This window comes from Diorhabda sublineata, chromosome 2, assembly GCF_026230105.1.
Source record: "Diorhabda sublineata isolate icDioSubl1.1 chromosome 2, icDioSubl1.1, whole genome shotgun sequence".
Classification (NCBI taxonomy): Eukaryota; Metazoa; Arthropoda; class Insecta; order Coleoptera; family Chrysomelidae; genus Diorhabda; species Diorhabda sublineata.
Window position 1 is genome coordinate 31,790,640 of NC_079475.1, and position 72,089 is coordinate 31,862,728.

General features: G+C 31.6%; 1 long non-coding RNA gene across 1 annotated transcript; it reads left to right on the forward strand.

Moving 5' to 3' along the window:
- The first annotated feature begins 15,049 nt into the window (after window positions 1-15,049).
- On the forward strand, window positions 15,050-46,854 carry LOC130453452 (uncharacterized). Its single transcript, XR_008911051.1, has 3 exons — window positions 15,050-15,128; window positions 43,434-43,478; window positions 46,600-46,854. It is a non-coding gene; the product is annotated as an uncharacterized LOC130453452 (long non-coding RNA).
- Window positions 46,855-72,089: the final 25,235 nt, after the last annotated feature.

Consider the following 72,089-nt stretch of genomic DNA (forward strand, 5'->3'; position numbering starts at 1 on the left):
TGTTTCGTGGAAAAACAAGTTCAATTGGCTTGTCTTCCTCCAAACTCAGTTGCTGCTAATCAAAATATTTTTCGGGTGCAAATGTAGCATAGTTATCAGCTACACCCTACAAACTGGGTTAGGTCAACAATACATTAAAACCCATTCAAACCTCACTCCTACCTGCGGCGGAAAAACTGCTGCACACAATTTTTTGCAACTGCAAAAAGAGACGCAGTGCGAAATGTGGTTAAAAAAAAGTAGACATGTACACCTTGTGAATGCCGGTCGTATCCTAATATTGAATCACCAACAGTGGAGTATCCTTTGATTCCAACGAGGCGACATGAGACACATCGCTATTGACACAATTTACATGCGCTCACAATGAAGATGAAGAAAACAAGAAGAAGAGCAAAAAGAAGAATTTGAAAGTTACGACTGGGACGATTGAATTTCACAACTTTTTTCCAATTTAAATCGCTTTCATCTTTTCAATCTCTACTAATTTCCGTTATTTTGCAATAGTTTCAAATTAAACATAATCGCAACAGACCCGTGGAATAGGCCTTCTGGGAAAACCACGTTAAGAAAACGCGATATATACACAACTTCATAGGTGGCGTGGAAACGTGTGCATATTAGGACGATTACAACTTTTACAACTATTTAAATGACTATAACTCAGAAATAGGGGCTCGTAGGAAAATAGTACGATAAAGCTTACCGTTTTGCTGAAAATCGCGAAAAATTTATTTATTGAACCTTTGACTTTGAATAAAACTTTTTTCTTTGTAACAGAATGATGGGGACCTGTCAAATTTTATTTTCAATTATATTTCAAATAATTTCACTGATTTTCAGCTCAGTGAAAATTTATGTAACTTGACCGGACTAATATGGTAATGAACTTGTTATAAATATCCGGAACGAAACAGTAGACAGTGCGCTGTAGAGATTTGGAATAATTGTGACGTACCGAAAAATAATATGAAACTGATTCATTTGAGATCAATATGTGGTAAATATGGATATTGAATCAACAATAAATATAAAAAACCAGAGCTGAGTTTCGGAAAGTACTTAAGTATATCTACTATTAGAAACACAAAATCAAACAGCCTTCTCAAAATACATTCTTGAGCATTTATATACTTCTGATTATAGAGGTATAGGGCATATCTGGAACCACAATTTACTGTTACGGGCTGAGAATAACTACGATTATTTTTGGAATCCTCCCAAGACGATAAATACATGAATAACCATTACGATCAATGGAATAAATTTATTAGAATATACATGAATGCTAGTAACATCTTTCCCTTCTTCTTCCAGTCATCAATAATAACTATGATTGATCTTAATGTAGGATAATAACTTTTAATTTATTTATTTATTTATATGCCATGAGATTAAGTATTCGAGGAAGATTTCACAATATAACAATAAATTTCAAATGCCACAATATGAATGCATTTGCATTACATCTTGAACTGTTCGATATTGATAAAAAGCAATGTAGAAATGAAAACAGAAGGGTTACTGACTATAATAAGAATGTAATTTGGATACTTTTGTTATGTTAATCTCAAGGAAATAGTGTTTCTGTCCCCCAAATTTCAAATTCAATAGGGAATCTCTCTTGGATATGTAAATCCTTACAAACCCTCATTTACTGCAAAATCAACATTTTTTCGATCTTTATTAAATTTTGTAGAGTTGACAATAGAAATCTAATTTACGACGGTCTTTTGTATTTGAGAAGGTTCGTTCGTTTTAACTTCTTTGAGATTGATTTGAAATAGCTTGAGTAATACGTTTTTTTATCAGTGCCCACCCTACTGTTGAAATCTCCTATTATAATTTTGATTATATTCACCTCCTCCATTGCTATTGTCACTTATTTTCAAGATTTATGTTTATTATCTGATTTATCATACTCAATAGGTCCGTATATGCATCCATCGCAACTCTTCGCGTATTTTTTAATCCACTATTATTATTATATGTCCGTTATCCGTTCTTATGTTTTTTATAGGTTTTTCCCTTATCCTTAATGTCTCAAATTTATCATAATTTATCTGATAATTTATTTTTAAATTTGGTGCAATCATAACTGAGAAAATTAATCTGCAAACTGTAAAAAATTTTTAATGTCTATTACAAAACTTCACGTAGAATGAAGATAATAATCTTGCATAATATTTAGAATCCATTTTTCAATGCTCTTCACAATTAAACAATGATTGACAATAATAGAGGCGATTTTGGAATTCTTGTACACCATTTTGTATGTATAAGGAATATTGTCTGGTCTACTAAAATATAATTTATATTTTAAATGACCCCATAAGAAGTAACCGGGGTGAGTCAATGTCTATTCTTTGAGTCTCGGTCAAATGAGCCATAGATAAATTCAATACGCTCACAAATTAACATTATACTGACCTCTTTTAGTAACTTTAAAGACCTAAATGACTGCAGCCTCCTAAATCATACCAATTGTTTATTTGGCTTTTTGACTAATATTTCAGTAGTATTTTATACATTATTATCTTCATTCTACGTAGATTTGTGATAGAGAATTATCAAAATTTAAAATTTTCCATCTCATAAATAAATTTTTTCAGTTATGATTGCACCAAAGGTCATTCATAAAAATAATGCATGAATTTTTATGTCACAACAATAATTAGCATAATTTAACTCATTTAATTAGATGAGAAATTGTGTTTATCCTTTTAAAAATATCCAATTTTATTATAGGAAGCTGATATAGAATTACGCATATATTCAGAAAACAAAATAATAAAAAGTCCAGACGCAATGGTCCAGGAGGAGCACAAAAGATCGAACAAGTTCTGTTGTGCCCGTTTTTGAAATTCATCTGTCTGAAAAACATTTGAGTCATTGAATTCCATTTTCATTGAATAAACTATTGAATTCCTCATGAAATCCAAATATTTCATCTACGATTACTACCACTTCACTATGGACACCGATTATTAACAAGATAAGAAAATTCACAAATTAGGCTCACAAAAGCGTGGCGACACAACCTTGCATTCGCAGTTATCAATGTTTATACGAGGATGTGCACTTACCGGGGTGGTTTAAAAACTTTGTGGGCATTAATAGAGCAAAGGAGGAGATTTAAGTTCTTTATTTGGTGGATATTAACATGAAGTTTGATATTAAAAGTAATAATGTTGCTAATACCAAAGAATACCGATTCAATAAACACATTATACATACCGTTATAAAATTTATACACGTTGTTTCAAATTAGCAAAGAGTTATTACAACAGTCATATACGGGTAAGCAAATGATTCAATAATGTCTTACTTCAAATTAACAGATTTTTAGATGTTGTGAAATATTTAATTTGATTTTAGTTTTTATTGGTTATGTTTTATACGAGGTGATCCGGAGCATGATGCAAAAAATTCGGGAATGAGTAGATGATATGAACATTATGTTTTGATATGAGAGAAAATTTTCTCATACGATTCCTAGCTTCTGAGCTATGGAATCAAACATATATTTAAGTATATTTTTTAAATTGTACATTCGAACATTGTGAATTTACAATGGATAATTACGTATGTCAATGAAGTGTATTTCACACTACTATCTGAGGGCCAGGAGAGGCTCATTCCCAATGGTTAACAATCCGTAACTTTTACAGGGATAACCTATACAATTTAAATATAGCGAAATTAAATTTTTTATTCGATTTTTTGATAAAAAGGTACTGTTTGTTTAACTCGACAAAATTTATGTTTCAAGAGATATGCAGATTTATTGATTGTATATGCCAAGCAAACCGTTCGCCATAAAGAGACATTCTGAAGAGAATTATCATAATTTACTTACAGTAGAAATGTTTGATTTTTTTAATACCTCCTGTATTTTCAATAAATAATTGCAATGCATGATAATTTTCTTCAAACTACACTAAATAGTAATCGTCTATTGAAAATTCATAATGTTCGAATGTATAATTTAGAGTTCTGATTTCGCAACTTTATAAGGCGTATAACTCCTATGAGAATATTGTTTTATGTCGCACAATTATTTTCACGTCACCTACTCACTTTTTTGCCGGGAACACTCTATATATAAATAATTTGTATATAATTAAATCGACTGCGCTTGTTCATATTTTTCTTCAAATAACAATGCAGATTTTAAAGATATTCTCCCATATTTCAAGATTTTAGTAAATATTCTACATAATTATTGCATACTTATGGGCATATTTCAAGTAATATCTTTGTGCTGATCCTGTTTAATTTTTTTGTTGTTCCGTTTAGACGACCACTCGAATTCAAAGCTATAGTTAACAAGTAAAAATAAAATAGTGTTCGTAGAATATCAAATTTTATTTCTATATTAAATATTAATTCCTAACCACCCAAGCTAGAGAGGGATTAGTAAGTTTTTCATTCTTTGTAAATGAATCCGAGCTTTACCAAGATAGATAATTGAATTTACCGTGGTCAAGGTAATATTCCTCTGTGTTCATTATAACCTAGAAACAAAATTATCATTAATTGGAATAACTTCAATTATTTTGGAATGGGTTTCTTTATTGTGATATATTTGAATTTGTTTTGTTCGAATATCCCAATATGCAAAAAAGAGTGGAAATAATATTGAATAACAAACAAACTAATAACATTTTATGTGGTCATAATACAGTTTGACCCGAAAAAGGGATAAAACCAAATCGATAGTTCTTTCGTAACAAAATAAATCGTCATTATTATTTTACTGGAATGCGAATCAAACGATGCAATAAACCTGAATGCCTTTTAAGTAGCGTTGAAAAACAGGAAAGTAGTAAGCACTGCTTCGGTACGAAATAAAATTGGAATGGAAAAAAGGATAATTTTCTTTTATTCCCTGATTGTTAATTGCTTCTACACTCGAAGAAATGTGATTATAAACTTTATACGTGAGGAAGTGGAAATTATTGAAAACCCCATTACGATATCATGGAAAAAAGCAAAGTTTTAAAGGCTATTCTACATTCTAACTGCAGAAAAGAAATCTATTTCAGTTAACCTAACTTACCTTCATCTGAAATCGTCTTCATAAGTAGGTTCAAACGTTGAAATTGTTCGAAATATTAATAAAGAAATAATCAATTTTCATAATTTTTGCATTTGACATTTAACACGATTTTGATCATTCTCAACAGTTTGTATGTAACGAAAATCTCTTAGTACAAATTTGGTGAGAACATTTCTGAGCTTAGAACTTTTTTCAGAAAGACATACTCTTAAGAAATTTTGTGTATCGTTATAATTTTTGATAGAGTTGATGTCATACATTTAAAAAAAGTAATCTATTCCGCTGAAATATCATCTCCAGTCGCAAGACATTTCAAGATTTGAGAAACGACTTCATGGAATTGGAAGATTTTAACTACTCAATGTAAGTTGTGGACTCCATTACGCAAGTTTCAATCCTATCACGAAAGAGTACATCTAAGATATCTTAGTTCAATTTGTAAAAATATTCGTGGTATGTCTTGTGAAATGGAATTTATTGAGAAGCAGTTTCTATCAATTTCAAAGCTATTGGTGGCTCTTATCTTTAAGAGAATGTGGTTCCAAAAAATTTTATATGATTTGAAATGAGTCAATTCTTGTGTCATTTCTGAAATACGTCTGGTTCGGGTCTTTTACCAAATAGATAGCAAACTTTATTCAACTCAAACTGTTCGTATGTTTGTAATGTAGAAATTTTTTAATCAATATTAAAGTAACTTCATGTTTCTTCTTTTATCGTTGGGTTTTTTATTCGATCGTGAAACGTCTGCTTTGCGTAAGTACATCATTTCAACTGCTTGAAGTTTGCTTCGAGTGAGTTTGTAGTACCCAGCTTTCGCTATCATGTATGAAGACTGGTCGGAATTTTGATTTATAGACGTTTATTTTGGTTTTATTTTTCATTTCTTTTCTTGTGAGAAAATTTCTCTTCAACGCATAATGGTTTGATTACCATACTGATTCATTTTCCACCCATGCTTCTTGATTTTCATCGCTCTGTATGTCCACACCTACATATTTGAAACTTTTCACTTGTTCCAGCTGTATTTCATCTAGTTCAATTTTGAGGTTTTCTTCTTGTTTCCCTTCTAATATTCTTATTGTCTTTCATTTCTTCATATCATGTCTCTCCATTCAATGTATTCAATTTTTCTTCATTTCATTGTTATTCAATATTGATATTGTTTCTCAATTTGACTCCACCTCCTCTTAATTGTAAATTATTCCATATTTCGTTCCTTCGAACGCTATTAAATGTTTTTTGGATGTCTAAAAAACCGATGTATACTTTTTGATCCATTTTCTGTTTTTTTTTCTGTTATATGTTTCCAATGTAAATACTATGTAAACAAAATATGACTTGATAAACTCGTCTGTTCGGATATTTTTTCAATTTCTTCAGTCTTCAGGGAACCAACCAATTCACCGCTTTACCCTCGAGTAATCCAATTCAATCATTTGCAATTATTTTGGTCTAGTTACTAATAAAAATTTCTTGAATATTGAAGATGCAACTTCAAATTGAATTGATGTTTCCAAGTGCGGTTTGAGGTTTGAGTTACATTTTCAAATTTGTTTAGAGAATGTAACTACTTTTATGTCGGATGACTTCCAAAACGAAGCGAAATAGAGCATTTAATAGGTATTCAACATGCTACGAATTTATTAAGTTATTGTGATAAATAAAGAAACCAAACCAATAAATAAATAGACCTTCCTACTAATTATTCAAAAGAAACAATGTAAATAGACCGCTTGCTATAAAAACACAAATCAAACGAATTCCGGGTATTTAATCAAAGACGGCGCCTTCGCTAAATTTCATAATTCCACTATCCCCATGCAGAACCGGCTCCAGAGCTCGTAACATTATAGTGTTTTCCAGATTCTCCTAAGAATGAGAAAAGCAATTCTAAAGTGGAAATAGAGATTTTGATTAAATTATTTATCACTTCATACTCTAAGAAGAAAAACTGATCATGTCATTTTGATGGAGAATGTGCACCACAAGCGTAAATACAGAGAATCAATCTTTTGTCTGCTTGAAGACAACATTTTGTAGAATCATTTCATTTGAATTATTTATCTATTTTGAAGTTGTCGGAAAAATTTTATGTTTGTTTCGTGTTCCACAACTGAAATTTCATGAAGCAAATCCTTAATTTAATTTCAATGATTTTCATCATGTCTGCTGTGAATGTATGAACTATTTCTCGTTACCGTTTATACCATAGCTGTAATAACGAAGCGTGCCTATTTTGTGTCCATCTCGTCATTCTATTGTTGGTTAGTATTAATATATCATGAATAATCAAAGCACATTTTTCATCACATATATGTGAAATGGAAGAAATTGATAAACTCCGACGAAAAATGAAATGCATTTCTGCAGATACGATTCAATGGATATTATCCGATTCCTTCAAAACACAATTTATCCAATTGGATACGGGAGCACAAAATTCCGTAAACTGAAGTCACTCATATGGAATTGAAAATAGCAGTCCTTTAGTTATTTCAGAAGCATTTCTTGATAATTCATTCAAAATTGGAGTAGTCAGTAGGATCCCGATCTCGATGTGATATGTTTTTAGTACATGAGTTTTTCTATATATTGAGTGGCAAGGAATTTCAGCACAGAATCCATTCATTCCTCCGTCATTACATGCCCTCAACTACATGTATTCTATTTAAGAAAGCTCTACATATATTATAACCACGCACCTTCAATATTAAAGCAATTCTATCGCTAAATCCACAATACTCAATTTATTTCAATTTAATGTAATATTGTTTCCTCAATTATTCACTATTTTGAAAAAGCATTCCTGGAAATTTAGTCTATAAGAACGATCTCATCATACTGTAAATAAGTTAAAAACAATACAAAAAGAACGCTGCCATATATAGAAGATTGGGAGTTTCCCTCCGCATCCGCCAAACTTCAGATTTTGTTAACATAATAGAACAAGGCCGGCTTCACGATCTACGTTAGTAGACGAGTTCGTAACATAAATATAGATGTGAATATAATGTTACATTGAGATAATGAGGGTATTAATATGGACGGTAAAATTACCCAGATAAAAAGCAGGCTTTGAAGCACGAAGACAACAAATGAAAAACACTGAATTAAAAACCATTATCAATCCACAAGAGCAACTAAAAATTAGTGTCACTGACAGCTCTAGGAGATGTGGGGGGTATATACATTTAGAGAAAATCATGAAGCAAAATGAAGAAATTCGAACTGAAAAAATAAAAATATGGTTAAGATCAATATAGGTCTAATTTGACAAACTATCATATACATAAAGAAATAAAGAAGACCCCTAATAACTAGAAACAAAAGTGTCCAACAAATATATAATGGTTATCATCACTCATGACTGTCAAATAGGACATTTACAAAGAGTAACATCGATAAAATAAAGAGAATAATCAGATCCATGAAAAGACAATTGTTAAACATATAGAATAGAATTATAATACACTGAAAACCGTGCAACTGTATAGGGAAAAGGGAAAAATCTCAAATATGTTGGTCCGATAATCAGAAATAGCTCGCAACACCAAAATGGAAGCAACTCTCCCAAGAAAGAAGAACATGGAAAAAACCTATGTTCTTATATTGATTTGATAGCTGAATATAATATAATAATAATCAAAAATCCCGTACCATGTCCAATGAATTATGATTATTAAAAATATATTGTAATACGTCAAAAATCATTCCAAAGTATATACATTTATAAATACCATGAAATCATTTCCTTAATTCAATTTAAATGAATAAAAATTATCTTATATATCACTAATGCAATCATGAATATTTCAGCTCAATGAGTGAGATTTCCATTTGTGAAGACAATTTTTTAGGATGTCAAAATAAAAGTAGAATATTTTAGATTTATTGCTATGTAAATCCTTCATAACATCCGCAATGTAATAAAAATTTTTTGTTTCTGGTCTTTTATGACTATAAACTTTGAAAATCGTAGACATGAGCTGAAATGTACATTTCCATGACATATCACGATACTTTTCCACTTATATACAGATTGGTTTCATTCATCAATCTTGTAGCAGCTCATATTAGATCCTTAGGTGTATATATTCCAGTTTGCCACTTGGTACGTGGGAAACATCTAAACGAAAGACAAAACATTTTATCGGTGAATTTGAACAAGTAGTGATAAATTATTTTCTTGACACTCTATAAAGCGAGAGGAAAGAAAGTGTCTCTATCTAAGATAAAATAACATTATCGTAGAAAATACTACGGAATATCAACAGTGAGTAATATATTTCCTATACATTTTATTCTTCATTGAATATGAGTTTAAAACATGCTGTTAATAGTTCCTATTACGACCGTTGTCTCTTACGACTATTCACAATATTTGCATGCGTAACCAATGGTTAACTAACCTATCTTCAAATAAAATTAACCTATCTCATCATTACCATTGAGCTAAATCCAGCTGTATCCTCAATAAAAGTCCTGTTCATAATGTACGTTTCAATATTAAGTGGAGAATCATTTAAACGATGAAACAGGAAATGGAGAATGGCCATTTTATGTTAGATGTAATGAAAGATGGACGGTCCCCATTTCTTGGTTTGAGAAACATCTATGAGAAGCCACATTTTTCCAAAATCGAAACAAAAAACAAAGAACATTTAATCCGATACCTTGTAATTTTATTTATACAAAAAAATAGGAAAGATAGGTATAAAATTATTTTATAAATATATTGTTGAGAAGTCCTAAGGATAAAATACCATATTTTGAAAATAGTACAATCTATGAAATTAGCTCTAATGATTATGACCAAAAGTATTGAGTAGACTAAGAGATCTATTAATGTCCGGTTGAAGAGGACATAGCTCAGTCATAATCATGAAATAATTCAAAATTGTTAAGAAATGTATCCAATAATAAATTGTTGGATGCATTTGAGACCATTAAGACTGTTAAATGTTGAAAAGAACAGTTTAAACAGGGACAAAGTGCATTTTCCCTTCAGCTCACTCTATAGTTTAGTGGTTAAGAATTGAATGTGACATGTTTTTCTTGGAAGTTGGTAGGAAAAGTTAGTATAAATCATATGGGTCAAGTTAATAGGTTTTACATTCAGACACAGAAGACGATAACTTGATTATAGGAGCACGCATCAGACAGTGTAATTGTTAGTGTTGTGTACTGGTAGTGTAAACAGTGTCTTCAGTATGAATATTACAAACGTTTCCAGAAATTCCAAATTAGCTACTTGGAGGAATTGTTTTCATAAGCCATCCAGTGAGCTTTTGTCACAGTTTTCTACAATCTTGCTGATCATTTCAGTTGTTAAAGCTGGATTTTCTCTTCTCTAAAATAGATGTAGTTCTATTTTTTTGGCCGCACATGCGATTCTCTTCAAAAACTGTGCATTTGAATGGGTCCAGCTTCGAATTAAAATATTGAAAATACTTTTTATGCGGAAGCTAAATCGATTTCACAACTTCATCCTTATAATCGGGGACATTATCTTTCAAGAATACCTGCCAAATATGCCATTCAAACGCAATTCCGTGCTTCCGTGTGTTCGAAGGCTTCAAATATCCAATTGATTCTATTATTTACAAATTTGAAGCTATTCTTAAGCGATTCATTTCAATTTTGAGACGTTATTTGACTTGTCGATAAAACTCATGAGGTGGTTATTATCGCAACACACATTGATAGACCCACCAAAAATGGTAGTGATTAAATCACTTTTATCAATTCTGTTGACAAATTTTTTACTCATAGAATCATATTATTGATGAGTTAATGAAATAAATATTGAGCTTGACGATGCTCATATAATCTTCGATACAAATAGTACAAGAATAACCAACATTCTATTTACATAATCATTAATAATTCACTTATGCTCACAGAACGTTTTTATCCGCTTATCGGTTGGATATGTATCTGATCAAAAGCCAACCAGCGAAATAAAACATACAGTAACGTATCACTGATTAATTAATGGTGTTAATTGGACATTCAGTACACTTTACGATAAGATTATTTGAAATAAAAAAATCATCAACCATTTTATAATTCAAAAAGCATCGCATGTACTGTGATGATTAGTACTAAATAATTTAAATAAATAGTTGAAATAGACAAAATCGGATTATTTCTTATTATTACATTATGTCCGTTCCGTTAAATTGTAATGAAGACCGAGAACTATTCAGACAGTTAGAAACGTTAACATTTGACACTACTAAAAGTCTGTTGATGTCAGCGACAAGAGCATCTAAGTCCTTGTTCAGTTATCACAACGCAACTTGAACGTTTCCAAGCTCAAATTTGAATTAGAGTCAGTTCTGGGAATGTTAGTGGTCAGCCTATTTTCCTTTTATTTTTGGTTCCAGTAGAATCCTAACAATGGGGTAGTTACAATAAGTTATTTGTTGCTTACAGTCGAGAAATATATATAACTGCACCATCACCAAAAACTTTCCATTTACTTCCCCCTTCCATTCACACTCGATGTTACTAGAGGCGATAAATTAAGTGCGAAATAAATAATGTTTGGTGATAATCACACAAGCCACGTCAAGATGGTTATCTAGTCACTGCCGATCAATTATTACCAAGACACCAACTTAAGTCCTAAAACAGTAACATCCAGAGATTGAAGTAAGACATTAAAATAGCAACTTATTGGAATCCCAAAAGATACATATGGATTTGCCATCTTCATCACAATAATATAAGTGTAATTTTACAAAATCAAGAAACTACAGATAGAGTAAGTAATATAAAATATATAGCCTGTAATTTAGACTTAAGAGATAACCAAATTCCACATCTGCAATGAAAATGAATAGTCAGATATATGCAATGACATCGGCTTCTTAAATTTATTAGATTGATCACTTAACATTAATTTGATTCTAATGATTTTCGCTTGTTTCCAATAATGGAGATTTCGACACATCCATGACTATCATAAGGAGAATGTAAGTCATATGACCCCCCGTTTCTGAGTTATAAGCCTTGCCTTTGAAGTTGCGAAATCAAAACTTATATTTAAGTAAGTTTTCTAAATTATATCTTTATTCGAGTATTATGAATTACTTATGGATGATTACGTAGTTCCATGTAGTATGTTTGACATAATAAATAATTCTACACTACTATTTGAAGGCCAGTGGCGGCTCATTCCAAATAATAAACAATCCGAAACTTTAACTATGACCTAAAAAAAGAAAAAATTATTCTTTTTTCGTACTCATACATCAGATGAAAATAAAAAAAAATAAATAATTGTTCGAAATGGGCATCTTGCACTTCTACACATTTCATGAGTATACGAAATTTATTCTATCGATCATTTCGTTCCTTGTTTTTACCAGTGCTGCATATACTAAGCTATCCCAAAGATCCCATAAGATATCCCAAAAAATTCATTCATTGTATTTAATTCAGGGGAAAGTGGTGGCCATACAAATAGACCTCCCCGACCAATCCACCTATTGGAAAAAATGTTTTTTTTTTATATTTCAATTATGAATCTCTTCCAAGTTTTTCCTTATGACAGTAGTATGATCTTCGATAGTATGAATTTATTTATTCATTCATCAGATCTCCAAGAAATATTTGATTGTGTTTCAATCCTCCTCTAATTATTTTCAATGAATAATAACAGTTTATGATATTTCTCTTCAAAATGTCTTTTATGGCGAATGGTTTGTTTGGCATATACAACTATGTATACCATAAATTTTATGGAGTTAAACGAAGAGCAACTTTTTGTTAAAAAAATCGATTGAAAAATTCATTTTGGTTGTATTTAGATTTTACAGGTTACACCCGTAAAAGTTACGGATCGTATGAGAACATTTTTTGTACGTCACAACATTATTTTCACGTCATCTACTCACTCCCCAATTTTTTGCATAAATTCATGGAACACCTTGTATAATGAAATTAATTCGATCATGATCTCAATGTTCGAAAATTAATCTGGATCACGCTTACTCGTGTTCGGAAACTGAACGAAGTTAAACAGGTCGTAGTATCCTTTCTACTTAGTATATCAGTGAACGAAAGCTATTAACTTGATAGTCTACTGGGACTTGACGTTTTTTTACTTTTTGATTTTCCTACAATAAAAAACAACACATTTATATCAAATTTCAATGATTAATATTTTATTATACCATTTAAAAAAGATATAGAAATATAGATAACTTTGAATATATATACAAGAAAAATCGTGAGAATATTCACGCAAAACACTTAAGTCAGGAACATAAAAAGTTATGTGTGAAACTACTAATCGAAAAAGGACCTGATCAAAATCTGGTTCTAAGGTAATACACACATGAACTGATATTTTCTAAGAAGCTTTTTGATATGTAGGGAATATCTTTTTTCTTGCTCTTTGTTTCATTTATATAAACAAAAACATCCATCACTTTCTGAATGGTCCTCGTGTATTTAGTTTTGCTGTGATTATTGAGCGAATATCAACATTACAATAAATTTTCCTTTAACAAAAGTACAACAACTGGTATAAATTCAGATACCTCTAATATCTCGGCAAGGAATTGTTTATAACCAAGCCAGACACAGTAATTTTCCTAATTAGATAGTAAATTTTAGAAATAAGGATGGGTAGAGGTTCCTTAATGGTGCTTGTGCACGCGCGACCAAATAATGGCAAAGAAGGGAAAAGATATTAACCAGCGACGGATGTCGCATTGACTTTAAATTGGGGAACCAAACTGACTATTTCGGAAAATATACTCAATATTCTTCATCATCGAAATATGTTAATAAATTGTATTTTTTGTAAACAATTCGATGATTGATTTAGTTACAATAGGGTACTTGCATTTTCTAATTAAGTATTAATTTTGTTGTTTATTTTATAAGCTTTTGATATGAAACAATGTCAGAAAGAGAAATATTTATCGCAAAAATTTCAAATTATTGACTACATAAGAAAACGAATTTTATTGGATTTCAGTTGTGACGTCATACATTTAATAAAAACCTTGATCAGTTGTCTCCTTGATGATCACGAGGTTATCGTTGCCGGCAACATAGCGTTTGCTTTTATAGTACAGTTCTTATTTATTGGTTACGTATAGATAAAATGTGTTTCTATATATGAGAATAAAGTGAAGTAAAGTGAAGCCTTTTATAGGTTAAGTTCTTACATAATCACGTTAAAATGTAAAAGTATATAAACTTAATTACTATGGGATATTAAAATAAGTTAAATTTGAATCTTACTCACATAAAAATGATTCTGGCAAAAAAAATAATAATAATATCGCAAGATCGTCAAAACGATCAACACTTTCAAACCCTTTTAGTGGTATATTTGAATTTCTGGCATTATTAAAAAAACTTTATAAGGTGTTTTAGTCGTGGTATTTCACATCCTGGCACAAAACACGATTTTTGTAGCATTTTTAAATTGATCAAAGTTTAAAAATAAACTTAACTTAGAATTACCGATTGAATAACTGTCGTATTTACTTTGTATCATATGTTCAGTGTTTATTTTATACCTATGACGACACGCAATATGACGACCGTATTGAAATGTTTAAACTACCTATATATTTTTTTAATTTTCAACAATTTTGTTATTTTCCATAAATATTGATCACAGAAATAGAATCAAATTATGATAAAAGTTGTATATAAACTATCCAAAACTATTTTTTTTCTCAAACCATGCAAGTACCCGAATACAATTTTGATATGATATCCACATTAAACTAAGTGATAGGACAAACCATCTGTTTACTCAATTTAATCCATTCCAATGAAGGCTATATTGTTCTAATTAATGAAAATGTGGAATTTAGTTTTGGTTCTCAGTACATAAACATAAACATCTTTACAAAGAATCAGCGAAATATTTCTAAAATTTCGATAGTTCTCTTCAATATATCAGCTCACAGAATCATTACAATTTTTATTCATATAGAACTGTTACATAATTACAAGAGAATATTGACAAATAATGACAGTTCATATTTTTGTGAGTTGAATAATATTAAATATTATACAGTTTGTCCACGTAAGTTGGCTTTTTTATTATTAGTTTTACGAAAAAAAGTTATTTTTTAAAAAGTTCTGCATAGTCCAAAATATGAAATTCAATAATCAGATGTTAAATTTTTTCAGTCGTATACGAGGTTTGTCAAAAAATGTGATTTTTGCTCTAGAGTAAAGTACCTTTCTTTTTGACAATATCGCAAATTGTTAAAAAGAGAAGATGTTTAGGATTAAAATTAGCTTCCAAATTTTCAACATTGTTTATTTCCATTAAAAAAATATTTTTTTCCACATTTTCTCTGCGATTACGTTGGAACTTTAAGTTTACACATTAATGCATAATTAGTCTAGGATGCACTGGCATAAACAATGTTCATTATTTGAAAGCTATTTTTAATTCTAAACATCTATTCTATGAGCGGGAGATGGTGTTTATGAAAAAAAAAACTGATAAAGTAGAAATTAACCGATGTTTATACACGTTACATCGACGATAACATACATAACAAGTTATAATGAGGAAGAAAATTGAACCCACTTAGAAAAAAGCTTTCTCATGATCAAATATTAATTTATCATCACTATCATCGGTGTCTGTACGACCACGTTCAAATTCAGCAAACCAATAACAAATAATTCTTTTCGATAGAGCAGAATCCGAATAACACTTTTGAAGCCATTACTTAGCTTGTACAGTATTTTTTTCATCAAGAAGCAATGATAAATTAACAAACGAAATTGTTTTAATCAATAATTTTGGAAATCACAAAAGTAGTTTCACTTAAGTGACTAATCGAAATGTCATGAAATTTCACACATAGTCTTTTGAAAGCTGGTAAACGTCATATGGATCTGACAATGGCAGCGCCATCTGTCTGTTATTTACACGACTTATTAACAGATAACAAGTTACTCTAAAGCCAAATAGTGACCTACGTAATAATTCATAGATTTTCCTGTTTGCAATTTACAGCATTGGAGAAGCATTCATATAACTTAATTTATACATAACAATTATAAAACCAAAACCACAATAGGAACGGATATAGTCAATCCAGGTGTTGCTAGTAGGTACAAAATATATCTCTTCGGTCAATGTATGTGACGTACTCAATTGACGAATTCGGATAATCACCAAAATTCCCGTAACGCGTTGTGAACTTGGCAATATATTCAGATCGCATTTCGGGTAAAATAGCAAATCCCATAACAATATTTGACGGCAAAGTTCGAGCACATACAAAGGCCATTGCTTTATGGGTAATGCGAAAGAGCCACAAAGCAAAGCATCATAGCCTATTTATTCGGTGTGATTCGCAAAATTCGATGAAAGATAGATATGCAAGACATTTTTGAGACTGGTTCGAATAAACTTTACCTAAGGTCTAATAATAGATAAACACTTCTTCTGGAAGGTGACTTATTAGTTAAATAAATAGAAATATTACGAGAATCCGGAGGCTCTTTTATCTCAATAATATAGAGGATTTAATGAATACGATTTGCTAAATATTCCACAAGATGGAAAATTATTAACTAGAAGATATACGGACAATGATAATATTAGATTTTATGTCCACTTGAGCGGTTTTCCCATGACGCTCAAATAAACACTAATCATAAAAGAGGAAAGGGTATTACATTGTGAGTTTTACACTCCACTTAATGACCGAAATAATGCGAATAAACGAGATTCGAGTATCTTGCTAAGTCAACGACGCGTTGCTTGTACAAATTTTGGTCACTGCCCGAATTCGACAATATATGCACAAAGCTCATATATATTCATTTATTTTTCACATCAGTCCAGTCTACTATTGAAAAAGAAAAGTTTTTGTATCTTAAAACAATTTGGACCATGGAAGCTTCTATATTTTTTCAATTAATCAACATCTATATCAAGCGATATTTGACTTTCTCACGATTATATCTAAATTTATATGGATACAATAAAAATATATTCAAGGTTATTGGAGCTTTTCCTCGAAATTATGAGGTTGGTTTTTATGTTCTTTATTAAAATGATACGCATGTTATCACGAAATAACTTTCGTGTGTAGTCTCTAAACCGCGGCCGCGTCTTTCTAATATTTTCTAAGTTCAAATATTGGCAAAAGTCCGTATTTTTTCAAATTAGAGCCTTCTGGAATAAATTTATAAATATACGATAGCTGAATAGTTAGAAGAGTAAATTATTTCAACTAAAGCGACTAGTAGTAATAGTAATAGTAGTGGAAAAAAATTAGTTTTATACACCGAATTAGTATAATGAAAGGGTTGTTTATTTTTTCAACCTCTGATCGCTCCGTGCAGACGCTACGCGGGCAGTAGAAAACGGACATGCGTTGTAGGCGACTGCGAAGCTCTCGCACTATACACACCGCCATAGTTGACGTTGTCACTTAAACATGTCCACCATTATTGATGCTTCCGCCAAGTATGAATTGCGAAGTGTAATTCGTTTTCTACAAGCTGAATGTCCTAGTACTACAGAAATCCATCGGAGAATGAGTCGTTTATATGGGGAAACCTTCATGAGTGATGGTGTCGGAAGTTTAAAGATGGCCGTAATGATGTGCATGATGAAGGGGCAAATCTGATGTTTCAGATGACCTGGTTCAACGAGTTGACAGAATGGTTAAAGAGCACTTCAGATTCATCATTACTGTTTTGTCTACGGAATTTCCAGAAGTTCAAGGTCTGTTTTGAACTCTGTTACTGAACGGCTGAGCTACATTGGAGGCAACTTTCTTTGAAGAGGGAAAGCTTGTCCAGAGATATAACAAATGTCTCAATCTCTTCGGGGATTGTGGTGTCGAAAAGTTACCGTAAGTGTACCAATCTTTTGATAATAAAATTTATATGAACATATCTTTTATCTATAGCCTATCTGAAGTTGAAAAAAAAATCAGCCCACATATATATGTGTATTTTAAAAATACTTCAAATTTATCTCACTCCTCGCCCCATATTTCTTCTTATTTTCTGATGATATCAGTTTATTGACATTATAATTATGACTTCCTAGCAAATTTTGACTTTGGTTTTGCGACAGACAATTATTGTTTGATACAACTTGATTGAATTTATCAATAGATATTCTCTTCTATAAATTAACTATAAGGAAAAGTATATCTACGCTCCTGGAAAGAGTGAAGGGAATATTGTCTTCCGACACAGTTAGGAATTTGAAACAATTAGCTGAGTACAATCATATTTTTTGATGTTCATCGAGTTTTCACAGTCTAATACTCTCAGTTCCTTTCGTCAGATGTTTTACGTCTTATTAATAGTATTCAGAGTTTCATATTTCTGTAAATGTAGAATTTTGTCAACCAAATTAAGTTTGGTGATTCTCAAGTGAAGAAATTTGGAAATGACATGCGGTATATTATGAACGAATATATTTTCAGTCTCGATCATTTCTAAAATATAACGATAAAAAGTATTTTAAATTGTCTTTATTATATGTGAAAGTAATGTAGGGAGAACTAAATTTTCTGAATACTAAAACTGATATTGAAAATTCAAACGAGTATTTGGACATAATCGAACATACTATTTATAGCAGTAAATGAAACTTAAGTACACCAGCTCATCCCAGAAACCAAAATATTCGTATAGTATAAGCAATGAACAAAAGAGAAATAAGCTGCCAAGAACACACAAGGTGTTGCCAAGAAAACACAAGGTACTGCCAAGAAAACACAAGCACCAAAAAGATCATATAATGATTGCAAATATTATTTATTCATAAATGAGGTAGAGTAATAAATCTACGTGACCATCGTAAAATTAATGACCTAACCAAGTATTAGTACTGTGTGACAAATGTAGTACAAATACTCATCTACACAGGAAATAACCCAACTAAAGAAATCAACATACTCGTAACACTTGGTAATCATGGAACAAAAAAAATGTAGACAAGAGTTGTCAAACTCAATTTTGCAGAGTGTCATATTAAATTATATAATATACGGTTGTTAGAAATCATACCAAAGTTATATGAGATGGTAGGTAATAATCGATCCGGATACCTGACTTCTCTTGTTTTCGATAGAATTGATTGGAGATGTTCATTCGCAAGTCTTATCCGATATTTGTTCTTATTTATTTTCATGACGGAAGACATCTACTCACATAAATAGGTGCTATCAAACATGCAGAAAATGCGTGCTGGTTGCTTTTTTAATTCTGAATAATTATCCAAACTCATGAAATGTTTATAAAATGTAAGAGCGTCCAATTATATATTTCGCACTCGTACGACACAAACAAATGCACAATACCTGCACAATCACTCGTTTGCAGTACGATTAAAATCCTTCTCTAACCGTCCCGCTTCGATTACTCAACTCAACTGACTCACCTCGCGCCGACGCACTCGTTTTATATGGTTAAGGAAGGTTCTAGTCTAGACTCGAAACGCTGGAAAAATTCTATCTTTTTCGACAAAAATAATAGGATATTTCCCCTTGCTGTTAAGAGATGGCAATACTCTTTCTCTCTTTTCTAGGCATGCACTGCCCTCGAAATTACTTATAAATATCCATAGACTTGAGTGTTCAAGTATTTAAAACGTCCGTAGAGGAATCGCATGAAGTCTAAAAGCTATAAAAAACATGATTCTTCTTTCTGTGACACATTGCGATCGTGGGCTTTATTGATACGACCCAGGGGCCGGAAGCATCCCGTGGGCCGTGTCTTTGACATGACTGATGTAGACTATAAAATATCTCTGAAAAAGAATATTATGAAAGATCAACAATTAACTAAAAATTGATTTACAGGGGGTATTTTCGAACACTAGAAGTATTAGTTATGATCCACTAGATGGTATGGCTTCATACTAAAGATGAACTCAACTGATAATAAATAATACAACATCCAACAATGCTACAGAATAGTACATTATGTTACTAAGAGTAGAAGGGTATCATTATTGTTGAGCCCTGATTCTTGCACAGCTGAGGCGTTAGCCGAGTTGTACATTGAAATTCTTCTTGAGAAATTTTTACAATACACGTTACAACGCCTTTAATAAGACGTTGCTATCGTTTCTCATTATTTTTTCACTAGTACAATAATGATCATTCATTATTTTACTAGTGAAATAATAGGTTATATTTCTACCATCTGTGTTGCCGAAAATAATATAGATATTATTATACGCTTGATAAAAAACAAATTTGATTGCGTAGTTAGTGTCAACCAGCTAGTGTGCGAGAAAATTATCACTGATTATCAATCACATAAAAATGTTGATTAGTTTATTGTATGTGAGATAGTACTTAGAATACTAATCAAGGATATAATTTCTTTTGTGCTACTAAGATGCATCCGAAAGCTCCGGTATTTAATTTGGGAAATTCTTTAGTATATAGGTCAGTTTTCTAATGCCGATAAATAAGGTGTCAATAGGTTGAACGTGACTTTAATCCAAAGGCTCAGCCCACAACCAGAGTGGAAATAATTTAATCCGGCATGACTGCATAGTTACCATATTGAAATCGTGATTTGATTCGATTAATCCAGTATAATTCGGTTTCGAGAGAAATATGACTATCCGTATACACTCCCACTGTGGGTGTAGGAGCTGTTCTGTTACAGACGTCGCTGTTAGAGACAAATTGATTTAGTTAATTTGAAACGACTAACCGCAATTTCGAGAGTTCACGCAGTTTGCATTCAATATGTTTCAAATAATAGGATATTCAGAAATTATCAAATTTATTAAGTATATGTAATTTTTTTGATTATTGAGTACATTATTATGTTCTTATACTTGTATACCACCTACAGAAAATAACGAGGTTTAAATTCCCTTTTTTATATCATTGGATTGTATTTATATATACTTGGCAATTCTGAAAGGTCCTGCAGCGAAAGTTGACTCATGATCCGGTATTTGGATCTCTAGTTTCTATGAGAAATTCGGAATGGAGATGATCCAGCTGCTAACATTCTTGAAACCTAATATTTTCCTTTACATTTAATTCAGTAACTGTGGTACTCTTCCGCCGATATTCAACGTAAACAATCCAAATCCCAATTAATTTGCAGCATTTTTTATAAAAGGTAGTACAGTGTTGTACAGTACAGTAACTATAGATGAAATATAGTCTTTCTTAAGAACAGCTAAGTAGCCGCAAAGAAACATAATCTCTAATAAGTTTGAAACTCTCCATTTCAACGCAATCAACAATGATGGAAACTTTTTATCAGTTTTGGTTCTTGGAACTGTTACGGCACAAACTGGTTTTTTATCTTCTACATCTTTACATGATGCCGCCGACATTAAAAACGTTTCACCGAGTACTATGTAAATTTTAGGACATTTTCTTCATTTAACAGACTAGATTAATTGGTACTTCTCAACTTTGGCTTCAGATGCTGATATAATTTGTAGGGATCATATAATATTCTTAGCTATAATCTTATATCTAGACCACAAAAGCCTTGGAAACATTTTTTGAATAGATCATTAAAGTATCCTAACATCACAATTTCGTTAATGTTTTCCACAGCATTGCAATATTCAATACTCTTCTCTCTATCATCAGATATGCAAACAATGATAATTTTGAGCCCCTCGGATGTCATTGTGGGGCACAATCATCTCCTTAATAACCTTGATATATAAATAACTATTTCAGAGACATAATGATAATAAGAGTTAAGCAGCCATGTGCTAGTCCAGATAGAATCATTAAGTGTGCCTCTAATTTTCGAAAACATATATCAAATAATATTTTCTTTCCAGCTTCTAAATACAAATTAGTATGAAGTGGGGGCTCATTATAATGCACATAACATAAAAGTGTAAACCGTCTTTATTTGCATCGTAAACTGAGATAAGGCCTTATAAGCGCGGGGTAATCTCCTACAAAGTGGAAATGCTCACTCCTACACGTATTCTTCCATATATGGCTAATAGAGAACTTGCAGGCTTTGCTCACGTCCATTTGTAGTTAATTCTGTGAAACGTGTTTTTAGTCGGATTCTGAAATATAGTTCATAATCATTTTTGGATGGCAATTATCATACAAATTTGTAGATTTGTAGAATATTTTATTAGAAAGACTTAGGACATTTGAAAGTATTAGTATATGAGATTAGTAGATCGATCAAAAATAGATATAACAAATATGCTGCAAAGTTTGAAAATAGGTAACATAGAAATTGGTTTAAAAAATGAAAACGATATTAAAGAACGATCAATAGAAAAATTAGATCATTAACTGAACAAAACAACAAAGTAGGATTGTGAAATCAACATGAAATATGAAAATGGTTATGGAGATTATACATAAAATTTCGAATAACACTAGTTTACACGGTTTTCATACCCCAGCTGAAAGTTATGTTGTTATTCATTTAGGTAGAATTATCACTGTCACGTATGGTTTCATATGTATTTATTAACTTAAGTGAAATCATTGTATAAATAATAGGATGGTAGGTTAATCTTATGAGGATATCATTTGATGAGGTGGGCGCCACCAATAGATGGCAATGGAGAGTTGGCGTCCACAGCACGTCTTCTCTTACTGTACGTCGTAGCTTTGGTTGCCGAATTACCCCAATAACAGATGGCGCCAAAATTATTTAAAATATTGTATTCAACCCTTAACCTGTGTTGTAAAATTTCTTATTTTGGGTGCCTACATTATTGTATTGTGTTCGTTGTGTTATTGTTGAGTTTCGTTGGTTGTGCATTTGGATTATGTTTTTATTTGAGAATTTAAGGTAAGTGGATATTATTACAATTAATCACTACTCTTTTAATTAATATATTCAAATTATAAGAGGCGCTAGATGTATAAATGCTACAGCTTATTTCGAAAAATAAAATGTATATTTAGCGAGCTACTTACTAAAATGTATCGCTGGAAATAAGTGTGTTTATTTCAATTGTGGACTAAGTAAGAGATCAGATCCTACAATTAAAATGTACCGATTTTCTGTGAATGACCCTAAGACAATTATTTCTCATAAAGGAATAAAAAATAGTGAATATGAATAAATGACTGCTTACAAATGTTCAATACTAAACATAAATAGGTATTTAATTATCGTCAAATAGAAGATAATTCGTCCGATAGTTTTTTCCGATAATCATATCTAAATTTAAACTTAGGAGCCACCTTTATGGTAAAGACAAACAGAATAGAATAAAACATTTTTGAAAATATTTAAAACTTATACATAAACACAACTAACCGAATACAAAAGACTGAAGTTTAATATTTCACAAAAATTGAAATAGCATTTTTTGTTATTTTTTTATATTCGTGAACTAAGCACATAATAATAAGGTAGTGTGTCTGTGTGTTTATATTTGGAAATTATCCTGTCAATGAGGCAAAAATTTCACCTGTTCAAATGTATATGGACTGTTTTTTTCATCACACATTATAATATGGTTATAATACTATATTTTATGCCATAACAGATTGACAAAATAGTAACAATTAGGGAGATAATTATAATTTCCTCCATTCTCAAGTTATACATGAAAATTGTGCTTTTGTTTTATCCAGCAGAGAATGTTTGAATGGAATAATATCAAATAGTAGTTTTATTTGAATACAAATTTACTATAGACATGTACCAACAAATTTTCGATACGACGTTTCGTGCCTTCACGAGGCAACATATAGATTTTTAATGAGGATATGCCTATTTATTATAATTATAAGTCAATTTAAGCGATATATCACACTTTTATCTCCAATAACTAACATCACTAATGATTATTCTTAAATACGTTTCACTCGTAGATACTCGTTTTGATTTTGTCAAAAAATATACTGAGAGCTTTACTTAAAACATTACCTGGGGTTTTTTTTAGATATAAAAAAAACTTTTTTAACCAATGTAATGTCCCTCTATAATATAATCACCATTTTTGTCCATTGTTCATTTTTGTCCTCGTATCTATTAAGGGTAAGAATACATATATATATATATATATATATATATATATATATATAAAAATGAATTTTAGTTTCAATTTTATTATATATATTGCAAAAAACACATTTAACAAGAGATAATTTTATTTGCTAGTAAGTACCCGCTTTTATGACCATACATACTTGGTTCAGATAAGTAGACCTTTTGCCTGCTTTTATTATACCATTAAACAAACTGATGGTTTTGTAAGCATTTATGGTCTGATTGTAAAATATAATTTCTGAAAGTTAAAGGTAGCAACAAGCTCCTCAAGTACATTTTTCCAGTCGCACATTATGAATGAATTTATCATCCAAACAAATATTGATGTTTGTTATTTATTTCTCGCTTTACATATCCATAACTTCCTACAGTGATAATAGAAACAGCCTATTTAAAACTATAGAACAAATTAATTATTTTTAAAAAATATTACGTATAAAAAATCTTGGAGAAGAGCAATTGATTTGATGATTTACCTATAACAGATTTGTGAATAAAATCATTTTGTTAAATTAGTACCAGTAGTAATATAAATATATTTAACTCAACAATGAGCTCAGTTTTAACATTTTTATATTATTTTGTGGTCAATCCGAAAAGTATAAATAGATAATACAATAAATAATATTTTCAATTATTATAACTTTTGACTCTCCAATGTGAAACCAAGACCGGTCCTGGGTTAGTTGGTACACTTATTGGTAAGGATGAGGCCATTGTATAAATATCTTTACACAATGATAAAACTGACAAAACGATTATAAGTAGGTATTTTAGTAGTAGTTGATAATACAAATTTTTTTCTTTATTAGAAAGAGTTATTTTATTTATTGGTCTTATCCAAATTTTCGCATTGATATTCGCAACTTTCAATTTAAAGCCAATGAATATAATATTTATATTAAAATCAGATTTTTTAAATATCTTTGGTACGTATATACTTATTTGTATATTTTTTATTTCTGGTTTTGTTACATTTTGAATGGTCTTTTTTGTTTGATTTAAAAAACCCTTATTAAAGATAAGTTTGAGAGTGTTTTTACCGTTGTTTTGAGCATACCAAGAAATTTCAATGATGTGCAGTTGTTTTTGAAAATGATACACAGGTATGGAATGAATTATCTTAACACAATTCAGGATGATTCTGTCATTCCGATGATAATATAAGATTAGATTAGATATAGATATAGGGTAATTCCAAATGAGGGTACTACTAGTCATTATTCCATTTATGCTCGTTATTGAAATGGAATAACATAAAAAAGTACTTTACGATAACCATTACAATAAATATGTATGCTAACATTGATCTTCCTTATTTCAAGTAATGCAGTTTTGGCAAACCTAAGCCAGAAATCACTAAGAAATAAGCTGATCTGCAGCAAACAGTGAAAATATTAGTTAATCTAAAAGATTGCCTACTACTGCTGTACCTTTCTGCTACTGAAATGAGGTTCAGAAAGTGAATCGGATAGGGAAAATTTGGATGAACAAATAATCCAATTGAATGTTACCTCACATCCACAAACATACTCAAATAGTGATTTTATTGCTCCGATTCATTCCAGAAACATTGAAATAACAGATAGTTCTATCAGTTACCATGAAGATGAAGAGTGGTTGAAAGAGTTACAGAACCTTCCATTTTGTTCTATGGGAATTGGAAGTAGGAAGCAGTCATTGCAAGAAGAAAATGAACGGTTGAGAAAGGAACTAACCAATGCTAGGAAAAAAGTCAATAACCTGAATTCTCAATTGAGAGCTACAAAAAAAAGTATTATGAAAACGCAACTGCGAACGTTTTTTATGAAGAAGGAACTCTCACGAATTTTAAAAAATCTCTTGTGAATATGCAATTACAACATAAAATGAGATCCCCATGGTAACTATCTGAAAAGAAAACTGCCATGTCATTATTTTATAAAGGACCTAATATTGTATTATGATAAATTTAGTATATTTCATCTCGTTGCGTTTAAAATATTAGTATAGTTAGAACTTTTTACAAGTTATTGTTTTTGATTTTATCAAATATATTAATACAGTGCGAAAGCGGAACAAAATCAAAAATATTTTTCCTAGGAAGAAAGGGGAGAATGGATAAATCACATAAATCAACTGAAAGTTAAAAAAATCATACAAAATAGCCAGGACTTATTTCTTCGCCTCTTCAAAATATGATTGTTTCAAAATACATTCATGACCGAGGCTCTGAAATCTTTCTATCCGAAATTAAAGTAATTAACAGATTAATGAAAAAGTATTTGTTTCATTTGCTAGTGCTGCACGAACTTATTACAAAAATCTTTTTTTATACATTGAAATTGGTGACAAATAATTAGTACCAAGATTAAGTTTATTTTCGATTCGAGATGAATACATGCTATAACATTATTAAAAACATGATATTTCAAAATACGCCCTATCTATCTATTGTAAAGTTTCCTATCGAATAGGTAATTTGTGTCACTTTCGTAATAAAAAGTAAAATCGGCAACAATGTACTGTCGATTCGAATTTCGAAGATAAAGAAAATTTCACATTTAGTTGGGATCTTTCCAAAAAAATTTAGTTGTTGTAAATAGTGTTGTTTATTTCAGATGGCACTAAGCTACGGGTCGTTTATGAAGAACGAGCGTAAAAGTAACTAGATGACGTGCAAAATTGCCTCAAATGGTTTTAACATTGTCACCGTTCTACTATCCTATTAATACATAATTTTGATAATAAAAAAATTACTTGTTTTTGCTTACTTTTTATAACTATTTGAATCAGTTTTTCTTGTAATAGGCCAACAGTAATCCTGTAACACAGGAGTCGGCAACCTATGACCCGTGAGTAATTTGGTAATTTCAAGTGACCAACTTTAGTTCTGAAAATAAATTATAAGATATTAAAAATTTTTTATCGCAAAGTTATGAACGTACCAAATTTGAATCCAGTACAACATAATAACTTAACAAATTTATGTACTTCATGTACAGATATAATTACCGCCAGGGCTTATAATATTGAGCGATACTTTTCTTCAAAACATAAAGATGTGAGTGAAATGGTGAATATAGATTAATCTGATTGCATTGCTAACCGTGTATTACATTTTGGAAAACAAAATAAATTCTTAAAGAGTTTTTGTTACCAGCAACAATCACGCTACGTCTGCTTTATTACATCTCTTAGCATTTGTACCAACGGAAAACCATTTACAGACGGAGAGTTTTTGAAAAACGCATTCATGAATTGTTCCGAACATTTAATGACTTCGCAAATAAAAAATAAACAATTGAGAGAATCAAAGAAATGCCATTGTCAGCTAGAACAGTCCAGCGTTGCGTTGAAGATATGGCCAAGAATATTGATGAACAGGTCAAAAATGATTTGTTATCTTGTTACATAATGAGCATTGAAGTTGACGAGAGTACCGACATAAATAGTTTTGGTAGGCTTGCAATAATTATTAGATTTGTATCAATAAATAGCTCGAATATTAATGATCGCATTCTGATATTTTTCGTCAAGTACAAGAGTATACAAATTATAAAAATGGACAAGTATTGGATTTAAAAAGTAGATTGTTTTTCATAACGTTCATGACGTTGCTACGAGTATGAGAGAAAAAACTGTTGGATTTGTAAAACTAATGGAAAATGAACTTGGCCGTTCACTTTTATCCTTTCATTGTATCATACATGAAGAAAATTTATTCGCAAAGGCATCTACACAACAACTTAAGAATGTAAGGAAAAATATCGTAAACATGATAATAGCGCAAACAGCATTAATAGAAAGGCGCTTTAAAGCTTTTTTGGAAGAAATTGAATCGAAATATGGAGAATTTTTATTACATTCTGAAATATGATGGTTAAATCTGGCAAAGTTCTTAATAGATTTGTAGAGTGATCTGATGATATATAAATCTTTTGTCACGAAATCGGTGAAAATGATCTCGAACTCAATGATAAACAATGGTTTTTTTTGAGACTTTTACTCTTAACAGACATAATGAACCATTATAATGATTTCAACGTACGACTCCAAGGAAATAACTACACTATTTTGAAAATGTGTTAGGAATGGAAGAGTTTTACTTCAAAATTGATATTATTTAAAACTGGCATGAAAACTAAATAATTTCATTTCTTTCCTTTGTAAAAAAGGGAACATGAAAAAGAAAATATCGATGAACACAATCTAAATATGTTCGAAAGTTGGATTTCGGTCATTACAAGTGAATATGAAAGTCGGTTTCAAAGTCTTGAGAAACATGGAGAATTGTTTACATTCATAATAAAGCCCGATAAAATATAAGAAAATATTATTAATTTGCAGTATTTTCTATATCTTAGAATTGACAATTTTAATTAAATTAGAAATAATTGATTTTAAAAGTTCAACATCATGGATGGATGAATTCAAGAAATTGCGAGCGATTTGGAAAATACAGAAGATAATCATTTTTTCATTATATCAACATGTCGGGCATCACTTCCTATTAGGTTTTCACCATTAAAAAAATTGGCTTTGCCATTTTGTCCACATTCGGGTCCACTTATAAATGGAAGTAAATATTTTTACAATTGAAATTAATTTTAAGTAAAAACAGGAACAGATTAACTTTTTAAAATTCAGATGCTTGTGTTCGACATAAAACGACTAATTACGAGTATAAACCAGACTTGTTCTTCGAAAACTTTAAGGTCTTGGTGAAAACGTTCCTCTTGTTGACACTCATACTTCAGGGAAAGACTCAGATGCGAGAGGAGAAAATGAATGACATGTTTACTCCCATCTTATGAAAAGTTTCCAATAAATAGGTAACAATTTCTCTGTATTTTTCACTTTTTCATTCCCCAAAAAATTTTCCATAAACATTTTGAATGACTTCTAAGCAGATTAACAGATAAAAGACTTCCAAACTGAGAATGTTTCATAATTTTACGGATTTTTGGGCCAACAAATACACCCTATTTTAGTTTTCCCTTTGTAATATTTAGAAAGATTTTTTTGTTTTCCCGACTTCGGACTAAGTTCGGTTAGTTTGACATAGTTAATTCGGGACTGAAAACGTTCTCTTTCCTACACTGCCTACTACAGGTAATCATCAAAAAATAAATTTAATAAATGTATCGCGATATTCGTCTTCACAATCGCTGCTCTGCAGATACCAGATTATGGTAGCAAAAAATAACAAACCAACATACCAACAAGTCAACAAGTATCAACGGTTACTTATCCATCAAGGACAATAACAGTTGAGGGCAACAACCAAACGGCTCAGATAAGTTTTTATTCTTATTTCTAATATATGGAACTCTGTTGTTTATCAATTTAGTAAGTAAAGTAAGTAAATGATCTTGAATTCGCACTCAATTCAAATTTGTTCCTGTATTCAATAAATAAATTATTGCTGGAAGTTTTCTAGTTTTCCCAGTAATTTATAACTGTTTGTAGAGGGATAGTTGTTCACTGTATCTAAGTACAGTTGAGTTCGGCTGATCCGAACTAATTGGGATCGAACAATGTTCGGATCAGCTGCTTGTTCGCATTAGCCGAAATAATTTAAATAATCAAAAATAATGCAATTTCACGGCTCCGTAGTGTTATGATATGAATGACTAATACATAAAAACCAGTTTCAATAGTCTATCTACTAATAATAAAGTAATATTACATGCACCAAGCGTTTGAAACAGCAAACTAGTTTACTGCGCCACTATTTATAGTTTTGTAACGTGAGGGGCGGCTAGACTACTCTTGATGATTTCAGAATGCCAACTGTACGCACCTCTAACCCATCCCGCCGTGCACTCTCCTCCTCATAACTGAAGAGCCAACATAACCTAAATCTAATTCGATTTTTTTTGTACCGGTCAGTCACCTGTGGAATCGTGCGTATTGTGTAAGTGTGAAGATACAGTACTGTAGTGTTTTTTGTTTGTTGTGTTACTGTTTGAAAGATTAGTGTTTTGAAGTGTGAAAGGAAAGTGAAATGGCTACTAAACGTAAACCTCAACTCTTGATGACCAACTGGAAACATTAAAACGTTTGGATAGAGTGAAAAGTGTCACACAATTAGTAAAAGAATTAAAGTTGGCAAAGCCACAATATGTGATTGAAATAAAAAACGTGCGAAGCTTCAGCAATTTTGAACAACGTCTTGAAAATCTGCAAACAGCGTCCCATTCAAACATCGAAAAACTTACTTGCGGCGAGATGATGGCAGCCTTTTTATCACCAGATGTGACACCTTTACTACAGCCAATGGACCAGGGAGATTTGCAATTGCTGGAGCTGAAGTACTGAAACTCAAGCCAATACCATCCCTTTGGTATTAAAGAAACAAACGTAAAGGATGTTGTCGATTGGAAATTCGCAGATGAGTCTTGGGAAAATATTACAGTTTAAGCAATAAGAAAATCTTAGAATAAACTATGGACATCTTCAGAATTTGAAGAACAGTCTACAATAAAAGACTCCGTTTACCTGATTCCACTGCTACATAACATTCCAGGTTGTGAGGATGTAGTCGAAGCAGAAGTGAATGAATGGATGGCTGCAGATGGCGCTGAACCTTTGAAAGATAATGACATCATCGCCACTAAGACGTGTAAACAGGTTCAGGGCGGCAAGGAGGAGGAAAGCGGCGATGAGCAATGGGGCGCGAAGGGAGAGGAGAAAGTCTCCTACCATGAGGCAGCAGCTGCGCTGGATCTCTTCGCTTCTTGGAGCAAAAGTCTACTGCCACATCCGCGGATGTCATGTTCATGAGAAAATGGCGTAACTATGCGGCTAAAAACAGACTCTTAAAGCTGTAACAAATGACGATAAGGTTCAGTACGGTATATACCTATAATCTTTTTTACTGCGTATTTCTTCTTTTGTTTATTGTTTGCGTTGTATCAATTAAGTCTGTAATTATTAAACAAACTATTTGTACTTTATTTTCGTTTGTTTTCAACATAATTTACCTTCCTTTGTCTACTTTTAATTTGGGAAATATATTCTCACATTAGTCTAAATTATGTACTGTAACTATAAAAATGTTTGAATTAAGCAGATGTTTGGATTACTCATGTTCGGACTAGCGGGACTCAAGTGTATTTGCTATATACACTACAAATTAGGCTGAATATCACTTATTGAGAAAGAGTTTTCAGGCTTTGAGATTACAAGATAAGAAGAACATGTCACAGAAAAATTAAGAAGCAGAAGAAAGTTTATATATTTTATAGAAATCGAACAAATTTATTGTATGCCCATGAAACAAATTATGTATTCCGTCTTATAATATGGAAACTACTTTTCGGAAAATATAATTCACATAGATCAACCACCAGATTATTGCGAACCTTTGATCCTAATCCAGTACGAGATTCAGATTACAATTTCCGAAGGTCATGTTCAATTCAAAACATGAACAACACGAAGTTTGGATTTTTACTACTTTTTTGTGCGTTCTTTCATGATATTTAGTTATATTCTAGATGTTTAATATGTGTTATTGGGCAGTTATAAACGATTTTTACATTACACACACACGATTTTTGATTCTAATTATCTATTTTTCCGCTGAAATTCCAGAAAGTATATGAGCTGAAATGCCTTAAAGTATAAAATCAGCAACTTCTATAACTTATCCATGCTCATGAGAATTAATAAAGACTGAAGATAATTTGAAACATCAATTTTTTATCTATGTTTTAAAAATTATTTATACAGAGGAGATCTAAAATCAAGATTATTTCGATAACAAAAGGTCTAAGAAATAAAAAGAAATTAAAGAAATTATAAAGTCAGTATCTAATGACGATACCTTGGTTATCAAAAAGCGTGTCAGACAGTGTAATTGAGAGTGTTGGTGTAGTGGTAGTGTAAACAGTATCTAGGTACAACTATCACCAACGGTTCTAAAAATTCCAACTTAGCAAAGACAAATGACACAATGCGTCAGCTGATCGCATTTACCCACCGTTCTATCAGGATAGAAAGGATCCTATCAAATGATAACGAGCCGATTACTCGATCAGTTTCCTAACAACAGTGAACGTGATTAGGCTGAGCTATCCAATATTTAGATCTTGATCGAGTTAACCCGATCATAGTTACCGAAAAGTCCTAAGATATTAAAACTAATTACCTTTTAAACATAATATTAGAGATTATCATAGTTAGAAATGTTTTGAAGCGAATAACATCTGATTTGATCACAGCTTTTTATTTTGTAATAAAAAACGCGATTGCACTAATAAAAAGCCATCTTGTTGCTCACACACAGCAATCCTGTTATTCGCCGGCCAAATGCAATTATATTTTGGATTTCTTCTTACTATGTTAGTTGCTGATTCTTCATGTCATTTATCAGTGGACAATAATCGAAACATAAAGGTATTTGGACCATATTCCATTGTCAAAATTAATGTTTGTTAACTAAACGTAAAAATGAGTGTTGACGAGTATTACTTGAAAAGTAGGTGTAGAGAAGCAGATGACTGGTTTGTTTTCACTGTTCCTAATAGAATTGGCTCTACCTTTTTTGATAAAATTATTACAGAGCTGGATCTCCAATAAATATATAAATAGTTTTCTTGCAAGGCTGACAACCAAAATTACAACAAAGTCCACAATTGTTTTTTTATGCCTCTAATAGTTTTCACTTTACTATTGAACGAGCATTTATATAAAGAAATTTAGTTAGTAGATTTCATACCTTAAATAAACTCGCAAATGTTAATTTTCACCGTTTTTCTACGGGCTTGAGTTAGAGAACACAATACTGCTAGTGGTTGACAAAACTGTTTTGAAGAGAGCTCTCTGATGTTTTACACAACTGGATAAGATTGGAGGTGAGTAAAGCCTTATTCGTCACCGGTCTTTTAGTTTCATCTTCAAAGCACTTTGGCACTTAATTAATTCAAAACTCGATTTCAAACATATTTTGGGTTAAATTCAACAATCCTAAAGGTTATATCCTTTTTAGAGATCCTTAACACCGGATCGTACAAACAGTACAGATAGGAACACAATTTATGCTGATAGCTGGAAAAATTAGCAAATATTAAGAAGGATTTCTAAATGCTGATCATGAAAATATTTGTATATTCTTTCTGATAGAGGTTTTAGTATCTTAGTTCATATTCATAAATCCAATTAACTTCTTTGTTTTCAAATAAAGTGTTTCAATTTCAAGTAAAGTATTTTATTTCCAAATGAGTTTATTTCTATAATTTGTCGACTCATTTCTTGTAGGTGAACTATACAGCTGAGTCCTCCTGATTTAAGATTTCAATAATGATCGACTATGGGAATAATTGTAGTAACTGAGCTATTTGATGATGTCTAATTGGATCACAAAATTGTTAAAGCAGTAGTACGAATAATACGTAGACTACTTCTTGGTTTCTGGCTTTCAGTTTATTAAACAAATAGATCTGTTTCAAATAAATTGAGTAGAAATGTCGTTCTCATTATTTATTTTCTTGACAATAATGAATGGTAGGACTATGGACTTATAATTGATAGATATTGAAAGAAAAGTAGATTTCAAATCATTATAGTTCTTCTGTTTACATAGTGCCTCCAATGTGCATACGGAGACGAGGGTGACAGACAATACATTTTCTTCGTAACAATTTTTCACTCACTACTCCGATTGACTTTGTCAGATCCAGGTGTATGGAAAGGGGAAAGTCCTTTGTCCATTGGGAAATTCAGTTACCAGACTCAGTTTCGAACTTTATTTGAAAGACGTCATATGTGTATGAATCTTTCCTATATATGGATAGAAAATGCACAAGGTTGCATTATATGTCATTATATCTACCACTATAACATAATCAATGTATTGTTAAGAGAATATTAACACATTATGACAGATCTTACTGTTGTCAATTGAATATTATCGAGATTTCTCTGAAATAATATAATGCAAAGTCATATTACAAGCTAAGTTTAGATTAAAAATGCAATATTTTGGTGCTAGTTGTGTCAATTTGTACAATATCAGTTCTTTAACTTGACCTCTGTTTATTTCACGTATTTCAAGATTAATGCTAAGATTGGTACGAAGTTTTTTATGATGAAGAAATGTATAGCAATATCTCTCTTGAAATATTGGAACTACCCACAAGTACAACTGAAAATCTGCTGCCTAAAAAATATAACGTGACTTCTACAGGTGCACATTAGAACTTTATTGACTGGTACTAAACGCAAAAAACCGTATCTTTGAAAATGTGTGTCAACATATAAAGCTAGCAACGTCAGTCTGAAAGTTATCGACCAAAAAAACCAAGCCCTACAAACTGTCTTTTATTTAGAGAAGCACCAGATCATTGATTGCTTCTGAGCCATCATTAAAATCAAAATTTTGAATTATTTCATCCCTGTTATGCACAGTTTGTATGAATACGGGTTTAATGCAAACCTGCTACATGAATAGTTACATATCATGAATATGTTTGATATAAATATCATATCTAACTCTTTATTTCAATACTACCATAATGTTTGACAGTAATTGCCATGAGCAAACAAATTGGCACATGGAAATCAACCGCAATTGTCGAACATCGACAACAACATAAACAACACATTCCAACAAGAAAGCAAAATGGTGTTAGCAATTAACAATAACAACTGTACCATACAATAGTACAAGTACCAAAAGAAGAAGTACTCTTATTTATTACCAATTACAAGATCACAATATCAAATTGGGAAATTTTAAGGACAATTGCTATACACTAGCATTTGACGGAAATCCGAAATGATTTAAATTCTAGAAATAATTGATTATTAATATTAAATATATCGCAAAATACTATCATTTTATTATTGATCAAAGTCAACAAATTACTTCTAGTTTTGGTGTTACTCTTCTAATGTCAACAATTATTTTTTAAGTGTTATTTATGATTTCCAATAATAGACAATAGCATTCCATTCAATTCTTTCACAATGTTTAAAACTGTAATCCTTTCTACGAGATAATACTTTTTTGACAATAGTTGTGTGAAATCAAATCTCAATTCTATATTCCTTAAAGATATTCACTTGAGTACATACTTTGTATGTAAAGTCACCTTATCCCAGTGGCTCTTGGAAACTTCAAATATAGCGAGACGTTCATAAGGATTTTGTGTATTTAGGGGTAGTTATATCGTTATATAGCCACCGCTATATCGTTACATACCCACCATTTTTATCTGTATTCCGATTTGGAGACTTCACTAACATTCATTGAATTTATATTGTAACAAACAGCAGCTCAAATAGTGATTCCCCATAATATTCATTTGAAAATAAGGAATACTACTGAATAAAAAATAAAGGTAAGGAGAAAAATAAAGCGGTAAGTGTCTTGTATAATGTGGCTTGACTCATTTAATTTAAGATTTGTATGAGCTTATCTATAGTCATTTGAGTTATTACGAATTTAGTTATTCAATATATCTTATCCTTTTTACGTAGCCACCGCTTATTGCTTGCCTATAAGTTAAAGCTATAGAAAAGTTTTATGATTATCTATTGAAAAGAACATTTAGAATGTTGAATTACATTTCAACAGAAAACGTGACAGAGGTCGATCAATATCCAGTCCACCATTTCCATTTCGTACATCATTTTTCCATATAGCAGGAAAATTATATTCAATATCCACAATAAAACTCCTCCTTTCGAGCTTTTTAATTATAAATCCAGTATTTCTCGTTTGATGAAAAAGTGTGAATTGATTTAGACTAGATTAGCTCCTCACAAAAAGAGTTCGGTCCAAATTGTAAGCTTTGTAATTGATGCAGTCAAAACTACAATTATTATTAATCAGATGGGAAAATCTACGATTTTTTGTCCATAGGAGCATTAAGCCCGTCAATTCCAAAAAAGGCACTTACTTCAATGAGGTTTAAGTGACCACACAGATTGAGACCATCCGACAGGACTTCTGGGACCAAATGGTAGGCAACCTTACATGGTTATAAAAAAATCACAAAATGTATTTGATACTTTCGATGGCACCAATCAAAATTTGCTTCCACCTCTAGGATATACACAATAACAACGGTTCACGATCCAAAACTCGAAAATTCGATAGAAGGTGGTGGGGTGACATTTTCACTTAATGTTATCTGATGGTGGCTGCAGATTTTTTATATGGTTCTACTGATGTGGATCATTGCGTTTCGGCTTAATCTAAATGACAAATTTCTCAAAAGATTCACATACTCCGATATCACAACTTGTTATTGACCAGACATGGAACTAAATTTTACAAAACCAAGAAAAAACTTCACTCGTTTTAAAAAACGATAATAAAGAATGAGATAATAAAGAATTCACGTCAATTAACATTTCCAAAGTCTAATTATTGATTTAGTGTATCTTTTGGTTAAATGAATAATATTTACAGGTTGTTCCAGGACAAAATGTACATATATATATATATATATATATATATATATATATATATATATATATATATATATATATATATATGTGCCTTTAAAGTTGCGAAACTACAGCTTATATTAAAGTATATTTTCGAAATTATTCGAACATTATGAATTACAATCCGTAACTTCTTTTACAGGGACAACCTACAATCCAAAGATAGCAAAAATAAATTTTTCAATAGATTTTTCAACAAAAAGGTACTCTTTATTTGACTCGATGAAATTTATGGTTTAAGTGATATTAGATTTTTATTTCGTTGTACATGCCAAGGAAATCGCTCGCCATAAAGAGACATTCTTGAGAAAATTATCATAAAATGTAATTATTTATTGAAAATACCTAGAATAGGTGTCAAAACAAAATCAAATATTTCTTGCGAAATTGATGGATAAATAGATGAACATTTGTACTACATACTATCAAAGATAATGTTGCTGGCATAAGGAAAAACTTAAAACAGCGTGAAAATTATAATTCATCTAGTAGGCTACTTTCAACTAACCACTAAGTCATATTCAATCAAAAATTGCAATTGACTCAATTTGTGAATGACAGATTTCTGTCAATTTTTCCAAAACCTGTCATTAATAATTATCAGATCACATTTAAAAATTGAATATGGTAGAATTAACCTATTGTTAATTATTAATTAATCGATGGTTTGGCTTCTGTGAACGCTTTCCAGGTGTATATTTCTCAGTATACCCTGTAGTTGAGTGCCTACGGATTTATTAATGAAACGTGTAGTGTATTCACGCTTTTTATCGAAACACAAGAAACATGAGTATCTGATGGCTCCCTATTATCCATCTGAAAAGAGTTTCTAATGGGGATAGAAAAGTGGGAATTATTCCCGACTAACGATAGTTAGTTCGAATGCAACAGAATAATGAAGCAGTTTACATATTTTACTCGGGAGAATTGTTACGTCGACTCTGTCAGATTGGATGACGAGATAAAAGGGAAAACATATTTACATTTATAAATGGTTTCACTAGGTATCTTAACTAATATTAATTCAATATTTTAATACTAGTAGATAATTCTTGTTTCAAATTTGTTTTGAAGGACATATTTGTTTTATAGGTACTTTTTATACCTTTTTATTCTTTATGACTGTGACGCTCTAGTAGGCTTATACAAGGTTCATTTTTTAAATAAGAACCCTATAACCGTTTTCGTCAGTGTCAATATTATTGGTCTTTCCACCATAATTATCATTAACATCTAAATATTTCGTGTCGTGTTTGTTTTTAGCAAAGAACTATGCTGCTAGACCCTTGATTCAGTTTCTATCAACTTCAAGGGCTTTCCACCAAACAAATTTTAAAGTTCTGAATACAGATGAGAGATTGATGATGTGGTCTCAATGCGGAATAATCCAATACCGCAGGATTGATATTTTCCAGTTGTGTTTTTGTAAGATAACAACCAGAATGCGAGTCGCCATTGCAGTGCACATAGAAAATTATTTGCTTTGAATACTTGTTTGCCAGTTACATGTATTGACAGACCCATATAGGATTCTAAATTGAAAATACTTGACTTGTCGTCTGAATAAGACTTCTATAAAATAGATAATTTGTGGTATAAGACGATTGCTGATAGATTGTCTTATAGCTCTCCTGTTATATCCCAATACGGAACTACAGACCTGGCTAGTTAGTAGTATGACTAAATCAACCACTAAAAAATTTTGAGTAATTTGCAATTTTTGTAATTAAATGATAAAAGAATAAAAAAAATAAGCCAGACGATTTAATTGTCCGTAACGTGCAAAAGAATTTTACAAAAAAATATGAAAAATATATTTAAGCAACTCAAAAATTCTATAGACATAGAGTATTATTTATATCATTTTGAGTGACTTTATACATTGCCAGGTCATGTAGCGCTATCGACAAGTTGTTTAAGAGAGCATTTATCGGCAGATCTTGTTTGGCGCGAAGTTACGTGTCTTACAACGGTCATTAGGTTTCTTGTGAGATTTTCAGAATCGTTATTCACAGTCATCTAGTTCTAATATTGGTGTTACTACACGTGTTTTAAATAATTTTGAAATGTCTAGTGGAAAATAAGTTTTTGTGATTTGAAAAAAAGACAATAATAAAGTGATTGCTTCTGTAGAGAAAACTCTCAAATAAAGTATTAGAGATCCAGTAACATCATGGATTGAAATATAATAATATTGTTTTGCCAGTTATTTCTAACCAAACAGAAAGTTATCATACAAATTGTTGTAAGAAATTCTTAACGTTAATTAAAAAATATTATGTTTTTTTTTGCGATTGGATCCAATATTTCTTATTGATTTTTCTATAAACCGTTTCATAAGATAATCACAAAATTTCCCATTTTTTCCCTCTGAAATTCCGACCATAAATGCAGACAGTTGTCGATAAACGCTGTCTCTTACACTACAAATAGTTTACAGCGCTACGCACTTCACCTTTAAATTATTTGTTAGATCACTTAGCAGGTAAAAATCCCCACCAAAATAATATAAATAATACTATCTAGAAATTTCAAGATGCCTGAAATACATTTTCAAATTATTTTGCATAATACATACATTTATCGACAATGTTATACTCGTAATCTCGATTAAATCGTCTGCCTAGTTTTTTTATTCTTTTAAAATTGAGCTACAATAAATTAAATATGGCAAATTTTTTGAAAAAATATTTTTAAATATTTAGGGATTGCGTTAGCCCCGTTACTCACCAGCCAGGTCTACAGTTCCGTGTAGGAATTTGATAAGAGAAGTATCTGACAAATTGTCAGTCACAGATTCACCATAATCTTTATAACGAAGCTAGAAAAAACTGTCAATTATAGTATTGTTGAATTATCAAGATACAGAAAGTTTATATTAACTCAAAAATAAAAAAAGGAAAGTCATTTTACTGGTGTTGAAGAGATTATAATTTCGATAGAACTACAATGGAATTTTAAAATTCGGGGAATTCGCGCGGTGCATTTCATTAACTTTTATAAATGGCCGACGTGCCTTTATATTAGCTTTTGAAAACTTTATTATAGCAGGCGATTCACTGACAGTATTTCTGTAAAATAATTTGTTGGTAAGTTTATTTATTCATTTGTAGCGTTTTTTTTTTGTTCTAGAACTTTGTAGAATTCTATTTAGGATTATTATTATTATTCAAATGATAAAAATAATTAATTTATTATAAGTTAAGTGTATTGTATAGTGTGTAAATAAAGTGAGAATTTAAGAGACAGTGAAAGAAATCAATAACTATCAGAGAAGTAATCAATTTTACTGTGAATTCAATTATTATACGATAGTAATAGTAAAAAAATTGAAGCCCTCTTGATCCAAACTGTCCATATTATGCTACCCAGTTTGTTGATCTAGGTCAGGGGTCTCCAAACTTTCCAGCCTTAGGCCCAAACTGATTACTCCAGTAAGTTCCGAGGGCAAAACCATGTTATCATTGATACTGGGGATAAAAAGTGAAATAGTCCACTGATGAAAAAAAACGCAAAACGGCAACACTGCATATTATTAATTTTTCTGTCATTATCTGTAATTTCTAGATTAGTCGTAGAGTACGAGCCATGAGGAGTCAGTTCCTATGACACTGTTGTGAAATAAAATAATGCGTACCTCCTTTAAACGTGTTTGTGCGTGTTTAAGTTTAAGACATCTTTATAACAGTATTTTGATTTGAATTGTTGCTTTTGTGTGTGATTTAGTAGTAAGGAAAAGAAGCGAAAAATTGATAGTAAATGCATAAATTTCAAAGATCAGTGTAACATTCAGTATTTCGTATTTGAGTCCAGTAACAAGGCGTTAGTTTGGTTTGCAATGAAAGCATAGCTGTTCTCAAAGAATATAACATCAAACGTCATTATGAAAAATTTTCAAAATTACTTAAAATATACAGGAAGTTTGTCGGCAGAAAAATTCGAAGCTATGAAGCGCGGATTGAAATTGCATCAATCTTCATTTACAAAACTCAAAACTGAACAAGAGGCTGCAACTCGTGCCAGCTTTCGTGTGGCTCTTGAAATTGCAAAACAAGGAAAACCATTCACCGATGGAGAAATGTGCCCTGACAAGGTAAATTTATTAAAAACTGTCAGTATGTCAGCAAACACTGTGGCTCGAAGGGTAGAAAACATCGCTGAAAATATATCCTCTCAACAAAAATGGACATGTTGAGTGGTTTTCTTTGGCCTTGGATGAGTCAACGGATGTGTCAGATACTGCTCAGGTTTTGATTTATATTCGAGGAGTACATAAAAGCTATGAAGTGCATGAAGAACTTGTATGTATAGTATGGCACATACTAGTACAGATATTTTTAAAGGAGTTGAAATGACCATTAATCAAAAGAACCTTTGATGGAAAAACTTGAAATGTATTACTGATGGAGGCAAAAACATGAGTGGGAAAGATAAAGGAGTGTCAAAGGCTGTAGAAAATGACGGTGATTCAAAACCATTAGTCTTACATTTTATCATTCATCAAGAGTCTTTGTGCGGTAAATGTTTGGATATGTCTGAAGTTCTGAAACCAGTCATATCAACTGTCATCATTTTATCAGATCTTTTGTGCTGAATTACCGACAATTCTAACAATTTATTGAAGAGATTGGAGAAAATGACTTACCTTATCCTACTGCCGTACGTTGGCTTAGTTGTGGGAAAGTCCTTCAGCGCTTTTTTGAACTTCGAGCAGTGATCGAAATTTTTTTGAATGGAAAGCATCGCCCTCTTACTGAATTACAAAACAATGCATGGTTGTGGAAGTTAGCATTCTATGTTGATCTGACAAAACATGTGAACGAACTGAATTTGAGATTGCAAGGAGAAAACCAGCATCTGCCTGATTTATACACTAATATCAAATCATTCCGGAAGAAATTGATACTGTTTCAATCACAATACGAAGTAAATGTTTTTCACATTTTAAAGCATGTGAAATATTCAGCCACACCACTGAGACTGATTTTCCTATCGATTTTGCAATCGAAACATTGAGTGCTCTGAAAATAAATTTTGATACTCGTTTCTCGGACATTGATGCCATTGCCAATCAAATTAAGATTTTTCAGAATCCTTTCGATACTGACATTGAAACCCTAGCCCCGGAACTTCAAATGGAAATGATTAATCTACAGTGCAGTGATATAATTAAGAACTAATATTAAAACTCATCTTTGTTGGAATTTTATAAGAATCTTCCACTGACACAATTTGATAATTTACATAAATTTGCTCGTGGGCTGTTTTCTGTTTTTGGTATTAGTTATTTGTGTTAGAAGACCTTCTCCAAAATGAAGTACACAAAAAATGTTTACAGATCTAAATTAACTGATGAGAATCTTAAATCTCTTTTAATAATTGGTACAAGTAAAATTAGTCCACAACTACAAACTATTGTCAGTGGAAAATCTCAATTACATAAATCTCATTAGTATTTTATATGTCATTATGCTTGTTATAAGTTATGTTTTTATTTAAAATGTATAAAATGTTAGTTGGATTCATTTCAATAATTTGTTAGTTATTATATACTGAAGTTAGATTTTCTGCATATTATACATGTCTTTACTCATTACAATTGTGTATTTCTTTATCCAACTTATCACAAAAACAATAACAATAAGCCTACAACAATGTTATGAGTAGTTAGCCCATGACCATATCAATGTAGATGTCATATTAATAATTAGTCAACATTAAATTAGAATACTTCAGTAATCTAAATTTAATATGCTATAAAAAATATGTTCTCTAGAAGGAGTTTTCAAGTATGCTAGCTCTCCGCGTGCCGGACAAAATCTGTCCACGGGCCGGATGTGGCCCTCGGGCCGTAGTTTGGAGACCCTTGATGTAGGTAATTATGATGGTTGACTTGTAATACTGGTCTCATGAAAATTATGGCGAGAGCCGAGATGGTGGTCTTACCGATGCTAATATTTCCAATTTTGTTTATAAACTATCTTCACTTTGATATAAGCTTTATAGGTTTTGTATTTGAGACCATAGATTTGCAGATACTAAATAAATCAATTGTTCATTTTCGTATTAGGAAAAATATCCATGTTTTTTTATCTAGACATGTACTTATTTCTCTAGTTTTGTTACAAAATAGTCGGCTCTCTACTTCCGGTGTAGTCAGTGGCTGGAAAATCGGCAAAAAATTGGTAGCGACCAGTATAAGATCCTAGGAAACGTTAATGCGTTATTTTCCAATTTCAACAAATTTCGGTTTTGAATTGTGGCCCAGTTATAACCAGAATTATTAGATGCATTTCTTTTTTTGAGTTGAAGTTTGTAGCTGCGTCGTTATTATTATTATTTATTCTTGTTTTCCAGAACCGGACTTAGGCATGGGCCAACCCGGGCGTGCGCCGGGGGCCCCCGCTGCGGGGGGGCCTCGCGACGAGCCATATGATTGATTTTTAAACATATGAATGCAAGCGAAAAAATACATCCATAGCCAATGTTCAGAATCAACATAATTTTTTTTATGCGCAATCATTTTAAAAGTTCCGAAAAATCATCTTGATGTAAGAATTCACGTAAAACGCCCGCCTTACATAGGCCCCTTAAGTATTTTGGCCCGGGGACCACGATGACTCTAAGTCCGGCTCTGTTATTTCCCAATCTCCACTATTATTATTTTCTGCTAGCAATAAACCATATTTGTCAAACCAATAAAAAATGAAATGATCTATGAATTAACATTGTCCATTGTTATTCATATCACTTAATTATGTTAACATTCAAACAATTATGAAACATTTAGGTGTTGAAATTGAAATCAATAGATAATTAATAATTACGTCCTTATATTTGTTGTGGGTTAGTATTATTCCCGTTTTCTAATTTATTACAGGTTTAATGATGTCTACATTTATTTTCTATTGAATTTTAGTATACCACGATGTTAAGCACGAGTTTATTACTAATTTTTTTACATGTGAGTAATTTCAATATTTGATATTGATATAAAACATATGGCACATATTTTGGTACAAAAATATTTACTATTACTGAAAATTATGCAAATATATTTAGAACTTCTCAATTTTTGGGTTTGAGGTTTCATCAAGTTGTTGTTATTTTCTAATCAAAGAAGTTTATTCAATTTATTCTCATCACATGAGAAGTTTCACTTTGGAATTGAAGATAATGAGCTATAAACATCCAAAAACCTTAACTTAACACTTAGTAACCGTTTGTAAATATTGACGTAACCAAGAGAATAGTTATTTGCGTTATAAGGAAGGTAGTACGGTACGAGAGAGATATTTATGGACGAGGCGACGAGGGAGCCGAGTCAAGAATATCTAATCGAGTACCGTAATAATAACTTCACGGACGTATATATATATATATATATATATATATATATATATATATATATATATATATATATATATATGTATATGTATATATATATATATATATATATATATATATATATATATCCAAACCAAAATTATATTAAAATATGAAATGTTATATTTGACAGAAGTCACTAAGGTAACATTGTAAACAAAGTCAGACATATGGGTTTTTGGAAATATTTTCCGAAAGAATGGCTGAAATTGTTGAGAAAAGTGCGGAAGCAATTATTCCATTTCAGTCTTCGAAAAGGTACGAAAAAGAATATGAGATGTTTTGCGACTGACGTAAGAAATAAGAGGTAAAAAGTGCTGTTGAAAATGATACCATAAAGTCCCATTTTCCAGACTCAAATTAGTAGTGTATAGTCAACTTTACAATTCAGTATTAAGAAAAGGTTTTCATAAGATTATTGGAACTAATCTATCTCCAAGATTCATGTGAAATTTTGACAAATGTCACTACAAATATGGCAAGAAATAAAAATATGGTCAGCGAAGTAAAAATGTTGTCAACCTCTGAAATATTTGGATTAATTGAGAAAACAGTTCTGTACTTACAAAGTAGGAAGGGAAACAAAGCTCACCTTATGATGGACAACATTATATATTTAGTCATTCTTCCAACATGATCAGTGATTACGTGAGACTACCCTTCAATCAAAATCATCAATGAAATATTTATTATAATATGGAAAAGGCACAAATTACGTTCAATTTAATTGAATACGCTTATGCTAATGATTAAAAAATATTTCTAAGCACAGTTAAATTCTTTATCTCAGGTATTGGTCTAAATCAGTAGTATCCTATTATTAATTTTAGAGAATACATCGATGTTGAGGGCTATTATAAATCGAAAGGATGTATATAACTCACATACAACATCAAGTTTTTTCCAATTTTTGTTGCCACGAGTCTGCCAATTCAACATAGCATCGAAGTATTTCGTAATAATACCATATGGTGTTCATACAAATAGAAATGTACCGATTGACCCCCCCCCCCCAATAGATACTTGAAACTACTTTTTACATTCATTCTCTTGAAGCATGAGAGACTATGAAGAAAATTACATCTGGGTTAGTGTGGATTACTCTACCTGAGAGCGCTTGAAATAGAAGAAGTAGAGCTCTGACAATTACAGCCATCCTACATTTTAGACTTAAACATTGGGTTGTCCAGTATCTCAGCAAGAAAGTGGGACACAATAGATCCTTTGGAACGCCGTGTATATGAGACCCCAAATATATAAATACATGCTACATACATACATATATAGTGTGAAATAGAAAATCGAGATCCTTGGTATTGATGGCCCTCCTGAACTTTCTGGAAGAAGTAGGATTAATGAATCGGCTGTCAACACTGAGAATCCTCAGTGTTTCTACATCATACAAGATACCATGATTGCCCTATTTGCTTCTTCTTCTGACTAGGAAATTTCATTGGTCATTGTGAACTTTTCCAATAATTATATATCATATAATTATATTATATATAAATATTATATTTTGGCTTCAAAGATTTCGTCAAATTTATTGAATAGTTAGAATCCAGAAGTAATATCAAGAGCGTCATAACAAATTAAACTCAAATATCTAGACTAGATGGTGAAATATTCCATTGGGATCCAGTAGTTTATCGATAGTATTTCACGTAAAGCTGAAAGCTGTGTAATATTTCCACTTTAATAAAAAAAGTGAAATCCAATTTTTTATCTACTAAAAATGATACAAAGACACTACAATCAATTAAAAAACAGAACAGAAACGAAACATCAAACATAAAACATTTTTCCTCTCCATATGTACAAGGACTTTCCCAACAAATATCAAATTATATTAATAAATATGATATTACTATAAGTCATAAAAGACACAATACGTTATCCAAATATTTCACTAAATTTAAAACTAAAACACCAAAAAATAAAAGGAGAAATATTATATATCAATTGCCTTGAACTAATTGTGACGCTGTCTACATAGGGCAGACATCTCAGTATCAAGAAAATAGACTAAGATATCATCTATACGATTAAAAAATAGAACTACATTAACGAACCATGGAATATCAAAAAAACATAAATTCATTTATAAAGATTAAAAAATTCTTGTAATGGAATCTAATACACGAAAAAGATTTTTAGAAATTGAATTTTAGAATTTTTAGAAATGGTTCACATTCATAAAAACGAAAAAGCTATAAATGATAAAAAAGATTTAAATAATTTGAGTGAAATTTATAGCTATATTTTGTAAATTCTAATAAAACTACAAATAATTTGATTGATTAAATATTGCTACATATTTGAGATGTAAGGACTGAGGAAAAATTAATTTTTCTTATCAGAATATTTTCTATTTCAATTTTATTCTTATTTTGATGTTCATGGTGCAGGTGATCTATTGATTAATATAAAAACGCAAATTGTCCGTGTCAATATCATATTTTGATAAAGACTCAAAGAAAAGTCGGAAAGTCAAATTTTATCTTTCTTCCCAAAATTATTAAAAAAAATAATTTCATAACAGAAGAGACCTAAAATCGAGAAATCTAGATGCATTAATGATTCAAATTCAAATTAAACACATAAATGATTTTTTATGTACAATCTATAATCAATTGTTATATTTTCATAACCGGTATATCTCAAGATCAATTGATGACCGTTCTACGTTATTTTTTTAGATCGCATCCTCGCGGGAATCACAGAAAAATATGAACTGTTTGGAGAAGTCAAATATCTCATGGGATACGATATCCGCTGATGTGGTTGTGAGACATATACGTATTGGTCAAATTCCTATCGACGAATATTGTTTTGGAATTTGTGAAAAATTTAAATCTGGCTTAGACATTTCAGATATTGACAAAAAAATATGTGACTTCACTATTAACTGAAACTTTTCAATTTTTTTTCATCAATAAATCTGTCTAGTTTGTTTTGCAATGTATAAGATATTTATTAATACCTGATATTCCAATGATCCAGGGGCATATGGTATTTGCAGTATGTAAATATTACTTTTTCATTGAATAATAAGGCTTACCCAAAGTTAAGTATAGAAAGATATTTTTAATTCCATTGATATGAAACGCTGTTTCAAGTAAATATTGGTTAAAAGAACCTCGTGTATGTATTATCATTTCTTGCCTGCAAAAATGAATGAGTCAGGCATGTTAGTGATAATATTGAGTCAGTTTTGTCAGGTCGAATAAACCGGGCTATCCACTTTCTTAACACTTTCTCTGGGGATCGATAGTAAATATAAGTAAGCCCTATGCGGAATAATCGATTTACAGTTTGGCAAATACAGGAGTGAATGTCTAGAAACGTACGAGAGGCACGAAGTTAAGATGAGAAAGTATTCGGTTGACAAAGAGGGTAATATACGCTTGGTATAAATTAGTATGGTAAATAACATCCTTTAATTATTCTGGAAACGTAAATAAAGGTATTAATAGTATTTATAGGTGTTTAATAATATATTGATTAATATCTGCTAGAACAATACAAGTCTATACGAAATAAGAATGCATATATTTACTTAAAGAAAAAGGTAGTGGGAATTCCAATATTTTAAACTTAATCCGGATGTATGTCAGAATAGGGAATCAAAACCTTCGAAAGCATTAAAACAATGATATAAAATACATAATTAAGTACAGATAAAACATTTATTCATTAAATTAATTTAAACAACAGATATTTACACGTTTCAACTAAAATGTTTCAGCAACGATCACATATTAATATTGAAAAAAATATCAGCCTATCAGATCGATTGTTGAGTTTAATGTATTTCAAATTAGGTTAGTACTCTTTTATGGGTCGCTTGATAATTCAAAATATATCTTCTTAGGACACCTTTATCACAATTATCCAAGCCTATTTGGGGGTTTTGATATTTTATACTTTCGCGGTCCCCTCGTTTTTTAGCTCTAGAAAATCGAAAAATCATCCGATTTCAATGATTTTTTTTAAATCTTCGTTTTTATGGCGGATTTTTGGAAAAAATATGGGAAATATCACCTGGAGATTTCATATAGTTTTATGTCTTTAAATATGATCATAACCGCACTTCATCGCATATAATCGTTTTTACAAAGCATCAAACACCGTTCAGTTTTTTGTCAATCTACACAAAAGAACGAACATTTTGGAAAAAAATTATTCATTTTTTATGATGAAAATTTTCAATTTGTCTATGTTAACTTTTAATATTGTACACTTGATTACAATAAGTGATTTTAAGAATGTTTTTGTTCATGTAACTTCAATGATTACTTAATAAAAAAGGTACAAACGATTATATGTAAGAAAAGGTCAATTTTAAGAGAAATTGTTATTATTTTTAATCGTAAAAACATGATAAATAAACATTTTTTTTCAATTTGCACGTTTTTTGTGTAGGTTATGAAAAAAAATATAATAACTTTATTTAATTATTTGGAAAAAAGTTATCCACAAAGAATTATAGAAGATATCCATATTGAATAGCCATAAAGAAGTTTTCCACATAATAATTCCAGAACCACCTTTTGGGAATGCCCTTTTCTTCCTACCGCATCAAGCTCACCAATATTTGGAGAATAAGACCATCGGGTTTCGTCAGCATGTATACTTTAATGCCATATTTATGGCACTTATTCTTTATATACTGTCAGTATGAAGCTTTTACCAGGATAATATACTTGGTCTATATTAATATTCAAAAATTACTAAGCGGGCCTAATTTTGTAAAGACGATCATCTGATTGTCCACGTAATGGATTTCCGATAGTCCTGTATAAGACTAAGTTTTATATTACCAGTATGAAAGTTTATTTCAAGAAATCGCAGTAATTCATTTATTGGAATATATTTCCATTCTCAATCCGGATTTAAAAAGGTAATTTCTACCTAGCGATTTGTTCCAGTACTTTTTTGTTTTGAAAATTATCATGTAGGAGCATTCTAATATAATTTCATGGCTCTGCACTTTCCAGTGGGTCTACTAATGATTTATTGTCCTTTAAAAATGGTGTGTTGCCCATTTTATCACAAGTTCCTCGCCAAGAATGATTTGCAGCAGAATTATCTTCAACAATGCTTCTTCTTCAGAAAGAAAAACACAAAAATTATATTGTTTCTCACTATCAGTCTCTTTATTTTCCGTAAAACTGATTTCGTCATCTTCATCACAGTCGGAATTTTGCAAATAGTGCAGTATATCTTCTTCTGTAAGATTACTAGGATTCTTTACAGCAATTTTTCTGTGTTTTTTTATATTAGAAATACCAGACTGGCTCATATTTACCTATTTATAAACTCTTCACATCTACTTGTGTCTCTTCGGCATCACTACTAAGTATTATTTAAAAAGTAATATATGCGAATTATAAAAGATATTTTGTGAACAATACGAGGTCTGGCTATTAAATAACGACACTGGTTACTGAAAAGGTTTTATTCTGAAAATTATTCTTCATTCGAATTCTCCCCTACAATATACTCCCTTCCCCTTGCCACACACCTTACCATTCATTTTTTCTTTTAAAGGAGATCTTTTTCTAACCTTTCTAATCTTTCAAGGAAATCTGAGCTGACGCAAGAACTTTTGGTCAGGATTCAGATTTTTTGGCACCAACTTCGCACTTGGCAGACTTTTGCCATGTGTAATTCCTGGTGTAAAATTTTTCTTACCGTTTCTTTATCGGCATTTACAGCCTCGGTAATCATCCCGATGCTCATTCGACGATCTGCACGTACAATTTGGTTGATTTTAGTCACTGTGTCCAAAGTTGAAACACTCACAGGGCAATCTGGGCGCTGGTCATCTTCATTGTTCTCTCGGTCCTCACTGAAGCACTTATACCATTCAAAAACACGCGCACGAGATAGAAAATTATCCCCATAGGCCTCTTGCAACAATTTATAGCACTCAGTCGGATTTTTTTTTCAATTTAACAAAAAATTTTATGGATACGTTGCTCCTGTTTTTCTTCACACATGGTTTTCGGCACGAGAAAAAAACACTTTTGTTTCAAACCGCTACTGCACAAAAACTATAATAGTGATAGAAACGTGTTTTGGGACGTGCATAGACAAGATATCTAGATATCCAACACACTACTCGTTTTTTACTCTATCCATCTAGGGCGCCGCCTTCTAGGCGCGCCGTCTCGTTATTTAATACCCAGACCTCGTACAAAATTGAAATGATCCATGCGCAAATATGTAAAATTAACAGTGTACATGGTTATTCGCTGCTGCTGAATGGCAAGCATATCTAATATTGGAATATAGAATAGGACTTAACGGACACTATGATCGAGTTAACCCGATCATGATTGGAAACTAGCCCGGATCATGTTTATTGTTGTTCGGAAACTGATCGAGTTAATCGGGTCGTAGCCATATGATAATATCCTTTCTACCCTCGTTTGCCGGTGGGTAAATGCGATCAGCTGACGAGTTATTTCGTTTACCATTATTTATTTGAACCAAAAATTATTTATTCCCCTTAAAAAGCAGTCTACTATTAATGCTCATGAGCAGCGCCACTGACAAGATACTGAAGTTTGCGGTTTTTATATTTTTCGGCTTTCCAGCATAAAAAAGGTTTATTAGTATTTAATGCAAAATCCGTGTGAGGGGGTAAATGGCTAATAACTGATCGATAACGATTATTAAACATCTAGAAGTTATTATACAACTAAATAAATTTCATTAAAGAATTAATACACAAAACAATAATCAAACGCGAGCGTCGCACGTTCGGAAACTGTGATCTAAATCTCGTTCTGGGTTAGGATTCGAAATCTGCTGATATATGATCTACCTGAATACGAGTTTTAGTTTTCGAAAAGTCCTAGCATGGTGGTATGACCTTTTCTTCTCAGGAAAAAAGATTGAAGCAAGCATGTTAATATTAACATGGAGTTTTTTCATTTGGTAAATAAATTTATTTCAGCTTCCTTAACAAGAGATAATGAATTTAGTGATACCCTCCAAACAACCAAAGTTATTGCATATATTTATCACGGTTTTATCTAATTTAGAAAAAACTCTCTTCAATGATAGTTGATCAGTAAATGAGATTCGTTCTAATGGCAATACTGTAACGTGAACGTTAACTGAATTAAGAAATTATTATGTCTTATCCAATATTCAAGAACTCACAATTCTCTCATCTATTCCTATTAATTTATGCATTAATTATTTAAGTGCTTTTGAGCAATCAATAGTTCCTATAAACAAATGACAAGAGTCATCGTAAGTCACCAATGTAACTGACTATAATAAATCGGAAACGATTCTTGAAATTATTTACGAACTTGTATACAAAGAGATTGGCTGAATTGAACACTCCATTATTTTTATTGTGAGGAATAAAGTTATTTGAATGATTTTAACGATTTCAAATTGATATCTTATGAATGTGAAATTTGTAATGGAAAATATTAATTAAGATTCAGTTAAGATGAATAATTATGTAGAAATAAGACAACTACTTTAAGGTACCATACCAAACTCAAAAAATACAAATAAACGTGTATACAATAATGTTCAAGATTGGTGTAGCAGTAATAACATCAAGTCACTTTTAACAAAAATGTACTTTTGCGAGCTTAGTACTGAATGACTTTCTACTTCATGTCAAAAAGCACACAAGACATAAATAATAGAGTTAATTTATTTCTTAAACATCAATCACGAAATTTTCATTTCCAAAAATAGCAATGATCAAAATAGTCCGAAGGCTTTTGCTATACCATTTCCAATGGTAGTTTCTGCCATTTTTAACATTGCTATTTTTGTATGACATCGAATATTAGATCCAATATTTGCAATCAGACATAAAATATGTTCCTCATAAAGTAGACTTTCCACTACCACCGACGTCTTTGGGTTGGCAAAATATTGTTTTGGGAAATGAAGGAGATCTCAACAGCTCTTCATAACGCTTTAGTATCATTGTACCGATTTCCACATTTACACCTGAATCCACTTCTGGCGAAATACATTTGATTGTTCAAAAAGAGTTGAATTTGGTATGTGATTTGGTGCTGGCAAATCAACAATCAAAATTCTGGGTTCAGTATTATTGAATATTACTTACCAAAGAAACAAAAAATACAAATTATAGAAAGAAATGCTGCATTTCTCACATTCAACAACATTGGGCAAATTCGTTTTATACATGAATTCAGATCGATAGTTCTATGCAGGAACTAGACATCAAGCATTCTCCTTGAAAATAGTGCTTGTTCATAGACTCAATAAAATATATTTCAGACACTATGTTGTTACATAATGAAATGAACATTTAAAACCATCTCCAACAGATACCCATCAGTGACAATGAAAGAAAACTACGAAAATTTCGTAAATCGCAATTTCGAGACTTCAAGATTTATGGAGTATTGCTGATTTCTTTGTTTGACGGACAGTAATGCAGTGAATGAATATAATGTGAGGGAAATGTAAGGGGATTATGCCACTTGCAGACCCAAAAAATGTTCTTTCGCCTCCACTTCACATTAAGCTTGGGATAATAAAAACTTTGTGAAGGCTATGAACATAGAGTTTGAAGGAATTATTAAATACTTAACATAAGTTTTTCCCCAATTAAGTGACACCAAGTTAAAGTGGATATTTTCACTGTACCACAAATTAAAATTTATATATATAAGAAGAAATGTGTACTTGTTCTCTCCTTTGAAGAACAGTAAGCCAACATTTCGAATCATGAAATTTGAAATAATAGGTGTAAATAGATATTATGTTTTTTAATTACTGAGCATGCCTCATACGAGGATGTATTGATATCTAGTTAGCCTAGACCAGTTCCATGCATAAACAAAATATTGTAGCTGTATCAAGAGGGTTTACAAATTTACGAAGATATGCTTAATACCCTTAGTGATCAATGTCCTTCTTATGCGACCGTGAAAAATTGGACTGCAAGCTTCAAAAGAGGTAAATTTTCCATTGTAGATGATGACCGATCGGAAAGGCCAGTTTCTGTGTCAGTCCCCGAAAATATCGATGCAGTTCATGACATGATTTTATCACACCGACGAATTGGGTTAAAACGTTTATCTGAAGCACTGAATATTTCATACGAACGTGTTAATCATGTAGTTCACGTCAATTTGGACATGAGAAAATTGTTGCAAAATGGATCCCCAAATGTTTGAATGTTGACCAAAAGCGTGCAAGGGTAGAAGCATCGCTTTCGATCTGTGATGGATTTGAAAACGATGTAGACTTCTTAAGCCGAATTGTTGAACTATGGATGAAGCTTGGGTATCTACGATCCAGAAACAAAGCAACAATGGATGGAATGGCGACACTCTGGTTCTCCAAGACCTAAGACCTAAGAAGTTTCGTGTCAAAAATCTGCTGGAAAAGTTCTTGCTTCAGTTTTTTGGGATTGCCATGAAGTAATCATAATTGAACAATAACTGGAGATTACTATTAAAAATCAAAGAGAAAAGACGCGGAAAGCTATCCAAAGGTGTTTTGTTTTTGCAGGACAGCACCTATGCAAAAATTCGTGATTTAGTCTTTGAATTACTAGAGCACCCCCTTAGTCACCAGATTTGGATCCGTCTGACTATCATCTTTTTCCTCAACTGAAAAAAAGTTTAAAAGGTCGTAAATTTTCTTCAAACGAGGAGGTAATTAAAACTGTGGAGGTCTGGTGTGCAGAGCAAGTAAACAACAACATTTTTTTAAAGGTCTAGAGACGTTGCAAGTTCGCTGTATGTATCCAATGTATCCAATTAAGGGGAGAATATGTTGAGTAATAAAATATTTTGACATTGAAATTTTGTTTGGTTCTATAGTAGGCTAAGAATTTTTCATTATATCCTCGTATATCACCTAATAATTCAAATCACATATCGCTGTCTACGACAGAGATCTACTCGACTTATGGTTCGCAGTTGGAAGTGAATATGTCACTGGAAGACGTCTACTGAGGAATGTTTAACTACATGAATCAAGTGAATCACCTGCTGGCTGTGTCTTCAGTTCGGATTAGAAACTCCGAACGAAAGGTCGCTACACCATTCTGAAGAGACGCAACAACGTCGAAACTAGTAGGTGGTTACAACCATCTTCTTGTAATTGCGAGCCAATTGGGATGACAATTTCGGCGAATTGGTGATGACTTCACGTTTTTCGGAGGAGATGTAATTCGATATTCTTCGTGATATTAGCCAGGAAAGTAGTTGAAATAAAATATAAAATATTATAGAAAAGCTTACCATGTAAGGAATAGATTAAGGTGAAAACCTTTTAAAATGATGGAAAGTGCAAAAAATAATAGTAGGAAAAAACCCATTGGGAAAGGTGAAGAATATAATGAATCTGTGAGGAAAAATAATTTACGGGCGATCTGAGGTCGGGAAGGGGAGGGGCGTGAGTTTTTAAAGTAAGAAAACGGTTTATCTCGTTTTTTGGCAAAAATACAAATCCTACGAAAATAAAATAACGTTTTTGGTTTTTTTATTTCTATCTTTCACAAAAAACATTTTTTCTTCACGAAATCTGATGAAAAACTTAGCTTCTTATATCCCAAACCCACTGTAATTTATTTAATTTATAATATTTATTTTTTTCACCGCATTTTGACTTAATACCGAAAAAGTCGGAGACTTTGTTTTCATTGAAATCTCTACTTTCTGATGGTGTGAAAAATATTATTATCACCATGGTAGATTTTCTCTTATGTTACATGGATACTCATCTTTTTCGTGTGGTTCTAGTGTAAAATTTTAATAAATAACTATAAAGTGTACAAATGCTTCTAAATTTTTTTGTCTATTTTGATACAATTCACGATGGTAATGGTAATATTTTTTACACCAGAAAATAGAGATTTCACAAAAAAAAACTCACAGACTTTTTAGAAAAAGTAGACATTTTGACGGGAATTAGGAGCTTTTTTGTTATTAAGTCAAAATAAGGTTAATAAATAAATATTTCGAATCAAATTATTTATTCTATTTGGGTCATTGAAAGGTTATTTTTCCTAACCTAACCAAATTCCATGACAAATGTTTATTGAAAGAGATAAAAATTAGAAACTAAGAACTTGGTGATTTCCACATTTTTCTATAGGAATTAAAGTTTTGGAAATTAGTATATAAGCCGTTTTTCATCCCCAAAAACTTCTCCTTCCCGAGATCAGATCGCCCGTAAAGTATTATTCCTTCAATTTTTATCATATTCTTCTCTTTTCCAATGGGTTTCTTGCTACTAGAATTTTTTTTGTTTTAAAAATTATCTACCTTGGTCTATTAAAGCTTGGAACTCATTAGTAAGTGTAGTGAGGGGATTTTTGGGTATGGTATGGATACAAATCACAAATAGCTAGTTGATGACCTTCATCATTCTTTCTGAGCATTTGGAAAGGATTTGACCCCCAATCAAAGGGTGAAAATGGTGAAATAAAATGTGAATATATAGGGTGTTCTTAAATTCCTGCGACAAAATTCAGGAGATGTTTGCTCGTATGAAATTAAAATGGATCTTATAAAACAATTTTCTTCGCCCCTTTCCGAGATATCACCCTTAGAATGTGGGGACTGAAATTGAGTATTGATTTTTTTTCCTAAATTATGCTAGAAACTTGGAATTGTGTGATTTTCGTGCACTCGCAAAGGAGTGAAAAAAATCAAATCAATAAATGGAGTGGAAAACAGTAAAGATGTAAAATATAATACGCTTCACAATAAATGCTGGAAATGGCCACCTAAATCTTTGCTAGTGCACGAAAATGACAGAATTTCAAATTTCTAGCTTTACTGAAATTCTAGAAAAAGAAAATAAAAACTTAATTTTAGTCTCCTTATTTTAAAACTGATATCTTCAAAGGGGTGGGCTGAGGAAAAGTTTTTATAGGAAAGACGCATTTTAATTTCATACGAGCAAAGACTTCCTGAATTTTGTCGCATAAATTTAGAAACATCCTGTATATTCCAGAGTTATTACTTGTTAGTTCGATATCAATTATACAAATATAGTCGATACACAAAGTCATTTTTCCAATGAATATTGAATGTGACAAAAAAGCCTTAAGTAGAAGAAATTTTTCTGGGCATTCATGGGAATATTTAGATAGATTAATTTTACTTTGAAAACTAATCGGCTTCATGTTACAGCAAAAATTTTTTTATCTAAGAGTATGATATACTATCTATTATCGACTAAATAAAACAGACGTTACGGTTTTATAAGCATTACAATACGCATATAAGTTGCTTAAAGTGTTTTGTGCAGTGGAATATTTGCATACATACAAGCGTGAGAAGTAGACAAATATATTTGAAAAATTATAGATTCCTCATTCCCAATATCACCTTCAAATTCCAAATGTATTACGATAAATTGTGAATATAACTATCTCAAACAGTCGTAGACTACCAAATAAATGTTCAAATATTCAGAATTTCTTTCTCCCTCTCCCATCCTCATAATCGTAAAACTGTTTCCAGATATCCGGAATAGTACCGCTTTAAAGAGAAAGAACTGAATTTTCTATTTCCTTCCGCACTATTGGAATTCTTTAATAAAATGCCTTTGAGGGTGAATATTTGCATTATAGAAATGGCGCATCTTTTGTACGACTACTTTTTATATGTTAGATCCGTTTTAAGATTACCCTCAATTTATTTTTAGGAACATTTGTAGGGGAGCACCAGCTTAAATTAACATATACAATTGTCGCATACTACATTTAACTATCAAATTTGATGAATTCTTTCAATATTTCAATGTAACTTTTGTTCCCATATTAAAGGGAATTGAATATTCCATATTTCAAATAGCACCTTCCATTAGGCAATACCAGATATATAAGTAGATTTTAATTTTAAGTTAAAGTATAAAGTGGAATAAAAATATTGAAATACAGCTGAAATTTTCTATCAACATCGGTCTGTGTCAATAATAAGTTAACTAAAGGCAAATTTTGAAGCTTTATCAAGTAATATCTCTTATATATGATGAAACAATTAGTGACGGCTTCTCAGTGTGTCACGAAAGTCACTTTGATGAAAGCGTATTCGAAGTGTCTGTTGTGAATCACGAATCATAAACAAATTTCTACGTTTCAATTTGAACAGAAATGAAAACAGAATGAGTTTAAACGCCCAACATAAGTGAAATACAGAAATATAAACAAGGATTGCCATTGTAAAATTGAATTGAATAATGAATGCAAAAATTTTATGTATATATTTACTTTTGTACGATCATGGTCATCTTTTTCCTCATGGGATCCTCTTTGTTTTATTTTGCAACTATTACATTCAGTTTCAAGAAAGAATTAATTACCCGCTTCCAGTATCCTCTAGTGTGTTGATCCATAGACAAATTATGGGTTCCCGTGATTCATATTCTCCTTAATGTATTTTCGATTTTTATTATCATGAGTTGTTTATTCAAGTGACGTATCCCTTTGTGAATCCATCTAGCAAACGTAGTTATTTCTACTTATTTGTTGCATTTGCAAGACCTTTCGTGGTCCAACGAAGAGCAGCCTCCAATTCTTGAAATTCCTTTTGCCAAATTGGATGACTCCCAAACAAGTGTCTCTAGAACTGCAAATTGTTTATTTTTAAATTACTCGCCCTTATGGCCTCCTTGACTGTCACAGAAGATTGCTTTGCGATAGTTCTAGTCTTAATTGAATTATTCCCTTCAAATATCTAGAGGTTTTCCTTGGAAGGGGTTATTGTTGATTCTTGGTTAATATACACGTATTCTAGTTTCTATTACGATTTTGTAAACAATATTACCTATATCATATCATGGTATGTTTTCTTATTGAGTGAGAAGGAAAACGTATCGTCTTCCCAAACACCTTGCTTAGTTGTTGCCTCAAGTTTTATCGATTGTTACATGGGTTAATATTAACCTTATCATAGTATACACTTCTTGAAATATATGGGGAAGAGAAAGGAATGTACTATCTATTTTATTAATCTTTTCAACTGAATTAAGTATTAACATACTTCATTGAGAATAATGCTATAATGAAGTTTTATTAACCTTACTTGTGGATTCAAGAATTTGCCAAGGGATATTCAATAAAAAAATTTTTTTTACCAATACATATCTGCGTAATGTAAATCCCAACAATTAGTTCTCTTTTTCTTCTAATTGGAACGAAAGGCATTCTGCGGGTACTTGATTTGATTTTCCTTTAAAAATAAAGGCGGATCAGAAACCGCTGACCAGTCGGACTGCCTTTTAACAAAGTATAAAATTCGATTAATTCAAACAACATTTTACGAACAACGGCAGAACGGCAGTCGTTGCATAAAAGCTCTGATCTCGACCAATAACCCTCTTTGCCGCGAGCAACTCCCGTATTCTCCGCTTCTCTCTGCCAGCGCCGAGCCACCTTTCAGACCTTCACTTAACCCAATTAAATTAATGAATGTTCAAAATCTCCATCCACCTTTATAGATTCCAGAAACTTGGCGATACGGTTTTCAACTCGCTTTGAGAGTATTTTGCATTTTGTACTATCGGGATCTTTTTTATTTTTTAATGACTTTCCCAAACATCAGAGTTGCGAAAATGAAAAAGTTAAGCATTTAATGAATTACAAATATACGTAGTTTGAATATAAAATGATATTTTATTCTTCTACACAAATATGAAGTGTAATTATTCTCTAAAAGTCAATGAATAAATTAACGGATTTATTCCTCTTATTACCAGAACAATAATTTATTTTTTTATTTTTGAGCACGAGGAAGACACATCCAATTCAATAACTATATTAAGTATCGAGAAGGTATGCAATTATACCAATATCTGAAGAAATAATTGAAGTGATTGGTTTTTGCGGAAAATTATTTCCTAATATTATTTTGAATAGTACCAACTGTAATTGATTTAAAGATCTCTATACTTTTCCTATAAACGTCTATTGTGTAACCTGCATAATATTTAAGAGTGGAATAATTACCTCATTCTACTTCTAGACAGATGGGAAATAAATGATCATTTTATTCGTAAAATTAAGGCAATTCAATAGAAAAATAGGATTGGTTTAATCCATGAATCAAATAAAAAAGAGTCAGCAGAATATTCAATAGTCAATAGTGAAACTAACCGTAGTACTATTTTTGAAGCACATGTTTAGTTTTTGTTTGAAAAAAAAGCCAGTAGTTGTAGCAACGACATTCAAGATATTTGAAGTTGGATTTAATAGACACGAAAATTTGGAAATCAGGTAACACTGAAGTCTAAAGGGTATTTTGGAATTGTGGAAGGCATAAAAAAATACCAGTTTCTCCGAGTGAAAGAAAGGAGAAACAAAGACACAAGAAATCATCAAGTGAGCAAGTAATAAAACATGTTCTGTCAAGCCAGACATCTTCTAAAATGTGTACTAAGTAAAAAACTATTTATGAACACCAGTCACAGGCTAGTGTCCATTTGTTTCCCAATTTACAATTCAAAGAAGGTTGTGCTGCAGATTTCATGCCACAGTTAGAAGAGACTAGAGTCTTATTGAAGAAGAAGGAATAAGTGACAAGATGGTTATGACAAAAGTGTTGATGTCTCTAACAGAAAATATTAAGCATTTCGTGACCGCTTGGAAGTCAACTCCTGAAGCAAATAGAAATTTCGCTGATCAAATGTCAAGGTTAATGCTCAAGGAAGGGCGAACTAAGAATAATAAGATCAATAACAGGACATACGTTACTCGAAATTTATAAGTTTATGAAATTACACAAATACTTGTATAGAATCCAAAGGCATTTTATTTAAAAATTAATTTTATGCTTGCATTTGAATCTGATTAATTAAAGATTTATTAAAATGTATACTAATTTTGCTGACTTCACGTCTTGTCGACATCCACACGTGTTCATTAGATGATATGATGGCTGGGCTGAGTATTACATTTTCATATTAAATATTTAAAAAATAGATAGAAGAAGACCTCGTCACATCAACAGATTCGAAAATTAAAAAGCTTCTATGAAGGGTTTATCTACTTTTGTATAACCTGTTATATATCGTTGATGATGATCAGTCACGGGTCAGAAAAGAATCAGCGCTTTCAATATGTTACTAATAGAGACCAGAATTTGATTTAATCATTGATTTAAATTCGATTTAATTGTAATTAATGAAAATAATGAAAATAGCGAAAAACTTCACATGACCTCCATCGGTTTCATTCCAATATCCTAACTTTGTGAACGTATTCCTGTTTTACGATTTTATATTTCTATGGTTTCGTATATAAATCGACGTTATAAGGGTTTACGAAACACCCAGAAAACGTCTTTTTTAAACTAACAAATGCCGGTCACGCTCGCCAACGTCACGTGGCCAACACACATGACTAATGTCATTTTACATCGCCGATGTAAATCATGTGATATCGTTGATCGAATTTACTTTCGGATGTCGGGTATTTATGTTCGGAACATGTTCCGATTAATCCATAATTTCTAACGAGCTGTGAGGTGGAAAGTTGATATACATACCCACTTCATAACTATTCATCGTTTGAATCCGCAATTCGTTTCGCGAAGGGTTACCCAATTGAGAAAATTATTGCGGAAAATCAATTTTCGTTTGATATTAATAATAGGCTTAAATGAAATATACGAGGAAAGCTCTGCTAGAGGACATCACATATAAAATTAAACTTAATATAGAAACTGAAGAAAAATGTGTAAATAATAATCACTAAAATATTAATAATTTCGTCCTCCTAAATACAATGTATTTTCAACCGTGAAAGGACTCAAAATCGTGTAAAAATTTTTAAGAAATCAAATAACGATAGAAAAAAAAATCGTTACTTGATGGAAATATTCGAAAACTTTCCCGACAACACGCATCTCAGAAATTCAAACTTGAGCCACTTTTTCGACCATGCTGATAGTCACGAATAATATGAAAAATGTTCTTCTCTAAGACAACAATTATTACTAGTATACTAGCATTAAATAATAACTCAACATTAACACAGAAAATGAAATAATGTCGTGGGACGTAAATTAACAGGTCTTTCTTCGAAATTAATCAAATTTATACAGTGCTTTTCAGATAAAAGTATCCACCTTTAATAACTTTTGTAATACTGGTATTTAGAAAAAATCCAAAAACACGTCAATTTATGTTGGAAGGGGCAAGCATTATGGCTTATTTAAACTTACTGGAAAAGCCACCACTCCACCCCTAGCAGCATCCCCTTTATTTTTTTAAATTACTTTACATATTTTTTATGTGAAATTTGGATACTCCTCTTTGAGCTGATTTCAAAAATGTATAATACTTGTAGGTTAAAGTGGTTAGTTTATGAGATAAACAATTTTTCTTTTAAGAGCACAAATTTTACTTATTATTTACTTTCACCTTATTTGCCTGTACTAAAATGGGTTGTACAACAGTTCAAACTCTTTAATCTTTTTAACTGTGCTATTTATTATGAAGTTACAATAAGTGTTCAAAATGAGTACCATTCACTTCCATACAATGGTATAATCTATTTTGAAATGCCTCTCTGACATTGCTTAATACGGCTGGATTTAATTGTCGACATTCATTTTCTATCCTCTCTCGTAAATCATCCAGAGATTCTGGTTGGGTAGCATAAACTTTTGTTTTTAAATACCCCCATAAAAAGAAGTCTAGGGGTGTTAAATCTGGTGACCTAGGTGGCCACTCCATCATCTGCCCCCTTCTACCTATCCAGCGAGCGGGGAATGATTCGTTTAAAAATTGTCGGACAGGCATAGCATAGTGTGGGGGAGCTCCGTCTTGTTGAAATACCAGTAAATCTTCGGAAAGGTTATCATCATTTTCTATTATTGTTGTAATACGTGGGTCAACCCCTTCCCTGAGTAACTCAAGATATGATTCATCATTTAAATTTCCGTTGATGAAGAAAGGTCCGACAATGTGGTCACCTAGGATACCACACCAAACGTTTAACTTTTGGGGATGTTGTGTATGGAATTCACGCATAATATGTGGATCACTTTCAGCCCAATATCTACAATTATGCCTACTTACTAAGCCATTTAATGACCATGAGCATTCATCAGAAAAGCAAATATTGTTTAACAATTGTGGATTGTTATTGATAATTTGCGTCATTGATTCGCAAAACTCTAGACGACGATCAAAATCATCTTCATTCAACTCGTGCACCAACTTAACTTTGTATGGGTGGTACTTGAATTTATGTAGAACTCGGAAAACTGTAGAAGATGAAACACCGATCGCTCTACTTATTGTTGACAACGATTGGGGTTGTTGAGCCTCTAAGCTGACTTGCCCTAAAATTGCCACTTGGATTGCTTCGTTATTTACGAGTCCCTCTCGCTTATGCACTTTATTGCAAACAGACCCTGTTATGGTAAATTTCTCCATCAGTTGAATTACATACTTATGAGTTGCATGTCTTCCGTCAAGTAATTCGTTAAATATTCTAGCAGCAGCTCTTGCACAATTATTATTTTGGTAGTATAAACCTACAATTTCAATTCTTTCTTGCAAAGAGTAAACCATTTCAGAGAAACAAAATAAATAATGTATCAAATTACACTATCAATAGTGACTACAAATTCTAGTTGACAATGTCAAACTTTGATAAAAAGTAGAGTTTTTTGTTGTTTGGATTTTTTAAGTAGAATAAATAGCACAGTTAAAAAGATTAAAGAGACACTTGAAATTTACTATTATTAAGAATGGAGATGCCTTGTCGAATTTGCCTAATGCAGCGTTTTAGTTATCTCAATCTATGCAGTATCTAATGAACTTGTTTTGTTCTACATCAGTTGGTACTCGTAGTTTGAACATCTATATAGAATACGGACAGAAACAATTCTCTTGTCTTATATAATACAATTTTCATAATAAATATGAATATAAAGCCTATCACATTATTAATATTCGACACGAAGATTAGAGAATTTAACAGTTGATAGAGTAGTAAATAACTAAAATTCGTGAGAGACATCATTTCCTTTTCAGTGACTACGAATCCACATTTTTTTCTCAGTATTCTCAGAAGGCTTGATTCGCACGAGATATAAACGAGAAATTGGATAAAAATTCCACTCGAAAATGTACTACGACTAATACGAAGGAAGTAAATAACTTGAAATAAACGTTTAATTCCTTATAAATTCTTTTTGATAACAATAAATCCATAAGAATTCTTACATTGAGTGATCCATTTGGTTCAAATATAATCTTCATGTCTGAGAACGTCAAACAAAAAATCTAAGAGTGATACGATGAAAAATTGATGAAGTATTTACATATTTACATCTGAGAAATAAAGGAGGTAATTATGTATTCTAGAATTCTTTTTCTAAAGATTTATTTCTTTCCAATGTTATATTCACCAACTACTGACTGCTTGAATAAACCAAATATATCGTTGTTTTGATAAGATTTTATCACAAGTGAATTTGAAAACCACATTGAGTCAGAAAACTGTAATATATAGAAATTGAGAAAATATTTCTCAATTCGTTTGCATTAGAGAATTATTGATTTCTTATCCACATTGGTTATCCTTATGTTGGTTTGTAGAAAAATTAGCTTTTTCATGTTGGTGTCTATTGTACATTATCTAAATAAGGCACATACTTTTGATAAAACAATTTCCAAATATCATGAGGGTATGTAGTTAATCCAAAATATTTATCATTGGAGAGATCATTCATCTGCTTTTTGTTAATAAGTAATTTTCTATCATATCATTAACCTGTCTAACAGAATTCAAGGATATTTAGATGAATGCGGTAAGAACTCCTTTATTTCCGTTAAAATTTTGTAAATGCATGTATCGACGTATTTCAAAGAGAACCTTCTTATGTCGTCCTCCTTTTCCACTGAATTCGACCATTACAACAGTGGAATTTCTATAATTATAAGATGTTTCCTTAGGTTCAATTCATTCTTTCATTGTGTAGATTCAGTAGAATCTTGATTTTGAAAACTGCATCAAGTAAAAACGAGTCAAAGGTATTGAATTTGTTTCAGGACATTGATGCAGAGAACAATCTCACCACATTATGGTTTCTATTTTGCCCGCTGTATCCATCCGAAAATATAAAAAAGTTCAATCAATAACCATTTTCCCGTGTTTTTGCTTTTTCCCTGGGAGTAAATGCCACTCTTCATTTTTTTATTGAAAATAAGTGCGTAGATCGATAAATTGACTAAATCGTCGGTTATCGGGCAAAAATCTACATTTATAGATTGTTTTTCGCGAATAAGTGGAAAAATATGCACTTAATCGAAGAACCTGTGGAAGCTGAAATTGTAGTTAATAAAACAACAAAAGAAATCCTGTATTGGAGATTTATACATACCCTATACAAACGGAATTATTGCTTGTTGAAGATTTATTGGTATGGTCGCCAAAATGCCAAAATGGAGTATCTACGTACAGTAACCGAAAACCAATCAATATTTTGAAGACAACTCATAAGAACTTTTTGAAAGTACTTCACAAAACCTCTAGTTTTATTTTTTTAAAAAGTTCCTAGCATTAAAATTAAGCGAGTTATTAAGAAAATAATGTCGATTCCTATTTTTTCGTTGCAAAGAGATAATCTCAACCTCCCTTCCACCCCATTTGATAAAAATCGTTGTCACTCCACAATTCGCTTCAACCATGTTCTAATATGCTCTGAGCGTTTGACCGGCTTAAAAAAATTATTTTTCTTTCCTCAAAATAACTCAAAAATTATTGATGATACGCATAATTTTGAAGGGTAGAAAATTGTTTGTTGTTCTTTTCTCAAAATATTGGAATTTTTTTTTGTAGTATAAAATTTGAGATATTGCAATTTAAAGTTTTCGTGCGTTCACGCAAAGTACCTTTTTTGACCTATTTAGCATTAATCTTTTTAAAAATAACATCTGAAAAAATTTTATTTAGATGGGATTGTAGCCCTCAAAAAACTTCAAATGCTTTTTTAGGGACTTGATTGCTTAAAAAGTAAGTAAGTTATGAGGAAAAAACCAAAATTACATTTTGTAGAAATTATAACATGTATATTAATATATTGATGGATACACATACTGCCTATATTTGAGGCCTAGTTGAACTTTCACTTATATAAAGTACACGGAGCAACATTTGAATTTGCGCCTGCATGTGACATCACATAGCCATAGGTGGGGAACCTGCGGCCTCCGCGGGGTTCTTGTGCGGCCCTTTGCCACCTAGTACAAATTGGTAGAGTTCGTTTCAAACAACTATTGTACATCAACGCCATGACAGTTGCGCGAAAAATCCCGCCAAAGACAGTCATATTGTATGATGACGTCAGAATACTAGTCTGAAACGGATCCTAACAGACATTAGCGAAGCTATGTCCCACAGACCATCCGTTTCAGACTTGGACACTCAATGTTAATTTTTTAAACAGTTTTTAGCGCCTCCATGTTGAAATAAGAATGAACTAAACGAAAAAAAGCCGGCTTATGTGTGTGTGTGTGTTTTTTTTTCTTTTTTCTTATTTTGTTCTTTTTTTATTTAGTTAGGAATATTGGGAATTAAAAAATTGTAGAATTTTCAGTTGAGTGAAAAATTAAGAATGATGTTCTATGTAGCAGCGCCAACTACCTTGTCTAAGAAGTAAACAAAACTCGGTTTCAGATCTCCCATTTGAGGTGTCACACCTTGCTTTGGCTTCTCTGACTCGCATCTCTCAACGCTTCCCTGTTGCGATCTTCAGCAAACTGTAGTTAACAGTGCGTGCTTATAACAGTTACACGGTTTTATTGTATTTCTAGAAAGTACTTTGTTAAAGATATTATTTGATATTCGTTTTTTTATCCATCATGTCAAATAGTAAGAGAAGAAAATTAGGTGATGAAAACAGAACATTTAATGTAGAATAGAAGTTAGATTTTTTCTTTACTGCTGAGAAAGATAAAATGATGGGTTTGTTGTGAAATACAGTTTTAAGTATTTTAAAAAAAGCGAATGCAAATAAACACTACTTGACTCGTAAAGAACATGAATATTTTGCTTTAGAAGGTGAATCACGAAAAGCTGCTCTTCAAAAGTTGAAAAATGAGAAGCATCATCAGCAGGCATCTTTTAGTGCCTTTGTAAATCAAAATTCCGCTGCAGTTACTGTAACTTATAGAATAGCACATATACTTGGAAAAAGCGGTAAACCATTTAGTGTCATTGTTGAAGCAGTGAGTATTCTAGATCCAAGAAATGTCGACAAATACAAACAATTACCTCTTTCCAGAAGAACTGTAACAGATCGACAGCACGAATTAACGCAAAATGTAATAAAGCAACTTCATACAATTATACAAAATGAAGATGTTTATTTTTCAATTGCTTCATATAAAAGCACTAATAAAACAGATTCGGCACAAGTTTTATATTTTATTCGTGCTATAACTAAAGATTTTCAATATTACGAAGAACTACTTGCGTTGGGTACACTAACTAGAAGAACTCGAGCCAATATTTTGGAAAACTTCAAAGAAGTATGTAATAAATCACAATTGAATGTCAGTAATTTAGTCAGTGTCTGCACCGATGGCGCACCTTCCATGAAAGGCAAAAAAGAAGGATTCGTTGCTGTTAAAAAAGGAAAACTTAAACTTGAAAAAATTGATATCATTTCACTAAATTTTGCATCAGCAAAATCTTTGCGCAAAATCTATCATTTTGCAAGACACTCTGGATAGAACCATTGCCATTGTCAACTATATTCGCTTAAATGCAATGCGTCATCGTGAATTTCGGCAGATGCTCTCTTTAGATGAGGAAACGTATAGAGTTGACCTATCATACTACTGCAAGGTTCGCTGGCTATCAACAGGTCAGGTTTTGATAAAAGTTTTGTCTTTATGACAACAAATTTTAAACTTTTATCAAGAACAAGGAGAACAATGTGATCTATCAGATGAAGTATTTCTCAGAAACCTTGCATTTTAGTCTGATATGATGACAAAACAAAATATATAAATATTTACCTGTAAGATGAAACGGGATATATTCATGAAATGTGGCAAAAAATATCCAAGCGTTTAGAAAAAAATTATCATTTTTGAAAACATTGCTTTGTCGATCGGAAATATCTGCAAAACACTTCCCGGAGCTAGCTAAAATGTTAAATGAGCAGAACTGTGAAAATAAAATATTCGATGGATATCTAGGTGTCTTGGATTGTTTAATAGAAGAGTATACTAATAGATTTTCTGACGAGCACACTCCTGCTATGAAACTGGCATTTGAACCACACTCAATAGATATATCCGAGGCTCCTGCAGAACTACAAATGAAGTTAATTGATTTAGGGGAAGATAGTATCATCAAATCCCTTTTTAACGCTAAAAAGGATCCCCATAGAAATCTGGAAAAATAAAAACAAATTCAAGAACGCAAATTACACATGCACATTTAGAGGATCAATTAAAGCTGTGTGTTACGAAACTTGATCCAAATATACAATTACTGTCAAACAAAAAACAAAGCCAAATAAGTCACTAACTTAGTGAATAAAGAAATATTTTTTATTATATTCTTTTATATCTTTATATTATTTCATATGTATATTATATTTAAAATTTTGTAGTATTATATTTTATTTTTTCTATATAATGCAATAAATTGTTAAATCTATAGAAAAACTGTCATAATTTCATAAAACTCACTTTCTTAGGTCAATCAGCTTAAGCGGCCTCTCTTATTGTTCTGTGTACGTGTGTTTGAACCTGGTCGAGTAGCTTGATGACCAGATAGTTTAAAACGTACGAGGAGCTGCGTATAATAATGTAGAAGATGTGTATAGTAGTAGTGTAGTACGAAGAACATTTACATATATTCCCTGTACACTGTGTATAGAGAAGCCAAAGCAGTATACTTCCTCGATCGGAAGAAATACCACCTGTTGCTCTCTGTTAAACGTTATAAACGCATTATTCTGTAAATTACTGGAAATTATAAAAAAATAAATCGGTAATCACACAAAGAATTTTATAATGAAAAAGTGTTTGGTCGAGTTTTTTTATATTTTTTTATTGATATCTCTGGGGTGGTTGTTAAGGGCTGAAACTGATTAATGAATGATTAAATTTTAACAAAAATTGGCAATTGACGTTTATATATCTGATACAGATACGATTTGAATCGATTACATGCTCAAATCTAAATTAAAAAACCTATATTCAAATAGGGGTGGTTTTTACCGCTAAAAAAAAGGAACTCTTGGCTCAGGGTAGATTTGGAAATAGAGGGTATGAAGAACATAAATCCAAACTTTCATACAAATCGGTGCGGTACGGGATAAATACACAGTTAACACTTTTTTACCGTAATTACCGGACTATAAGAAGCTCTTTATTTTTTTTTTTTTCTTTTTCTGTTTTGATATATTGAGTACTTGCAAATTCTGGTTTTTATGGCAAATCAGATCATTTTCTATTAAGTTAATACCTGCCAATCCAGTTTTGCTAATATTTATTCTTCCAGATACCGTTGAAATTTTGTATTACCTAGGAAGACGCTTGATTCAAATTAGTTGAGAGTAATGCTGGTTTTCGGTATCTTTAACTGTAACCTCATTATTAATAGTATCATTCCTTATAAATGTACATCTCGTTTATTTATGATTAATGGTTTCTATAATTTTCTAAATTCATATACGTTGTTTTTTAGGCATTTTTTCTTAACATTGTAGCCTACATTTGGAAAAAATAAATTCGAGAAGTAATGAAACCCTTCTCGCTACATGTAATTTCAATAATGTATTTTTCTTTTATGACATAAGCGCATTTTAAAGAGAGTACCGACTTGCAGTGGCCAGGCTACTCTATTATTTTGTTTTCCCTTTCTAAAACTTGGAGCAGCCCTGATCTCACGGCACTTCATAGGAGCATATCTAGTGACCCAATCACCCTTAAATCATGATGCGATTCTAATCTTCTCTATGTCAACGTTTCTAAAACCAAAGTTTTATCATATAGAAATACATTGCAGTCTTTATTAAATAATACCACTATCAACTGTGTATTTTTCCTTGAAATAGGCGTTACATATTGCCGCCTTATCTAAAAATTAAGTTTCTTCTGCTTTGCGCTGAGATCAGTTTCCAAAAAACTGAAGTTATCCACCTCCGTAACAGTCTATTATGCCCTTAATGAGTCGCATCCCCGATATGCCCTTTCCTACTGGGGTACGTGTGGTGCGACTCAATCTTCAAATTAAATTACATTACATTGTTAGATATTCACTCGAACTTCTTTAAAACATTAAAAATTCTGCCTCTTCTTTCCTTATTCATCTTTGAATCCGTTTGCCTAATTCGTAAGCACGCTTCTCCAATTTCAGAAAGATCGTTGCACGGCTATCCACTTAGGAAGGCGGAGCACGACTTTACCTACCTACTCCACGTTAAGAATTAGTTGAGGGTTCAATATTTTACAATGCAAAAAATGCACAATCACTTGCCAATTGAAATCAAATCGATATCATCTTTTCTCACATTCCGCAATAATTTGAGGGCACATTTACTGGAAAGTGCTTACTCTGTCAACGACTTTTATTCTAATAATAATATTTAATTCCGGACATGATGCATACTGGATTAATTTTTGCTATGGACTTATATAGGACTCATATACTAATTATTACCTATTACTATTACCTATAATTTTATTACATTATGTATTACAAAACCTCCAAAGTCGGCAAAGTATTCTCGTTGAGGTAGATACTACTCTAGGGCCAATTTTACTGCCTAGGCTAAAACTGGAGATCAAACTAAAGTTTAAACTATAGTTTGAGCTCTAGCTAGAACCAAGAACAAACAAGACTCCCTATTTCACAGGTCATAGTAAAACAGACAGATTTCTGCCAGTTCCTGTTATTTATTTTGAAGTTGAATTGCTTAAGTTTTATAACAAAAATCATTTAAGGCCAAAAAAATCGTGCAATTTTTATGATGTTTTTTTGGTTATCCTTGTGAAGAAATACAAAGAAGTAGTCGAATTAAAAAAAAGTAATACAGTTACTTACAGGAAAAGAAAAAAAATGGGAGGAGGCAAGGAAACTTCTAGGTATTTCAGCGCTTCGACAAAGTTGATTACGAGATCTTGCTATTAAATAACGAGACTGCGCGTCTAGAGGCCGCCCTAGATGGTTGGGGTAAAAAACGAGTAGCGCATTGGGTATCTAGATATCTTGTCTATGCACGTCACAAAACACGTTTCCGTCACTATTATAGTAGTTGTGGAATAGCGGTTTGAGACGAACGTGTTTTTTTCTCGTGCCGAAAACCATGTGTGACGAAAAACAGGAGCAACGTATTAATCTCAAATTTCTCTTTAAATTGGAAAAAACTTTAACTGAGTGTTGTAAGAGGCCTATGGGGACAATTCTCTATCTCGTGCGCGTGTTTTTGAGTGGTGTAAGCGCTTTAGTGAGCACCGAGAGAACACTGATAGTGACCAGCGCCCTGCTCGCCCTGTGACTGTTTCAACTCCGGAAACAGTGACCAAAATTAACAAAATTGTGCATGCAGATCTTCGAATGGGCGTCCGGATGATTCCCGAGACTGTAAACGCCGATAAAGAAACGGTTAGAAAAATTTTACATGAGGAATTACACATGACAAAAGTCTGTGCGAAGTTGGTGCCAAAAAATCTAAATTCTAACCAAAAGCTCTTCGCGCTTCAACGGGTCTGCTCATATTTCCTTGAAAGGTTAGAAATATTAGGAAAAGATCTGCTTTGAAAGGGACCCGATTTGAGTCGATGGAAGCAGTAGAGCTCCTAAGCACCTTCACCAAAGAAGACTTCCAGCGCTGCTTCGATCAATTGAAAAAACGTATGGAAAGGTGTGTAGCAAGGGGAGAGGAGTAAATTGGGGGAGCATTCGAATGTAGAATAATTTTTATAATAAAACTCTTTTTCGTAATCAGTGTCGTTATTTATTAGCCAGACTTTATATTTCTTCATCATCGTCGAATTCATCAAATATAAAGTGCAAATCTTCAACCATTCTACCAAAACCCTTTATAGTATTGTAAAAATGTGAACAATTATGAAAAAGTTAGTTTCGGATCCTCCGTTTCATGTTAAACTGAAGTTTAAACTACCCGCAGACCACCGGTAACATTTAAATTGAAGTTTGTCAGTAAAAATGAAAAAAACGATATCTGTAGTTTTAACCGACCTTCAAGGTTCAAACCTCACCTGTAAAAATTGGGCCTTAGTTATAAATAATTTCTAACAGGAATATTCAAAGAATGTTTAGTTGTAGTTCATATGCGAAATGTATCAAGATTAAGTCTGTAGTTAAAAGATTTTCTGACGAAACGAATGTAAATAAACAAACAGGTGCTTATCGAGCTCCCTCTTACACTATCGACAGTAGTATCGAAGTAATACTGGCCAATTTGAGACAACATACTCTAACTTATGGGAGCCGTAGTGAAAATGTGAGCTTATATGTCAGAAATAGTGTTGGCTATTTTCTCAACAAGTCAAATTGGTGACTTTGAGCTCTCTGAAATAACCAATTCTAGTGAAATTTTTTGAGAGCTATCATTAATTGAACGATAAATGAATCATCTTGTTGACTAGACTAAACTAGACCATGGACTTATTATTGACAGATGTGTTAAATAGCGTTAACTAATCATTCCTCTCGTTGTCTTTTTATAAATTTGGATTGGAAAACCTGATGTAGTTGAGCTAATGATTTCAGTTTTAATATCGCTTCAAAGTTCGAATATTTTCTAACTTGTACAAAAAAAGATTAATACAGAAATTTTACAATTTCAGCGACTGGCTTGAATGTTATTATAAACGAATTCCGATTCGATTGAATTTTTTTCTGGAACAATGAAGAGTCCGATCGTAAATGTAATGATATCTGTTTGACTGCAGCGCTAGAAAAAGAACTAACGATACGAAATAATGGTTTTTTCATGGAAATGGTTCCGATACCTTTCTAATTGAGTTTGGTAAGTGCCGATTAATATTCATCGAAGCAGTCACCCTTGAACCTCTTTTTACAAGTAAAAAGGCTGTGGGCAAATTATGATTTTAGAAACACGCCTATTTTCAAGCTCCTGGTCGGAATCTTTGGGAAAAAAATTTATATTGTCTCCATAAAAAAGGAAATATCGTTCATGCCTCA